Source organism: Emydura macquarii, unplaced genomic scaffold (genome assembly GCF_026122565.2).
Source record: "Emydura macquarii macquarii isolate MOO-44397 ecotype Brisbane River unplaced genomic scaffold, CSIRO-AGI_Emac_v2 contig_3080, whole genome shotgun sequence".
Classification (NCBI taxonomy): Eukaryota; Metazoa; Chordata; order Testudines; family Chelidae; genus Emydura; species Emydura macquarii.
Window position 1 is genome coordinate 1,538,597 of NW_027133217.1, and position 72,089 is coordinate 1,610,685.

Here is a 72,089-nt window from a genome sequence, read left to right on the forward strand (position 1 = left end):
TTTGTCCCTCTCTGCCACAGCACTCAGACGGAGTACAACCAGCAGATATGTAACATCATCGCATCCTTAGTTCTATCAAAGGGCTGTATCTGGCAATTGCAAGGTGCTTACAAGCAGTTGATTACATCAGGATTGAAAGAAGTAGCCTTTCTGGGCCCTGCAATACTAAAGCCCCTGTGATTTTCTGGTGTGTTGTGCAGCAGGGAAGAGTAATGGCTATGCTTTTATTAGAAACTATTTTTCTTTTTGTTTGGTCAATTAAAGATAATAGGGACAGGAGATTTTCCTGGTTGAAAACTCTCACCATTGTTTTTTACTGGTTCCAGGTGAGGTGGTGTATTGAAAACGGTGTTAAAATTGTAAGCTATCTCTTTCACTGATTAGGGAGTCTCCTGGCATGCTTGCAAGCTGCGGGGCTCTGTAAGAAAGGCAGCCTAGAATTGTGGGTTGAGTTGTGCCTCTGTGTTTTAGGGGGCAGCCTGCTTTGCCTCTCTCTGTTTTTGGGTGTTATCATTCTGAGTTCTAAGAAATAAAATAGTGATATGTTGTAACCTTCCAGCAAGAGTATTTTAGGTTTGTACCTAACCTCTCTCTGTGTGTGCCACAAACATCGGAGATGACAACAAGCTTCTGGAACTGTGCAATCATACTATTAGTCTACTGGTCCTCCATCAGTAATGAAGAGACACCAATAGACGGTTGAAAAGACTAGTTAAAGGATTCCAATAGAGCACAATGGCATTTCCTGTAGGATCTATATTAGAATTGGTCAGAAACAGGAACGTATTTTTGAGAGCATTTTTATTGATTTTTCCCGCAGTTTGCTTGAAAATTGTTTAGCTGAAAATCTTTCCAGCGGATGCTAATTCTCATAGCACATTGAAACGTTGTTTCATCCAGTGATTATACACAGAGGCTTCAGAGGATGACAGTACCTCCCCCACTTTCTCCATCTCCATAACGAATATATTAGAGTTGATCAAGAAATTATTTTTTGTGCACTATTTAATATTTCAACAAAAAGGAAACAAATTTATTTTCATCAAATTTTTTTTTTTTCAACGTTTTTCTAGTAGTTGTAAAAAACTCCTTGAAAACTGATTTTTTTTTGTTTTTTATTATTTTCAGCATCTGGAAACCAAACCAGGACCTGAAACCACAAATATTCAATTTAAAACAAAATAGTTTTGGTTGTCTGTTCCGGAAACAGTTTTTTGCTTTTGATGAGAACCTGAGGTTTTTCAGTTAAAAGATTTTTTACCCTACAAAAATTGCCATTAGCTTGAAAAGCCATTTCCCATTAAAATATATATATATATTTGATGGAAAATTGTTGTCCTATGCCTATGTAAATGTGTGATGTTATACTTAGCGTGGGGTGTGTGTCTATGCTGATATGCTGATGAGGGACTCTGTAAGATACCCTTTAGCAGGAAAAGCTTCTCATTACCCCATTAATATGAAAATTAACAACCCCGTCATTGAATTCCAGGTTGGGCTATTTATACCATGCACAGAAGGGGAACATTTTTACATATATATAAGTAAATCAGGTCAAATGCTATTGATTTAGCCTTTGGCCATGTCAAAGATAAATGAAACAAATGCGCATAATACATGCAGTTAAACATATACACTATCAGTAAACAAGCTACCATTTAGAAAGCTAACTAGGCTTTTTGAATTATTCATATATACAACACACACACACCAGTTCATGCAGTCCTGTTTCTGCATGTACATGGTTTCTTTTTAAGGACAGTTCTCAGACAGCAGTGTGCTTTTCTGTAAACTTCACCTGGAAGTCGCATTGACCTATGCAACATCAGGCCTTGTCTAGGTACTAGGCACACTGGTACAAACCCCCAATATAAATGCACTTAAATTGATTTAGCTTAATAGGTTAAAACATGATTTAATGCTTTTCACTCAGTGTTTCCTTGAAACAACTCTCATGGCTGCTCATTAAAATCCATCTGCCCATTTAATATACAATGCAAGTAAAATGATTTCCAGCAATTACACTGTCTGTGTGTTGCTAGGCCAAACTATCTAATGGAATCCAATTTGACTATGCTGTGCTTTTGAAGCTGCAAGTGTTGGTCAAAATGGCCAAAATATTCATACAGTTCTATGATTGCCATTTTGTTACCATAGCTCTCTAAACCCCACAATGTATAACTTTTCTGTATTGATGTACATTCGTATTTCAAACCCTCCCCTTTTGCTTATAAATTGGACATCTGACTAACTCTTGAAGCCCAACTCAATGGCATATCATTGATGCTACGGTTAAATGAGTTAGGCACGGTCCTTTCCTCCTAAAACGTCCTCCCCACAACCTCAGTGCAAGGTTAAATAGGCTTTGTGCTTGTGTTAAGTAACTGTTGTGCTGGTGACAGGCTCCAGATTAGCAACCTGGAGGCTGAAATCTTCAGTTGATCCTTCAATATGTATACTCTTGGTAATACAAGCTTCGTCGTGTTGTCCTGCTCATGGTTCTCAACCCTGATCTAGATGGACCACCCAAGACATCAGTCCAGATTCCATTCCCACTCCACTCTTGGCCTCTGTGATCAGACTATCAAGTATCAACAGATAGTGGTAGTATAACCCCTGTGTTACCTGCCAGCTCTGTGTTCTTGGGGAACCAGGGCGCTGTACCCAGCCTGTCTGACTCACAAAGGACAACCCCACCTTCAGCCTCTGGATGAACCAGAACTGATCAGAAGAAAGACTTACAAAAAGCAATAAGGCGGCAGTGGGAGACATACCTAAACCCCTCCGGACAAAGGTGACAGGATTAAGGCAACTCCTCTAGCTCCATTTGCATCGAAGATGTGACCAGGAGGCATCTCCCTTAGCATACAGAATAGAGTCCAGAGATTGCAAGGCACAGACTGCACTTAACACTGGGACCAGAGAAGCAGGGAAGCACGGCATGATGGAGGATCTCTGCTCCCGGTGTTAATGAACCCACACCTGCACACACCCAGCTCAGCAGCTATCAGACCAATTCTAGTCATAGATCCTTAATTGATACCCAAAACACTGAATCTGCCTGATTGCACTGTGAGCTCCCTGGAAGGAACACTGCCCATAGCCAGGAATGATCAGTTCCTGTCGTCCAGCCTAAACGAAATGACTCTGGTGTACTCCCTTGAGTCATCGTTTACCCATAAACAAATCTAGTGTTCTCCCTTGAACCATTGTTTCTCCCCTACAAAAACCCCTACCCAAGTTCAAACCTCTGTTCAGATGCCTGCATCCAGAAGCTGCATCACTTCCACTGGGACTACATCTTTTCCTGACTGATCGTATTGTTGGCTCTGCCTGTCTGCAGCTGGCCGGACCCTGAGCTACGACAACTGCCCGGACACCCCCACGCCTGACTGGTTCAAGCTTCACGGAGTGGTGAGGCCCCAACTCTCTCTCTCTCTCTCTTTCCTTTTTTAATCCAGGTATAGCTTTCTAAACCTGACTTTTGTAATCCATTTTGCAATCCAATTTAAGATAGATTTACTGTTGTAACTGTTTTGCTTGTTTGGCTCTCCTTGTAGGGCTATTACTATTATTGTAACACATATACCAGGCAATAAATAACTTTTATGGTTAAGCTGCTTGTCTCTCTCTCTCTCTCTCTCTCTCTGAACTGCATTACTCTTTTTTGTTTTTGGGCTTCCCCATTTACTTTGCTGCAATGCTCCTCTTACCTAAGCTAAAGATCCCTGGAACGCCCAACAATCCTGTGGGGTTTGGTCATCAATGGGGTTACTACCGGAATAATTGGAGAGTGAAAGTGGGGATAGGGACATGCTGAGCCTGCAGCATGTGAGGGTGGCAGCTTGGAAGTGCTGTTTGACCCAGCCCACTGAGTCCAGGGACGTATAAAGGGTCAGCTTGAGAGTGCTGATTGACCCGGTCTGCTCAGACGCACTCTGTTAATCTGTGAATGTGTGTGTGTATGTGGGTGTTTATCTGAGTCTGGGGCTGGAGGAACCCAGCCCTAGAAAGCTGAGGTTCTGCAGGGTAGCTCCATTGGGAGGGGACTTGGAGAAGGGAGAAGTAAAGCTCCATATGAAAACACAAGTGACACAAGCAGTACATTGATAGAATTACAACCCCCCTCCCCAGGAAAGTAACTCTAATAAATAAGAGCACCCCAAGGTAATGGGCAAATCTGGTAAGACCTGGTCAGTGTGTGTAACAGGTCCCTTTCTGAGCCCAATCCTCAGAGGATGTGAGTCTGTTATAGCCCCAGGTAGACAGCTTCATACTTTTTGTTATGGAAGTCTCCAATTCATCAGCCAAGATGGGCGGCATCACGGTTGTTTCTGTGATGAAACATCAAGGGTAGAAACGTGATTTAGGCCATAGGAAAACTGGGATTTCCAGTGTTCTGAGGCAATTAAATATTATTATTTCTCTATAGATAGTGCCCAGAGACTTCATCGATTTCATAGATTTTAAGGCTACAAGGGATCATTAAATCATCTAGTCTGACTTCCATTATAACATAGGTAGAGAACTCGAGAGACTAAGTTGCACCAATGCCTGACACCCCTGCAATGACAGGGAATTGATTAGGTGAGGTATGTCCTGATGATCCTAGCAGACAATCCATACCCCATGCTTCAGAGGCAAGCAACCCACCTCCCTCCCCAAGGTCCCTGCCAATCTGACTTGAGGGAAAATCCCTTCCCATCCCCAGATCTGCTGATCAGTTTGACCCTGACCACATGAGCAAAACACACCACACATGCATCTAAGAGGGTTCTCCTCCCCAGCTCAGAACATTGCTCCACGCCGTTCAGTCTCCCATGTCCAGCTGTGGCCAAACTCTGATGCTTCAGAGCAAAGCAAAGAAACCCAAACCTCCCCTAGTATACAACCAATTGTGCATTGTGGGAAAAGTTCCTTCCTGACTCCTGTAAATGATGGGCTGAAGCCCTGAAACATGAGATTCCATCACAGTCATTGTCTGAATATGATTCAGGGCCCCATCATTCTAGGCACTGCAAAGTCTCATAGAGAGACATGGTCTCTGCTCCAAACAGCTTACGCTCCAAGGATCAGATTGTGTCCTACACTGCGCATTGCTGCAGGGGGGCAGAAGTGCCCTATACTCCCTTGTACCGTGCACTGTATCACTGCTTCCAGCATGCAGGGGGTAGTAGGTTCCACAGAGCCACTCTGTCCCCCCTTGTACACATGGGGAGGAAGGGATGGAAGGACGTGGGGAGAGCATATGGCAAAGGTCTCTTCCCTGCCCAGATGCACAGCTGCTCAGTGTATTGTACTGCATCAGGTATAGGCCCAGCACTATTTAATCCCTTTCCTGGAGCAGCAGAGGAACCAGGAGGCAGATTGTGACCCGCCAACTCAGAGTCAGCTTCCTAGGCTGCTCCCGGTGCAGTGCAAGAACCCATTAGTCCTTACTCGGGAAGGATCACCATCTGGCTAGCTCTACGGTGCCAGGGTAGGACAGTGAGAAATCGTGCGGGCATGGCGAGGGGTGAGGCAGCAGCGGCAGCACAGGGAGAGATGAGAGATGGTACATAGTGGAAAGTGGTACAGGGGGAGGCGGCTCAGGATTGACCTGGCAGCACTTTCCCAAGGGGCTGACAACCATCCTGCCTGCGTGCGCTCCTGGATGTTGGAACTTTGCTAACCCATGGCAATGAACCATGAGCAGGCGGCAGGGAAGCGGACATTTCTCCACTGGATGTTCACACTAGCTGGTGGGAAGATCGAGGCAAAGGACTATAGCCGCAGGTCTGGCGGTATTTGTACAAACCTCCTGTTGATTTATTGTTGCCGTATTTTCTCAGACGAATGCCGAGTTTCCTTCCCCTCATCCTCGCAATAAAGTTTCCAGTTTTATCCAGGACTGGGGCGTGTGAGCCGGGAAGAATTGCTTGTAGGGCACCCACAGAAGGCTTTTAGATTTTTCTTAGGTTTCTGAGTGGGGGCTTGAGCCGGTGGGTTTTGTAAACTTAGAAAAGAGCCCCTAGGTATTTGAACCTGGCCCTTTTTGTTGGTGACAGCATCTGGCAGAAGGGACCATACAGAAATGGCTATAGGAGAAGCAGGCAAGTCTGGTCGAGCGGAGGAGGCAGGGAATTGTGGTAACAGACAAGAGCAGACAGGTAGGAGAGGCACATCCGTGAAGGGCACTGACAGGCGTTCATTTTCACCTCTGGCACATAATGAGATCTTTACCATCACAATCTTTAGTCATCGATTACCAACTTGCTTTGTCCTGTGTCAGGCCTGACATCATTTTAGCAGCCAATATCTCACAAACTGATAGAGTTAGTGGCTCAGGCTTGCTGAAGCAGCTCTCAAAAGAGCAGCAGGTGAACTCCTGAGAGGACTGAAGTGTCAGACTTCCACCACTGGAGAAAGTCTAGGGAATATGCAGATTTCTTCCACTATAAATATGATCTCTCCTTCTTCATCTCTCCATCTTCTAAGCAACCTGCCAAGTCCAGAAACAACTTGGCAGACCAAGGGCACATGCAAAAGCAACAGTAAGCTGTTGATCACTGGTTCTGTAACAATGATTGGAAAGAAAATGTGCTAGTTACTGATTTGGCACAGTTGACAGTCTACTCAAGGGAGGGTCAGGAAAGGAAGAGCCAGGGTGGTGCAATTCAAAACAAGGTGTGACCCGTCCGTGCCTAGGGCAGACCACTTGAAAATGCCAACTTCAGGGCAGGCTGCAAAAGGAGAGCGCATTCCCACAGCACTGATGGGTGACACTGAAGTCAGACTTCTCAACCAGTCACAAACAATGCATCTGATTCCCCACACTGGTTATCAAGAAGTAAAATGAAATATACACGGCCCCCTTTACTGCATTTAAGTCTCTGGCTCCCAATCAGCCACTCAGTACAGTAAAGAGACCAGTTATCTAAAACTCTAGACTCTTTACCCAAAAGGTTTCTCCTGATCCCAAAGGGTCAGCCACAGTACCAGATCAATATACGTTTGAATCTTACCCAAAATACCATGCTGCCAGCCAATCCTTTAGTAACTAAAGGTTTATTATAAAAGGAAAGAAACAAACGCCAAGAGAAATGTTAAATGATTAAAGCAATCAGATACATACAAATTATTTGAAAGTCTATATATATCAGGTTTTCAGTAGAATTGTGGTGTTTTCAGGCTTGTACAGTCCCTCTGGTGTACATCCAGTACCTGGATGGGTCTCAGTCCTTTGTTTCATAGCTTCAGTTACAGATGAGTTGATCCAGAGGTAGGTGAAGGCTCCTGAAGACTAAAGACAATATGGATGTGGTGCAGCTGCTTTTTATGTCCCTTGGCCTTTACCATGCTGCTTGTGGAAATTTACACAAAATAAGATGGAGTCCAGGGTCACATGCAGGGCTCCCACATGGCGGGGGGGAAGGGTACATTTTACCAGGGCCCGGAGGCTCTGGTGGGCCCGGCCCAGGCTGCAGCCCCCGTTATCATGAGGAAAAAAAATTTCATGGCTCATGAGATTGTATGTATAGAATGAGGGATTGTGGTATGTAGGGTGGGGGGCCCATGTTACAAGTTTGTACTGGACCCAAAAATATTATGCTTGGGCCTTGGTCACATGAGTAAATCCTGGTGACTCATCAGGTGTACCCCAGCTTCTCTCCCTGGGCCCATTGTACCTTTGAGTTTCCTTAATGGGCCATTAAGCAGTTTATTGTTGCTGCCATCCTGTCTGGGGAGTCGCCCAGAAACACAGCACAAGTGGAAATACAGATACATCAAACTTATCCATAGCTTCCAATACAAATATGACACATACACATAAACAATATCATCACACTTAGCAAATGGTAACCTTTCTAATGGTACCTGACCTGGCCTATCTCAGATGAAGGATTGTAATTTTGAAATATTGATGTTAAATAATATCATAAATGGTCCCCCTAATCCAGCCAGCATTACAAGGTACAGTGGTAAAGCTATGTAGAGAAGTGGTAAGATGTTCAGTCTTGTGGTATTTTGCTTCATCTACTGTTTATCTCAGATAAAACTAATAAGCTCTGAGGCAGGCAAAAGTGGGAGAAATGGGGGTTTCTTTGAGAACTGCAAAATATCCATGTTTTGGACAAAGATTTATCAGGCTAGCTCTGATTGTATTTGAAACAGTCCACTTCTCCTTAATTACAAAGAGCTGAAATGTCACATAAAACATTGACAATAGAATATAATTCATTTTAATAAAATGTCTGTGCTGCACACACACACACACACAAAAATCACAAAAGATCTAAAGATGGGGACAATAGTCTAGTGACTAGTGACTAGTGAGCATGGGTGCTTCAGTTTTGGGGTTTCCAACTTGAGACACCTTAAGGGGTGCTGAGCTCCCATCTTATGGAAATCAGAGACCTTTGAGATATGTCAGTTGGGTCCTCAAATATTGGGGCAACCAAGATCACCAGCCACTTTTGAAAACCTTGACCAATTTTTTGTAAGGTATGCATTAAATACACAGACAGATAAATGCTTACAACAGGTAGATGTGTACATATTCAGAGTGGGCATATGAATATATGTATACTGGCTTCTAGGGTGATCGATGAAATGGTGCAGTATGCGTTGGATTGAATCCACATGGCTATGACACCTGGACCAACTGAGGTGCATCCTAAGATACTATGTGACTTTATCCTGATAAGTACTGGCATGTTACAGAGCTCCCAAATACGCTTAATTAATATTGTATCACTGTAGAGAGAGGATGAGAGAAAGAGCATATATGAGGTGCAGTGTGACATAAGGGCTTTATTTGGCATGGGATTGGGATGACTGCACTGCTGCTAAGTGATATTTACAGGAATTTCAAGGACGAAGTGATGTAAAATATCAGAAAGCTGGTAAAACTCCCTTTTCTAACTTACTCTTGAAAATGCTCTTAGTGCAAATACTGAGTTTATTTAGTTCCACATATTTATTTAGTTATCAGAGGTAATCAGCAAATGTTAATGACTGCTTATAGCATATTTGCATATTTATAGAGGCAGTGTGGTGTAGGGGATAGCGTGCTGGACTGGGACTCAGGAGACCTGTTGTTTCTTCCCAGTTCTTCCATTGGCCTGCTGGAGGACCTTGGGCAAATCACTTCACTGCCCCGTGCCTCAGTTTACCCACATATAAAATGAAGATAATATTTACTTCCTTTGTGAAGCACTGTGAGGCCTATGCGTGAAAGGCCCTATATAAGAATTAGGTATGGTTACTTTAGGCAGCAGAAATAGCAATACCTGTACTTAAGGTTCTCTGACACTTTGCATTACAAGGCCTTGTTTTTAGTTATTTGTAACTTTGCCAAACTTTAACCGTTTGGAATGAAATTTTCTGTGCTCTGCATCTGCCTCAGATGGAGTAGTTTGGGAAAATTCCAACTAAAACAGTTTAATAAATTCTGATAACAAAATATGTTATCAGGGAATATATGTTAGGGGAAAATATGTTATTTTGCCTGTGTTAAAATATATACAACCATTTTGTTGAGACACTCTAGGGCCTGCATGCTTTGGAGCAGGGACTTAACATTTGGCTGGAAGGTTGTTTTGGTTTCAGGGATGGGCTTTTGTTGTCTCCATAACAAACTGCACAAATTTCAGATTTAAGCCTGTGGAAAAAAAGCTCAGTTCAGACATGCTGGCTGGAGACTTGGAGGTTGGCAGCTAAATTCTCCAGAGATTCCATCTGGACTGAGCATGCTCCATTCCCTCAAAGCTCCTATATGCAACTGGAGAGTATATTTCCCATCCCCTCAGAGCAGCTAAGCTTGCTCCAACCCATGGCTGCAGGGACTCAACAGGGTTTTCCCTGCAATTGCTCTTCTGGGCTGCCCTTGGCTGTTGTAGCATCAGGCACGAGATCTGAGAGCAGGGAGACTGGCTGTCCTGTGGTCTCAGTGCTCCCCATCTAGGCAGCTGGAGGGGAAGGAGGAGTGACAGACAGGGGTGGGGAAGGGGGAAGATATGCAGGGCAGGGGAGAGGAGCTTGGGAGTAAGAGGAACAGTGGCAGGAGCTGTGGGAGCAGGAGAAGCATAGCACAAAGGGGATCCATAAGGGACAGAAATTCGATGGGAGGAAGGGGACAGCTGTGCGGATAACAGCAGAGGCCACCTTAATTGAAGCATTTCCTATCTTCTGAGTGTTTGACTTTGCAACCTTAATGTTCTTTTATTATTAATTTTTGGGATATAATATATACATATATTCACAGACAAGTTTTCATGTATATACTGTATACACACGCTGGACTGAATTTGGCCTTCAGACGCATGCACAATCTGCCTTCAGAGACCAGGAGCTATGTATGAGAGCAGAATCTGGCCACACATTTTAAAATTGTAATATTATGTGCTTATCTACATGCACACACACACAGACTAAGAGGAACCTGTGTTAGAATGAATGAATATTAACAATCACCATGTTTAGAGGATTTGTCTCATACATATTTTGTTGCTCTAGATGCAACATGGTCAATGTTATCGGATCTATTAATGCCTACTAAAATCATTCTGTATGATAAGAGGCAGAAATAGGGGTCTCTGCAGAAGGGACTGCAAGTTACCATAATCTCAGGGATACTTGCACAATCTATCCTTTGCTATCTCAGAACATGCTGCAAAGTCAAAAAGGTGGGAAGCATGTCAATCACAGCCTCGTCAATCACAGCCTAGAGAGTTGTGAATATTTATTTTCCTCCTCATTTCACTGTTACGTCACTCCTGTGCAAAACGATAAATGCTTGAGATCAGCCACCGATAGAAGAGGGGGAAGAGGAAAGGAAGGCAAAAGATGCTCATGGAGGCTGAGGAAGTATGAGTATGAGACCACTTGCTTCGGAACATGAATCCCAGTACTTTCTACCACTGTGCCTTTTACTTCCTGAGTCTTGCTGCTTTCGTAAGTAACTGTGTTAAACAGATTTTCCATCATTGTTTTCCCTAATCAGTCAGCGTAACGTTGGAACAGATGGTCAGATATGGCTGGTTTCGTTGCATGATGATGAAACCATCGCATTGCATTGCATTTTCTTTATTTGACTTTGCTTCATATTAAACCGTGGAAGATGCTATGAAAGGTGCAAACTGTAGCAGAAGGAACACACGCACAAGCTGTAAGATCTGTGTGCCCTTGCATTTCACTTCTTTGTTACTGCACTTTCATTATTACTTCACTTCCATGAAAGAGGAACGGCATTGTTAACAGTGCATATTATTTTGTACGTAAGTGCTAAAAGAGAGTATGACAAATGCAAAGAGGGAGGGACTAGAGAAGAGTTTCTACTGTAGAGGCTATGAATTTAGATATTGTTGTCTTAGCCTTCGGCATACGCGACATTAGTAGAAGTTGATATTTCACCTGCTTCTTTGGTAGCATCTAAGATAATTTAGAACGTGAACAGTGTAGACAATAACAGGGACAAGAACAAATTCATTGAATCAACTGTATATGCGAGGGCTGACTTAGGCTCCATACATTCATCAATGTAAAAAACTACTGATCATACTGGCTTTTTGCTTCAGCCAATCACTCTTGAGTCAGTTGCATGATTATATATGTGAGGGGTAGTGCTTTGTACGATTGTTTAATTGAATTATGTTGTAGTTTAATTCATTTTGTGGTTGAATCCTTTCATTTCTTTTGAGCATTATTTCTCAGTCTTTTGAGGTCGGTGACCCCTTATTTCAAGTCAAAAGATTTTGCAACTTCCTCACATTTACTATACAAGTAAGAATATCAGTTATAACAACACGCCAATGTAATTTATGTGTGTGTTTTGAGAGGTTGACAGAAAAAAATTGATCTTGAAGCGCAAGGAAGTGGAGGGAATGAGGAGTGAGATATTCTTTGCTTTAGAATGCAATAAAATGTTCAATGACTGTCGTGACCCTGGGGGCGGGTTGCAATCCATGCTTTGAGAAACACAGTGTTAGAGTACTGTTTTTGAGTGGGCTGCATGGTATCTTCTTTTCTTGTGAGGAAAGAGAAACAACACTGCAAAGTGGAGTTATTGGAAACAAATTATTTACCTGTAATTATCTCTGATTGCACCAGATAACAAACTCTGCTTTGCGGTGGCATTATATGTTGGGAGAAGTACCATTCCTCATGACCAGGGTATCATGTGGTCCTTTTTGGTTAACCAAACCTGAGTATGGTTGAAGGACATCACAAAGATCTAGATGTTACAATGCTTTCTTCTGAGCTAGTTTCTGCCTCTGTTACTCAAATAGAGAAGCACTGGACTTCACAAAGAGTCACACTGATTTCCATGGGGCTACTAACAGATTAAGATGCTACTCAGAATCAGGCTCTTAGTGTATATTAGGATACCTTTATTATTATAGCTGAAATTAGGCAAGAAAAGGCTGTTTTAATTTAGTTGGAAAAACAGCCATCCATTCTTAGCCATCAGTATGATTTGGGGTAACTTTTCAGAGTGGTTTTAAATACTTACAATATTTATAAATGTCTCTACATTTTGTAAACGTAAGATGTTTTATATTTATTATTTGTTATTATGGTATAGTGCAAAAAAGAATGCAGAGATTGTGCCACGCTGAAATCCGTGCCTGAAAACAATGATATATCACAAGCAAAACAAAATTCAAATAAACGGAGCGCAAGATACAATAAAACCACATAAAAATAATCAGAATAAGACACATTCTATTCCCAATGTGTAGAGTATTTGGTTGCACTCCCGGACTAGATCCCGCATTCATTATTCACCTGAGCATCGATTTCACATGAGCAGAGGTTGCCAGAATAGCTTGATTTTTCAGAGGTGCTGTGAACCCACAATTCCAGGTGACCTGCGGTTACTCAGCAGCTCAGGAACCGGGCTGTAGGTTTGGAATAGAACTCAGTTTGCTTTTTTATTTCAGACTGTTTAATTTCACATCAACAAGAATAATGGTTTATTTACTTCTTCTTGCAGGAAAATAATCAGAAATATTAATCACGATCCCTATATAAGTACTTTCCATGTCTGATTTTGTTTAGTTCCCACTGTATTGTGCCCTGGAGGAAAATATGATGGATCTCATAGAAAATAATATTGGAAAATCTTTTCTCCTCTCCATTGTAAGTGGGGCTTCCAGCTTCCTGAAATACAACACTATCAAAATGAGAAGCAATCTTAGATCTTATTGCTACTTACCTGGCTGTATTTATTTTCTACCCCCACCCCTGCCATATTTGCTCTTTCTCATTCTGACTAATCAAAAAGTCCTTCTTTTTCCTCTGGGATAGATTCTGATACCCTTCTTCCGGTTCAATAGCACTATACCTTATGAGTGGACCTATTGATTTCAGTAGAACCAACCATGAAGTAATGTCCTGCTCAGTGTGTGAAAAGGGCATCAGAATTTGGTCCTTTGATGCTCAAAGCTCCCTGCTCCGTGGGCTGCTCAAATATGCCGGCAGTATTGGCACTCATCCCTTTAGCACCCCAAATCATAAACATCAGGAGGTTCCCTGCTCAGAAGTTGAATGAGTTGAAGTCTTGATTTTGCACAATCAGTAAACTTGTCCTTTCCAACATGGGAGAGAAGGCTCAGTCTGGGACAGGTTCTGGTTAAATCAATATTCATTTGTAACAAGGAGAAATAACTCTTTTATTTTTAATTGGAAAATGATCTGACCTCTGCAGGATATTTTTTCTCTCTGTGTGTCTTTATTCTTTGACAGTGATTAACAAGAGGGTTTGTTGTATCTGATATGAGTGAAAGACCATCGGAGCCCCAATGTCACTGTGAAGACATCATGTAATATATTTAATAACCATTTTAATACGCTAAAGTCCTTGGCCACAATTTTCATGAGTACCTAGTGATTATGGGTAGCCAATCTGAAATGCTTTCATGGGTCATTTTACAAATGGCAGCTGTGCAGCGGTTTCTGAAAATCGGGCCCCGTTAAGATGGTTCACATTGGGTCCACAAAATTGGAGGCTCCAAGAATCACTAATCACTTTAAAAACATTAGGCTAGGAGGCTGTAATCAGACCGGTTTGGAGGCCCTGTTTGCTGACCGAAAGCTGAGCAGCTGGAACAATTTCAAGATTTCTAGCCCTGAGTGCTCACGAGCTGTGTGCAAGACATACTGGGGACACTAAAGATCAGGCTGGGCGTGAAACACGTCCTCGTCCACCTTCTTGGTTCATATTATATACGCTATGCTAACACAGCTGTGTGAGAAAAGACTGTGTGTTCGACCCTGCCAGGCACTGAGAGCTCCTGTGAGGTGTCAGGTGCTTCCTCCTCCCTAAAATAGTAAGTTCATGAAATGGTCACCTGCTAAGCTTCCAATCCTGACGCCCTCAGGCATGCGACCAAATCTTACCTCTGTGAGTAGTTCCACAGAGTTTAGTGGGAGTTCTTGTTCTGTGTCACGTGGGTAATCGCTGCAGGATCAGATCCCAAGATCACAAAGTCAGATGAAAGGTGAGATCAGGGATTCTCGCTAGCTATGGGCCCAAGACTTAAAGTTCAGATCGGGGTCCCAATGCTCTCAAAGTTTAGGAGTGTTCGAACTGTGGGTTTGGATTTGGAACACTGTAGTAATAGGAGGTGGCTACGAGTATGGATCTATCTCCCAGTCCTGTGCCAAGCTGTTCTAACATCTCCCCTAATCGTCCAGCCATCTACTGCCTCGGCAGAAGTCAAGAAAAGCTGAATATTCAGTCCCCTTCCATTACCCGACTGCAGCTTATGTTAGCACAGCCAGCATGGTAAAAACAAGAGCAAATGAAGCTGCCATAGTCACGCTCGCTTTCTGCCAAAGGAAGGAAGTGCTGTGATAAGCCATGAATATGGATAAAGGAAAGTCTGACGAACCATTGGGAGGGGGAACAGGTAGCTTTTCAAAGTAGGAGTGTGCACGCATAGAAATCAGGAATCTGGAACATTAACTTGAAAGGTGCAGCAGTGTCGAATGCCAACCTCGCTTTCTGGCTGGCTACAGAGTTTGTATGTTTCTCTCGCTGAGCCTTCTCAGTCTTGGCTTGTACAGACGGAGGGAACAGCTGAATGTTACACCCACACTTTGGACTGGTACAGATAACTACACAAGGCAGTGGAGAATCTGGTTCTCTAATCACTAGATTCTCATAATTCACCGTAAATAGAAGTAAAAATGTATCTTGCACTCCTCTCCCACCCCAACACACACTTATCCAGAGTTACTCAGATATTATGGGTGAAGTATAAGAAAATAGATGCAGTATACGTAGGCAAATACGAGAACTGGGGTTCTCAACCAGTGGTTCATGTGCCCCTGGGCATAGGCAGAGGTCTTCCAGAGGGTACATCAACTTATCTTGATATTTGCCTAGTTTTATAACAGGCTACATGAAAAGCACTAGCAAAGTCAGTACAAACTAAAATGTCATACAGAGAATGACTTGTTTATACCGCTTTATATACACTATACAGTGAAATGTAAGCACAATATTTATATTCCAATTGATTTATTTGATAATGATATGGTAAAAATGAGAAAGCAAGCCATTTTTCAGTAATAGTGTGCTATGAAACTTTTGTATTTTTATGTCTGATTTTTGTGAGCAAATAGCCTTAAGCGAGATGAAACTTGGGGTGTGCAAGGCAAATCAGATTCCTGAAAGGGATATAGTAATCTGAAAAAGTTGAGAACCTCTGTATTAGAATACAGGCTGTAATTGGTCCATGGGGTTTTCTATCCATTATAACAAATGTTAGGGCTGAGAACCTCTATCTCTTGTTAAAGTTGGAGGACATTGCAAGTACTCAAGACCTCTTTCAAGGAGAAGCCAGAATTTTTAAATCACCTGCAGGAAATGAAGCATACAGGTTTAACACAGGTGCATGTGGTAGAAGTTCTCACAGCTTTGGAGACTAAACAAAGAAAAAAACCAACCCTAAAAATTGTATTTTCCTGTGTCTGTGAAAAAACCAAATATGTTTTTGCCCTCACCTGGGATTATTTTATTGGACTCTAAAGGTTGTTTTCACATGAAGACACCACTTATTTTGCCAGGAGAAGTTCTTTTCACTGTGCAAGCGGGTACATTTCCACCCTGATGAGATCTTTCTGCACACAGTTCACTAAACCAATAGAGCTCTATAAACTATCCATTCATTAAAAGATACGCCCAGTTCTCATGCTGGATAACATGCCTATTTTCTGCTACGGTTTCAATACACAAGGACCAAATCATGGCCTTTCAGTATAGATGACTTTCATTACTGATGAAGGAACACAGTGGAGGAAGAACAAATATAAGCTTGCATGAGAAATTAAAAAGAAACTGAGTGTAGTGTGGGACTGACTCTTTCCCAGACAGCTTGAATTGACCCAAGGCACTGCTCTCTAGACAAAGAGGAAGAGTCCATATATTTAAAGGTGTGGGACACAGAAAACAGTATCAGAATATCTCCACTACATTTGTATAATCACATACACACCAGTTTCACTGGGCAGTTTCCAAGCCCTGAAGTCAAAATAGCCATGGCTGGGTTTAGAATTCCATGGCATGGAATCCTGGGTCTAATCTCTTTTTTTCCTTTACCCCTGGCATCCAATCCTGCTCCCATCAAAAGCAGTGGCAAAACATTCAATGTCTTCATTAGGAGTAAGAACAGAGCCTGAGATGGTAAGCTAGTAAGCAATCAGTTCAAATGGTTGGTATACCAGCTTGCTATAAGGATGTTAATATGAATGGAAAACACTGGCTTATTAGAACCATTACATGCTGCACTCTGAATGACCTGAAAGTAAGATATTTATTTCCAAAACTCACTGAATATTTATCTTGCCTGTGTGAAAATAAGCCGAGTCGAATTTAGTCAGCCACCTGCTCAGGACATAGATTTCATCCTGTTTTGCTTCTTTTTTTTTTTTTTTTTTAAAGAATTCATTGATAGATAACACTCCTGCCATGACTAGGAAGGACAGGGCTGAAGGCAGGGTGGCGCAGTCAGGGCCGTGTGTTGATATGCAAGAGTTGTCCAGCTCGTGCTGAGAAAGATGGTCCCAGGTTATCAAGGCACATGCTGCTGTCCCTTCTAAAAGGAGGCATGTGCACTGCTGGATATCACTCACTGCACACAGCAGAGCTGGTGGGAAATGGTTTTCCCTTCCTCTGAAAAATTTTGAGATTTCAAAGTTGTTTCAATTCTGCCACGGGATGAAAACGAGACCTTTTGATATTTTTTTTTGAGAAAAATCAGAGTGGGAGAAAAAGGATGTTATACCCTAAAATAGCCAATAACTCAGTGGTTAGGGCACTTTCCTGGTATACAAGAGGCAGGTTCAAGTCCCTTCTTTACTTTATTTGGTTATTTTGTCTGGCTCATGGCTATTCTACAGCGTGGCTCTCTCTGACTACAAACGTGGACCAGGATGTGAGAAACCTCTCCTGGCTAACGCTTAGTTGAAACTGACCCTTCCCTACAAAAACGTTTGGTTTTGACAAATTGGCATTTTCTCACCCCCCAAAAATAAATAAATAAAACGGTTGAATAATCCCACTTGGCTCTAGCACAATGTATTTGCCAGTTGGCTGGGTGCCTTGGAAAATCCAGTAGGTTACGCTTGTTTGTAGCCATCCTGCTCTGGTGCTACCCACCAGAGCTCTTTGTTGGTCTAGGCTGGAATCCTGCTTTGCTGTAGCATGGGGGAGAAGTGAGAAAGTGGTCCTGTCTGCTAAAATTCTCTGTGCACATCTCTCCCACACAGCAGAGCACACGAGCAGAAAAGGCTAGCACTTGTCCTTCAGAACGGATGGTTGTGGGAGCCTCAAAGCACTGACGATTAAATCCTGCCGATAACATCATTCGTGCAGGAGAAGGGCAAAGGGCATAAGGAAGGCAACAGAACAGCTCCTTTTGGAGTCAGTGGCAGAAGAGGCTTGTTGGACACAAATCTTGCAGAGGGCTCCGGAGACAAAAAACCTTCTGAGCCAATCTTTATCTGGGGGCGGGTTCTCAGCTATGAAGTTTATGGGGTATGCCAGTTTATGCCAGCTGAGGATTGGCTCTTTGATGTAAATCAGCATAGAACCACTGACTTCAACAGAGCCCTACTCATTTAGGCCAGTGGGGGATCTGGCCCTATATAGTCAGGACTACATGATGGAGTGGCACTGCCCACGGGGCAGGACTCTGCGAAATTTTCATTCCTAACCCCTAAGCCAGGGCTGAGCACCCTCACGGCACGTTTCTTGTTGTAGGTGGTTGGGCACATCCATCCAGAATGTGACTTCATAGCTGAGCTGAAGAAAAATGAGAATGAATGCTTGAGGGATGCTGAAGATCATGGAAATGAAACTGCAGGTAGTGTACGTGGCGTGAAAACTTAACAGGGTTGTGAGCACTGATTCAGAGAAACAAGAGAATCCTCCCCGCTCGGTTCTAGGCCTCAACTCAGCTCCTTGGATTCCCTCCACTGGTTCCCCGTCACTCTGTGTATCAAGTTTAAATAATTTGGTCTTTCACTCAATGGCCCACATCCCTTTCCCCTGATCTATCTCACTGTTCAGCTCTTCTATCAAATTCTGCCACCCGCTGAGCCCTTCATTTCCTTCTCCCACTCCTGAGTCTGTGCCCTTTTCCGCACTTCCCTGGAGGCACGGAATGGTTTCCCAGCCCAAGTGTGTCACGCCGCCACCCTCTCCTCACTCCGTTCCCTCCCCAAAGCTGGCCCTTTCTGTGAGACCTGCAAGAAGTCAGCTAGAAAAACATAAATGAATGGGACCAGTGAGTTGGATAGATACCATAGTGTGAGCCTGCTGCAGTGATGCTCCTCCTTCTTCATCGCCCACCCCCTGCCGACAACACTCTCGCTCGTTGCATCGCATGCAAAATTAGACTTTTCATGCGCAGATATAAATATCCTTTACAATGTGTGTTCTCTTCCCTGGCAGGTTGCAGGACAGCGTGGGACAGGCTACTGTGCTGGCCGGATGCAGAGGCTGGTGAGACTCTCACATTGCCCTGCCCAAAGGTCCTCTTTCACTTCCTCAAGGAGCCAGGTGAGGGACCGATAAAGCAGCTTACAAGTGTGTGGGCCCTGCTGGGCCAAGTAGAGTGCTACTCTGTTGATTTCCAAAGGAGCTGAGGGTGCTCTGCAGCTCATCTGAGGTCTTGCTCAGCTCCCATGATGGGGCCTGGTCCTGTAGTCCATACTTAGGGCCCGAGCTGAAGAACTCTGAAAGCAATGGAAAGATCCCCATTGGCTTTCATGGGCTTTGGGATGAGCCCATTGGATAAATACTCCGCTTGAGTTCAACCACAGTGTTCTCTGAGTCAGGACTTCAGCACAGGACCATAAGAGATGCAGGCTATGGTAAAGCGTGGGAGGAGATGAAAGGATGAGGAACGAGTGATGTGGTTGTTCTTTCGGGCCAAGGGTTGAGATGAAAAGCAGAACCTGGGCCAAATGCAACACTGACGAAAACAGGCACAACTCAATGGAAGCCAAAGGCATTGTGGCCACTTGCCCCAGAGGTGAGTATGGCCCAGTAACTCACTACAAACAAACATGTGGGAGAGGAGCGGGAAACGATCTTCCAGGAAAGATCTAGGTTTGGCATTTTCAAAAGGGAAAATTAATCTGCGGAGCTCAACCTCCTGCTTCCCTGGCAGCGCCTGACACGGTCGTTAGAAACGAAGGATAAGGCAAATCCCTTTCAACTGCACAGCTTCATTTCCTGTGCTGGGATTCTTAGGTTTATCCTTGATCCGTCTCATAAAGCTTTCTGCGGAAAGCCCCTTATTGACCAGCAGAACAAACCAGAAAAACCAGCAATTAATATCCAAAAGATGCTAACCCCAAGGAGGGTGTGGGGGTGAGGGGTGTGTGGGGGAAGGAGAGCGGGTTGAATAGAACTAGGAGGTCAGAAAGAGTCAGTGAACCAAACTGTGAACCCCTGTATGTAAAGGAAACCACTTCCAGCCAGGGGGGTGCAGCAGTGCCCCCTGCAACCCTAGATCCAGCATCTCTGCCTGGGACACAACTACAAGATTGGTCATTGGTGACTGAGAGGAAAAACACTACCACAACCACAATCCTTGTCTGTATCGCCATGGTGATATTTTATGGAATTACCTCAAAAACAACAAGAACTTTTGTTTGCTAGTCCCTGAAGACACACACTAGACCCTAAAAGAAAAGCAGTGACTCAACATGAAACCTAAGAGAATGACAAAGCCATTGTCTATACCAGTGGTTCCCAACCTGTGGCCCGGGAGCTAAAAGTGGCCCCTGGGGTCTTTCAAAGTGGCCTGCCACTCCCCTCCCGCTGACTGCAGAAGGGAGCCGCTGCCTAAGGACCCAGGCAGAGCGTGTTGCTGCGGGGCTACAAGACTCCTTGCTGCAGTCAAGGGGACAGGAGAACAGCGCTCCCCTCCTGCTGGCTGTAGCAGGGGCACAGCAAAGTGCTCTGCCAGGTCCCTAGGCGCTAGGGTCCCTGCTGGAGCCAGAGGGAGGGGAGCACTGATCTCCCACCCCCCTGGCTGCAGAAGGGAGCCACTGCCTGGGGACCCAGGTGGCATGCAGGGGGCTACAGGATGCATGCAGTTTCCCTGCTGCAGCCAGGGTGATGGGAGATCAGCGAGGAGGTTGCCTCCTCACTGAATTCCTTCTGTCTGGTTCCATTGTGTGGGGGGGGGGAGGGTGGAGTCTGGTGGTCCTTCAGGGTTGTAAAAATGATATCTGTGGCCCTTGAGTCAAAAAGGTTGAGAACCCCTGGGTTCTACTGTGCAGGCTACGCTGATGCAATGATTTCTGTTTTCCAGATCAAAGAGCCCTGTGGTGTAATCAAAACGCATCAATCTCTTCACTGTTGTAGCAATATTCTACAGAGCTCTCTGCAAAACAATTACTTTTTCCATTTGATTTATCATCATGTTGAAGTGGCCTCAAAGAATTAATTTTCCTGCCCTTATATAAAAATCTACAGTCTATAGGGCCTTGAAAAGTGTAACTTTTAACACACGCTCCTGTCCCCATTCCACCACTCAGAAACATTTTGCTTTTGTCTAAACCAGAGGAAGAGGGCGAGTGACATACAACTTATGTTGCCATGTTTAATAGCTACACTATCCCAACCTTTAAAAAATAGTGTTAGCTTCTTTTGAAAGTGTTGCCTAAAGGGATTGCCTAGCATACAAAAAAACCCAACCAAAATAAACTTCTCTAAAGCCAGTTTACAAAGATGAGGCATAGGCCTCTTAATAGGCTTCACACTTGTAAATTGCAAAGAATGTTTTTGATTCTAGGGGATAGTAAAAAAATACAATTTTAAAAGACAAAAGGCATAGCTTTATGACTGCATAAAAGACAGAGGTACAGACTGTAGCCTCTGATATCCTTATCTGAAGAAACATCTCCTATCCCACACCTCCTCCTCCTTTCCTGGATTTTTTTAAAATCTAAAACTGCCATATGCTTCTGCTGAACATGCTATTTTTAATCACATCAAAGCTTTAAGAAAGGAATTATCATAAACCTTAAAAAGTTCAACATGAAAACCAGGGTATGGAGGGAAGAAATCTGGCCTGCATTTTAGGCGAGCATTGATAAATGATTGAAATATTTTTTTAGTGAAACAATTTTGTAGCCACTCTTTGTTAGTTGGCATGATTTACCATGAGCAAGCATTTGTCATACAAAAGATTGCCCCGACTTCATGAGGCATTATACCTCCCATAGGTGTGCCAATTTTTCTAATCCCTTTTTCACAGGCTAGCAGACATAGTAAATAAATAAGATTCACAAAATCGTTGGAGGATGTCGTGTGTGGAGATATCTGCAGCAGCACCTGCAAAGCAACAATTACAGTTTGGGGTTTGGTTATCATAACATCGATGGGTTCCTAAAGAATGATTGTTTTCTGTTCTTAGTTAACACTTTACATTTTACTTTGCACAAGCTATAACCCTAGATAGTTTACAGCATTGAATAATACAAGACAGATGAATAACCTGAGAAAGTGCTGAAAACAGAGGTGTTATGATGACTAAAGCCCTAATGCAAAGAACTAGGGAAGGAGTTAAAAGGAACTGGAAGAGGGTATGATTTAAAGAGGAGATTTGAAGAAAAGGGGGGTAAACTTTTAAAAGTTTCTGATAGTTTATTGTTAAAGCTTTATTTGAAGTGATTAAAGCAGTATATTTAGCAGAAGCATATGGAGAAGATGGCAGTTTTAGATTAAAAAAAAAAGTCAAGAAAGAAGGAGGAAAGAGTATGGGGTGGGGGCTGTTTCTTCAGATAACAGTGTCATAAGCTATGGCCTTTACCTCTGTCCTTCATGCAATCACAAAGCTATGGCTTTTAACTTTTAGTTACTTATTTTTTTACTGTAGACGGGAATCAAAAACTTCCTTTGCAATTTACAAGTGTGGAGCCTCTTAAGAGACTTACGTCCCATCTTTGTAAAGTGGATTTAGAGACGTTTTTGTTTGGTTGGACTATTTTGATATGCTAGGCAACTCATTTAGGCAAATCTTTCAAAACAAACTGTCATGTACTTCTGGCTACAGAGCTTGCTTATATACACTAGCTGTGTTCATTGTAAGATCCTTTAATGCTGTGCCAGGGATGGCTAAGGTTAGTTTAAAGAAGATATTTTTCATACAATGCCACATAGTGGCTGAACAGTATAATACAGTTAACATTCCATTTCATCTCCCCATTTAAGTTCTACATTCTTACCATTTACAGTATTGACACAATCACTGTCTTTGAAATTCAGTACGCATCAGCCTGTTGAATGTCTCTGAAACATACTGTTTTTCTAATTACATGACCCAAATGCATAACAACTTGGTATTCTGGGCTGTCCATTAGTTGCAATGGCTGGCAGTGGTTGGTTTCGAATCTCTATGTCTTCTTCTTGGCTAAAGGAATTTGCCAGAATCCACTCGAGTCATCCAGCTTGAAGAATAGTGTAGCTCCTTTAACTTTGGGGAGGAAGCCATCCAGTGTTGGGAGCATATATATTTTCTCTCCCAACTGCTTCTGTTACAATCCACACGGTTTCATATTTTTCCATTTTTCTTTATAACTGGGACCCTTGGGGCACACCATGCCACTGGCTTAGAGATTTTCTCGATTATGCCAATCCACTCCATTCTCTTTAACTCATTTTCCACTTTATGAAGTAATGGGCAAAGAATCCTGTGTGGTATGTGTACACTATATGGTTCAGCATTGTCTCTTAAGGTTATTTTTACTGGATCTCCTTTCAAAAGTCCAGTATCACCAAATTCCATCATGTTCTTCCACCTTTCTCGATGATGGCTTCCACACTGCAGCCGAGAAGGCTGTTGTTTAGTGGTCTTATGATCACATACACTCTGAGTGCACAGCTTTTGTCTTTGTAGATTGTTTTTGTGGTGAGCCGGCACATGTGGTACAGAATCCTTCCATGGCTAGTCAGAGCTGTGTCAGGTGACCTTAGCTCTGAGAGGGGCTGAAGGTGATTGTAAGGTCCTTCTGAGATGATTGTGATGCTAGCTCCTGTGTCAATTTTAAAGCTAATAGTCTTTCCATGAATATACAGATTCATTCTCCAGGCAGGCTTTTTGTCATCAAAAGTGGTAGATCTCAGAAACAACGGCTCTTGATTGTCTATGAATCAACTTCCTGAATGATTTGGTATGGCAAACAGCTGCAAAATGTCCATATTTCATACATTTATTACACTGGGCATCTCTGACAGGACACACGTCATCTCTTGGTATATGCCTTTTTTACATAGAATCATAGAATCATAGAATATTAGAGTTGGAAGGGACCTCAGTAGGTCATCTAGTCCAATCCCCTGCTCAGAGCAGGACTAACCTCAGCTAAATCAACCCAGCCAGAGCTTTGTCAAGCTGCAGATTAAAAACCTCTAAAGATGGAGATTCCACCACCTCCCTAGGTAACCCATTCCAGTGCCTCACCACCCTCCTAGTGAAAAACGTTTTCCTAATATCCAACCTAGACCTCCCCCACTGCAACTTGAAACCCTTGCTCATAGTTCTGTCATCTGCCACCACTGAGAACAGCCTAGTTCCATCCTCCCTGGAACCCCCTTTCAGGTAGTTAAGGACTGCTATCAAATCCCCCCTCATTCTTCTCTTCTGCAGACTAAACAAACAAAACCAAACAAAAGTGTTGTGCTCCAGCCCCCTAATCATTTTTGTTGCCCTCTGCTGGACTTTCTCCAACTTGTCCACATGCTTTTTCTAATGGAGGCCCAAAACTGGACACAGTACTCCAAATGCAGCCTCACCAATGCCGAATAGAGGGGAATAATCACTTCCCTCGATCTGCTAGCAATGCTCCTACTAATGCAGCCCAATATGTCATTAGCCTTTTTGGCAACCAGGGTACACTGCTGACTTATATCCAGCTTCTTATTCACTGTTACCCCCAGGTCCTTTTCTGCAGAACTGCTGCCTAGCTCATCAGTCCCCAGTCTGTAGCTGTGCATGAGATTCTTCCGTCCTAAGTGCAGGACTCTGCACTTGTCCTTGTTGAACCTCATCAGATTTCTTTTGGCCCAATCCTCCAATTTGTCTAGGTCACTCTGTATCCTATCCCTACCTTCCAGGGTATCTACCACTCCCCCCAGCTTAGTGTCATCTGCAAACTTGCTGAGGGTGCAATCTACCCCATCCCCCAGATCATTAATGAAGATGTTGAACAAAACCGTCCCCATCTCTGGTTGAGATGGGCTGAAGCTGTCATTGCTGGTGCTGTTAAAGTCCGATTCCATTTCCTAGAAGACAAAATAAGACAAACCCACACAAGGGAGAGGGAGAGGAAAGAACAGCAAAGATAGAAAATGCAGCTTCTGTCTCTGGTGTTTAATTGCAACCTCACAGGCAGAGCATGCGGTCTGACTAGCCACTCCAAGAGCTGGCAAACTTGTACCAGCATGGAGCTGGGTAGGGGATTGCTTTTACTCACCTCTTTCTCATCACAGACTTGTAACAGTGTTGCAAAAGATACAGTATTGGTGGGCTAAGCCAGACTCTTATTAAACAGAAGGAAAATGGAGAGGGATCAGAGAGATGGGGCAGGAAAAACATACATGGGGGAGAGAAGAAAGAGACAGTCTTACATCCCAGGTGGTGACCGGGTACAGCCTGAGCTGATGGAGATGGTAGTGTCATCTGGGTCCCTCTCTCTGGACCATTCTGGTCACGACATCTATTAGGCTTAGGACGAAGAAGGTCCCGGGTTCAAGAAAAACCTCACAAGCTGCACCTCTTTCTAGAACGGCTCCCATGTATTCTCCTGTAGCTGGAATATAAGTCCTTCCTACCTCACTGCAGAGAGTGTTGGCTCTGCCCATTCTGGAGCACCTTATTGGCAAAGTACCTACTACTGCTGCTTTCTCTTTTGCCATGTACCTAATGTATTAATATTATTATTTATCTGTACCACTGTAGTGCCCAGTAGCCCTAGTCATGGACCAGGACCCCTTTGCACTAGGTGCTGTACAAACAGAGAACAAAAGGATGATCCCTGCCCTAGTGGGCTTACAATCTAATGTCTGGCTTTGATTAGCAATAAACAAGCATTTCTTGCAGGTGTGGTAAGAAGAAACTGTACAGAGAAGGGCTGGTCTGAGCCATTCCCCTCCTACCACATTGCCTGTCCAGTGAATGATGAGATTCCAGTGGAGGAAGTAAGTCTATCTGAACAAATATCATTTAGAAATGTGTCAATGCTAAAAGGATACCTTTCTATATCAGTTCACTGGGGATGGAAACTTGGTTGAAGCAACAACACTCTCACTGTGTACACGTCACTGGCTTTTTACTCTGTCCACTTGCCCTGTGAAATTATTAAGGACATTTATTATTCAGGTTAAGAGAGCAGTAATTAGGACAGTAATTGAGTGAGAAAAATATAGGGTCTGATCGTCAGGTGTTGTAAATTTCTGTAGCTCTGTTGAACTATACAGACATACACCAGCTGAAGAGCTGGTACAAAATGTTTGCAAAGCCTGGATTAATACTTCAGATATACTCAATAATCAGTCTGATCTGTTGATAGCATCCCTGCAACAAGAAGGCAGACATGCCTTCTTTTCTCCAAAATTTCAGACTCAAGGCAATTTAACCAGTAAAACAGATGAGGCTGGATTTCTGCTCCTCACTTAGTTTAAAGAAAACAAATCATTTAAAGAAAAAATAAGCAGCCATAAAAAAGTAAAAGCAAATGTGGGCTGAAGAAAAATGCCATGCCCAGATTCTGATTTCTATTACACAGGTATAAATCCATTGACTTCAACAGGCGTACACTGGATTTACACCTGTGTAATTTAGATTAGTATTTGACCTATTTTTTCAGTTAGATTCACAAAGCCATTGTCATTTTAATCTTGTCTGCACAGAAAAATTTTCCCACTTACTTTGTGTTTATATATAAATGTGCTTATGCTGGTATAAGCTATTTTTGTACAGGACGTGGAATAAGCTATACTGGAATAAGGCACCTTAATAACAGTATTATTGCATCCACCCTGGCCCTAGGCCAGATCTGGCAGAAGTCCTTAGTGTAGCTAGTTACACCAGCAAAGCTGCACTCTGGCTGGTATAGCTTGTTTCATTCATAGGAGGTCAATTTTAGACACTGTCGCAAACCACATTTTTGCTGGTGTAAGCTGCATCCACTCATGGGGGCTGTCTATACTGATTCTGCTGCGTCGGGCTCCATAGATTGACGCAGCGGGGTTGACTGACCAGCTAGTGGAGACCTGCTCAGTCCATCCCCGGAAGTGCTCTCTGTTCGACACAGTAAATCCACCCCCCGGAAAAGAGTAACGCTGCATCGGCCGGAGGGCATTTCCCATCGGCGCAGTGCAGTGACAGATGCCATATAAGGGAGTGTAAGTAATTCGACAGGAGATACGCATTCTACAGTTCGTAGCTTGCATATCTCCTGTCGACCCAGTGCGGCATTGTAGACCAGGCCTAGGATTGCTTTGCTAGTATAGTATATCAGTATTCCCATATTGGTAAAATACTCTTAGACTAGACATAGGCTAGGGTTGGACAGGTATCTCCATATTGGTTAAAAAAATCAGAACCCCAACTGATATAATTGTACTGGTACAAAACCAGTCGACCTGGCTGTATGGCTCATTCTTCTCTCACTTACTCAGGTGTAAATCAAGAGTAACTCCCCTGAAGTCAATCAGAAGTTTCTCCACTAGGGTAAAACTGGAAGAAAACAGCAAGGAATCAGACATTTACTGTTTGTGCCCAGCAGATGGTGCTACCTGAGTGAATGAAAGCAAGATTCTGTTTTACTTCCTGAAGTTAATTTCACCTGTCAGAGAGAGAGATTAGGCAATAATCCATTCGGTATGATGGTGGATGGATTTTTGTTGTCATTTTCACATTATTTTTGCACTGTTTGTCAGCTTACTGTTTAACTTGGAACTTGCTTTCCAGCTGGCTGATCTGTAAATGCACAAATGCAACCCTTGGTATGTTTTTTTCCCTTCTTTTTATTTCTTCCTTGCACTTCTTGTGCAAAATCAGTCAAAGAATGAGCCTGCTGTTTTCTTTTGCAGTTGCCCTGTTCTTTCTTCTAGGCTGACTCTTTGGCCTGCTTGCTTATCCATTTGGAAACTGGATTATTGCCTTATATGACTTTCTTTCTTTCGTATCTGTTGTGTAAGGAGTGGATGCCAACTGAGATGAGCCTACCTCAGATTTGACATTTGCTCATGGGATGGGTTCTCATTGACTCACCTGGTGGATTTGCTGTTGTGGGTCCCATGTTTGAGTTTTAGCTGGACAAACACACCCAATAAGAACTGCTACCAGGACTTTGATAACTGGTTATGTGTAATCTAGTGTTTTGCCACTAGGTGGTAGACACAGTATGAACCCTATTATGAGAAAAGGTTCTGCTGCTCCCTTTTGCTTCAGCACTTCTGAAAATCAAACTAATATTAATGCTTAAATTTTATTGAGAGATGGGCTAGAATCAGAACATGAGATTCTAACTGGCTTTCCTTCTCTGCACAGAGTTGTGCTTTTGCAAAGGCTGGCCCGGGTGGCAATAACTATACAACAAAATCAAAATGGGACCCAAGAGACAGATACTTCCAAACTTTTAGGGAAAGTTTGGATTCAGATACATTTCCAGATCCAAACTCTGGATCTTGGGTCCATGTCTGGTTTTAATTGCTGCTTCCATTAGAGATGGATGAAATTAGTCTGTCTGACTTCATATCCACTCACACCCTGTGTCTGGAAAAAGCTGGATTTAAAACTCAAACACTACTAGGTTCTTGTTGTGCTTGAGCAAAGTTGAGTTTGGGGGTATATAGAGAAAAAAAAGGGGACATAGGCACAAACAGTGAACTACAGATAAGGCAAGGTTGAAAAGAAGAAGCAAAGAGAGGGAGAGAAAAAAATAATGAAAAAATGGATGTTTGCAGTATTGTTGTAGCCATACTGGTCCCAGGATATTAGAGAGACAAGGTGGGTGAGTTAATATCTTGTACGGGGCCAACTTCTGTTGTTGAAAGAGAGAAGCTTTTGAGCTATACAGAGCTTTTCTTCCGGTCTGGAAAAGGTACTCAGAGTGTAACTGCAAGGTAAAAGGTGGAACAGATTGTTTAGCATAAGTAGTTAACACATATTCTAAGGGACCTCTTCAGGTGAAATGGTCCATAAACATCTCTCCAGTCATAGGACAAAATGATACATTGTGCCGTATATATCATACATAAGGCAGCCCTTAGTGCTAGCTACTGAGGAATTACCTCTAATACAAGGCACTAGTCTGCCTGCAACTAGGACAACATGATGTGAAATCCAGATCCCAATGAAGTGAATGGGACTTCTTCCAGTCACTGCAGAGGGGCCAGCATTTCACCCAGGGATTTTTAAAAGTTGAATCATTCTTGCAAAACAAAAATGGGTTTAAAATGCAGCAGACAAAGCTTCATGAACTCAAATGACTGCCATTGGAATCCCCTAAAAATACAGCAAAAACACTGAGAGTCCTGTAGCACCTTAAAGACGAACACATTTCTGCAAGCATAAACTTTGTGGGTTGCAGCCCACAAAGTTTATTTGTGCAGCCCACAAAGCGTATGTCTGCTGGAATTTGTTAGTCTTTAAGGTGCTACAGGACTTGTTGTTTTTGCTGCATACAGACTAACACGGCTACCCCTCTGGAACCTAAAAATACAGTTTGAGAAGATCACAAAACTTTGCACAACATGAAATTAATCCTTCCCTCATTGTTGTCCATCTCCTTTGACCTTCTCCCATTGCCTACCTTGAACTTCTGCCATAATTATCTGAACGTTTTATCAAAGCAAGACATTTTGGTTTCATAAATGAATGAGTGGTGATTTACAGGAAGGATTAATGTAGCCCAGTCATGGTATAACAACATAGTCACAAACAGAGCCAGGTTGAAGTTTTCTTAAGAAACCCAAACTGGGTCAAACTTGCCTGGTTTCAGAGATCATGATAAGTCGGAAAGACAGTGCTGTTTCATGGAAAGACTTGCTAAATTTCTAAAACCTTTTGAGTGAACTTGGACCCAATTTCAAGCCATCCTAGGCTTGTTGGTGGTTTTCCATCAAAACCATGCAGAGTTTACAGGATTTTGATATGAAACACGGTGAAACGGAGGATTCCAGCTGAGTTTTGCTTTGAGATCACATGAACCCTCCAAAAAGTGAAAGTCCAGGGGTGTGAATTGAGACCACAGAAAAGGTTCTGATGCTTCACAAAGCAAAATCACCAGATTCTGTGTAGCTTCTTTTACTTTTATTTTCATTAAAACCTATGTGACTTGTTCATTCTCTTCTTTATAGCAGTCCTATTTTTCTACTGTAAAGATCATCTATACTGTGGGGTACAGCATCTCTATCTCCTCCCTCACCCTTGCTGTGATTGTTCTTATTGCATTCAGGTATGTTTATGAACATTTATCCTTGGTCCGCAAAAGTGAACAGAATAAACCGACATCAAGTTAATGCATCATGCTGGAAACTATGGGTAGAGATATTTACAGATTGACAACAGGCAGAAATATCTGTTACGTGAAAGCACGGTTTGCATTTGAATTCAACTGCAACACTCTTCACGCTAGACGTGAACATTATGTTTCAGCGTGAGTGATCTGATCTGGATTAGGCTTTAATCCAGCCTGATTTTCATAGTTACTGAGCATCCCCAACACCCGCTGAAGACACTGAGCTGCAGCTGCAGAATACCCCTGAAACTCAGCCCCTAAAAATAATCACTGCCCAATTTGCTAGGAAAGCTATCTTGATTCTCTTGGGTCTCTCTGCTCCACTCCCAGTTTCTGGGGAGCTGTTAGCACAGTCAGTGAAGAGTATGTCTCACATTCAGGGTCTACTCAGTCATTGAGTTCAATGGGAGCAGAGTTAGGCCACAACTCAGTACTTTTGACAACCCCACCCACAGGAAACTCATCCATGTGAAAGACGAGTTGCCCATCTACCACCATGTCATTTTGCTGGCCTTCCTTCTTTTCCTCCAGGAGACTCCGCTGTGCCAGAAATTATATCCATATCCAGCTCTTTCTCACCTTCATCTTGAAAGCTATTGCCATTTTCATTAAGGATGCTGTCCTCTTCCAGAAGGAAGACATTGACCATTGCAGCTTCTCTACAGTAAGCATTTGAAAAGGAGATTACAGTAGTATTTGATATCTTTGTATATCATTAATGTATTGTTTCATTTCTTGCCACTGCTTGGGCTTGTATTTTATCAGGTGGTACCTGTAATAGATATGTCTAATATGTAATAATGAAATTTTGCCTTCCCTGCTCCTTAGACTGAATGCAAGATATCAGTTGTTTTCTGTCACTATTTTATGATGACTAATTTCATGTGGCTGCTGGTAGAGGCTCTTTACCTGAACTGTCTGCTGTTATCATCCTTTCCTCATGGAAGACGATACTTTTGGTGGCTTGTTCTCTTTGGGTGGGGTAAGTGAGCACTGAGGTGTGAATAGAAAAGGTCAGGTTATGTTTAAAGGCTTGCGCCATCGCCCATGGGGGTCAATGGAAACATTCCGACTGCAAAGTAAATGCCCATATATTATCAAATGGGTGAACCTCAGAGGGTTCTGTGGGTTGGATACGTGTTCGAAACTTTAGAATTTGCGAAACTGGGATGGATCCGATGAGGACACCAGGCATGCACCATCTATTGGCCTGGGTATAGCACTGGGAGCCAGGAACCCCTGATATTTAATCCTGGCTCTGTGGCGAGCCACATTAATCTGTGTGCCTTGATCTCTCCAGCTGTGAAATGAGCATAATAAAATGTATCTCTGTCTAATCCAGCGATACTCAGACAGAGGTTCGCGAGCTGCAGGTGGCTCTTTAATGCATCTCCTGCGGCTCTCTGCAGCCCACGATATTAACAAACGGTGTGATTTAATTATTAACCAGTCGATGTTATTAAGCAATCAGGATGCTTTTACTATGCTATTAACCACTTGTAGCTGACAAAATAATATTTGGTCAGTCATTTTGCTATGAGAATAATATCTATGATTTATATTTATATAAACTAAATATTTCCCCTGTCATACTGTTTAAATATGAATATATAGTACTATAGTAAATGAAACAGCGAATTCACACTGCTGTGGCTTTTTTGGGTAATGTTGATCGCTAATTTGGCTCCTAAATCATTGAATATACCACATCCATCAGTATTACCTTACAGGGGCACTATGATAATTTATGGACTGATGTTTGTAAAGTGCTTAGAGGTATCACTGAAATGGATAAATATCACTCCCCAGCACTTTGCCAAAACCACAACTCCTTACCTCAGATTGAGGCTGGAACTTACAGCCTGCCTTTAGGGACTAGTTGAGTCAACTATTCACATGATTAAGGATTTCTCATATGAGTAAGAGGTTGCAGGGTCAGGTCCATTCTGAAGTTACTGTTTTGTTTTCATATTCCCTTATGCATCCCTTTACAACTCCAAAGTGCCACGCAAACATTAACTGGTTAATGCCGTAACCTACTTCATTTCATGGTGTGCATCGGGAGACTTCCCGTTATGTGTGTGCAGCTCACCATAACTTCGTTAGGTAAAATGCAATTCCTGTTAGACGTAATGGTCACTGCACAGGGTATTTTCTATGGTCAGTAAGTGTGTCCCATACTATCACTGTAGGGTTGCAATAGACAGGATGGAAATTTAATTTGGAATAATTAATTAAATCGGAAAAAAATCCCCACCAAATTGTGTCTTAAATTGTTTCTGCAGGTTTCCCAACATTTTTTACCCTAATGTGGATATTAGCAAAGCTCCATTTTGAAGACACAGCGTAAGTTGCAGTTTCATACTAGATTCCATATTGTGGTGTTGCATTTTTACTGTTACAATCAGTTCCAATCCTAAATTCTCTGTGTGCTGGTGTGGAGCCCTATTTAAGTCAATGCCTTACATCTTTACAACCATTTTGCACACGTGTGAATGGTTTCACAACTGCATGTCAGTGGAAAACCAGGCCCTTAATCCTACCATCTTTTTTTAATTAATGATGAGAACAACATTTTTTTTTAAATGGAAAATGTATATGGGTGAAATTCTGGCCCCATAGAAGTCAACAGGAATTTTGCTGTTGAGTTCAATAGAGTCTGAATTTCACCTTGTGTTTTTTTTTTTTCCAATCTGGTAAAAGGATTAAGGGATTTATTTCAAACTGTCTAAAACAAATTCACCTCTTGCACTGAGACTAAGAAAAGATTCAGGCTGAAGGGAGATTTTTTAAAGAAGTGACTGAAAATATGTTTGTAATGGGAATGGATTTACAACCTTTACTATAACATTTGCTTTTGCAAATGTTATAATCAGAGATAACTTGAGGTATTATGCTTCATGGAAATCAAGGGATTCTGATGAGATGATAACTATAGAGCAAAGCTACAGAGGTTTTTGATATAATCAGAAGCCTGAGATCCTTATATAGACTTATGGAGTGGAGCTATTACTTTATATGAAGACAATGTCCCATGGGTCAAAAAAAGAGAACTTCAGACAACGATGTTTTTGATTTGGCTTTCAACATCAGCCATTATAACCTACTGTCAATTATATTTTTGACCACGGAACAATAGGTTTCTTCTGGCTATCACTTGGTATGTAAGGGTCCATGGCAAGTCTATCATTTTGGTAGGGGTGGGATTATATTTCTAGAACTCAGACTCTACAAAGCAGAGTTGTGCGGATTTGGATAGCTACAGTCCATCTTAAAACGAGTCTGTAATATGTCTACTCATAATTCCATTGACCCCAATGTGTGCTTTCTCAATGTAACAGTATTCCAATGACATGTATATGTATGTTAATTTAAATGCTACTTTTCTAGATGCTGGGATATTAACCAGGGCTCGCTTTACTGGTGGCTAATCAAAGGACCTATTATCATTTCGGTTGGGGTATGTGTGATATTTCTAATTTTGGAAATGTGAATTGGGAAAAAAAATTGATTATAGGGGTGGAGGTGGGAAATGACTTAAAGTTTGGATACCATTACCTGACTACTGCTTCCAAATGGAAGCAGAAATTATAGCATTGATACACTAATGTGATTAGCCCATTGGGCTAAAGATGGGTCATGCTGAGAAAAAACACTACTCGCTAAGTTTTCAAAGACTTGTAATTCCCACTGAAGCTAATCGGAGTAGGGGGGCTAAAGCTCTGTGAAGCACTTTGAAAATGTGAAGTTTGGAGTCCAGACCTAGCAAAGCATTTAAGCACACACTTAACGAGAAGCACAGGGTGAGTCCTGTTGAGTTTTGTTTCCAGTCTGAGCCGATAACAGCAATAATGGCCGTGGAGCGGTGCATTGACTGGGGATTCATAATTGGTTGGGGCTAATGGCTCAGGATGCACTATGACTCCCAACTGGTCATTAATCCCTAGGGAATGTATAAACTAACGAGCAAACAGGTGCAGTGCAGTAGGCTGGAATTAAAGCCTCTGCAAATGTGATACTTAATGGGATGGCAGCGCCAGCTGTGCGTAAATAAGAAGCAGTGAGCATTGTTGAAGGGGGCTCGTGCAGATTGAGCAGCAGGGATGCAGAAATCCAAAACATACAAATCACTGTCAGCTTTATTCCGCCGTGATGCAGTTTTAAAATGCTCTCCGCCTCCTCGGTTTTCGCCTAATTGTGTTTGACTGACATTCCTGAGTAGGTGTGAATGCTATACAGGTGAGCAAGGAATTTATGTCTGTGCAGTCATCTAATTAACTCATCATAGACAAATTGGAGGATTGGGCCAAAAGAAATCTGATGAGGTTCAACAAGGACAAGTGCAGAGTCCTCCACTTAGGACGGAAGAATCCCATGCACAGCTACAGACTGGGAACTGATGAGCTAGGCAGCAGTTCTGCAGAAAAGGACCTGGGGCTAACAGTGGATAAGAAGCTGGATATGAGTCAGCAGTGTGCCCTGGTTGCTAAGAAGGCTAGTAGCATATTGGGCTGCATTAGTAGGAGCATTGCCAGCAGATTGGGAAGTGATTATTCCCCTCTATTTGGCACAGTTGAGGCCACATTTGGAGTATTATGTCCAGTTCTGGGCTCCCCACTACAGGAAGGATGTGGACAAATTCGGGAGAGTCCAGCAGAGGGCAACAAAAATGATTAGGGGGCTGGAGCACAAGACTTATGAGGAGAGGCTGAGGGAACTAGGTTTGTTTAGTCTGCAGAAGAGAAGAATGAGGGAGGATTTGATAGCAGCCTTTAACTACCTGAAAGTGGGTTTCAGGGAGGATGGAGCTAGGCTGTTCTCAGTGGTAGCAGATGACAGAACTAGGAGCAATGGTCTCAAGTTGCAGTGGGGGAGGTCTAGGTTGGACATTAGGAAAACATTTTTCACTAGAAGGGTGGTGAAGCACTGGAATGGGTTACCTAGGGAGGTGGTGGAATCTCCATCTTTAGAGGTTTTTAAGGTGCAGCTTGACAAAGCCCTGGCTGGGATGATTTAGCTGAGGTTAGTCCTGCTTTGAGCAGGGGGTTGGACTAGATGACCTCCTGAGGTCCCTTCCAACTCTAATATTCTATGATTCTATGGATACCATGAAAGTACAATATCTGGGGAGAGATGGACATTATTAGACCAAAACAGCCATTCGCCATCACCTGAAAGATAGGTGGATGCACATATATATGGCATGCAGAGACAAATTTGCTGCTGGTATAAAGTGGAACAGCAATGCTGGCTTCAATGGAGCTGTGACAAATTACACCAGCAGAAAATTTGATCTGCAAGCTTAAGGTATCAGTCATAGTTCAGTGCAGCAAATATAATAGTCTCAAACCAGAAAAACTAAGAGTGCTGCAAACTATGAAGAAATGACCAATCACTCCAGGGACTAACAAACATAGGTTGCTTAATAGAGAAGGTCCTCCAAAGAAGACAGAGAAGAATGATATGCAATTCCCTTAGGGATACTTTGCAGCTGTCTTTTTAAGGCAGGACGTTTTCTAATAAGGTTGGTTTCTGGTATGACTCTCGCTGTATCTGCAGTAATGGCTTATAATTATTTGTCACAGCATACTTTTCACAGGAATGTTTGGTAGTAAAAGGTAACATAATCTTCTTTCCTCCAAAAAAAATGGAAACAGGTCAACTTTATCCTTTTTATCAACATCATCAGGATCCTGCTGAAAAAGCTGGACCCGAGACAAATCAACTTCAATAATTCATCGCAGTACAGGTAATCCAGCGTCACACGGATTGTGAGCAATGCTTCTGGCCACGACACTTTCCAAATGGAGAAGCTGAGTCAGAAATTAAAGGGCATGCCTAAAATCCCAGATAGAGACATTTTCAGAGCCAAGGTTAGAACTCAGGGTTTCCCGGCCCCAGTTCTGTTGTCAAGGTCACTAGACCACACATATCTGAACAGCATTTTTATTCATCCTTATTCATAGAATCATAGAAGATGAGGGTTGGAAGGGACCTCAGGAGGTCATTTAGTCCAACCCCTTGCTCAAAGCAGGACCAACCTCAACTAAACCATCCCAGCCAGGGCTTTGTCAAGCCGCACCTTAAAAACTTTATTCAAGAAGTAAGAATACGAAACCACAGCAAGAAAGGTTGGTTATGTGGTTCCTTAACTCCAGCCAGAAGCCGTGGAAATCTCTCCACAGCTTCCCAGCTTTGGTCTCATAACAGCCTGATTTTGCAATCCTTGGGGATTTGAAATATATAAACGGATAGACATCTGAGTCCCTTTTTTAACCTGTTGAGCAACACTCATTTCTAGTTCACTGGGCCCAATGCTCTTCAGAAGAATGACGTTTTTTTTGCCTCTTCTTATTTCTTTCACCAGACGTCTCTCAAAATCGACACTGCTTCTCATTCCGTTATTTGGGACACATTACATTATCTTCAACTTCCTCCCTGAATACACCAACCTGGGAGTCCGGCTGTATTTAGAGCTCTGCATTGGATCTTTCCAGGTAAACCTATTGAAATATTGCAGCACATGCTTTCGTCGCTTGTCTAGCCCGACTAGATATGATCATTTCTGTGCACGTTCCAGTGGGACTGTGATTCAAACTCAGAATCATGGAGGCCACTTCTTTGAAGGTGGTGGAGTGGCACAGAACGTTACCCTCTTTGTTGCAATGGCCAACTTGTGGTGGGATGACTTAAACCGCTACTGATAAATCCTACAGAAGATCACCCAGTGGCTATCAATGTCTCACTTCTAAACAGTAAGAGATTAATTCACACCCCAGCCCCTATACAGCTCCTCTGTCAATGTATAAGCCTGTAGGTGAACCACACCAGACCAGGGCAGAACTCCCCAATGCAGGAATCAGCTCTATACCGCCCACCTAGCAGACCCCAGAATAGGAAGTGTGCTGGTGGCATTGGTTGCTACAGACATTCCAGGCTGTGGGGAGATTGCCATAAGTTAGCAACCCTCAGGGCTGCTCTGGTTTATACTGGGGCTGTTGTGACTCCTTGCATTAGCTCAGAATCTGGGCACACAAAGGTGGCTGAAAGCCCCCTCTTGGCCCCACCCCTTCCTCTGAAATATGTCGCAGGCTCTGTCCCAGGTGTCTAGTGCCAATACTCACCGAGCTCTTCCCTTTTTGCCTTGTGACTTGAAATGCAGCTTTCCACTTGTCACTCATGGTCATGGCCTCTTCAACTCCTGTAAATCAGTGGCTGTGCAGATTTACACCAGCTGAGGATCAGACCCATAGTGTTCACATTACTGTCCTGGTCAGATTCCAACCCAAATGATTACATTCTTCCCATCTAAACTCACCTTGCGGCTTCAGTCCCGAGTCTGAATTTCCGTTGTTGGGGCTGTCGATCATTAAATTATCTTGCAGTGTAAGAAAAGATACTAAAAGGGCCAGTTCCTCAGCTGGTGTAAACTGGCATAGAACAATTGACTTCAGTGGAGCTATTGCAGATTTATATCAGTGGAGGATCTAGTCCAAAATGTTTTCTAAAACACTCTAGGGCTTGATTCTGATCTCATCTGTTGTACACCAGGTGTAACTTTAGTGATTTCACTGAAGTTTACACCTGGTGTAAAGCCACTGTATGTGAGATCAGAATCCGGTCCACTGTGTATAATATTAATGCCATGCAGTGTGATATAGAAATAAAGCTCGTGGTTTGGTATTTAGAGAAATAATAAAAATAAAGCTGTCCTGTGACAGGAAAGCAATACGACCTGCACAATGCTGAGGAACACATGCTGAGGCTCAGGTATACATCATAAGATTTACAGAATGAGCTGTAATTTTGAACACCATGTTGCAGATATAAGGTCAAATTCAGTCTTGGTGGCGCTCCCTTGGACCAGATCATCAGCTGGGGTAAACTGGTGTAGTTTCATTGACTTTGATAGAGTGATACTAGTTTACACTAGCTGAGGAACTGTCTGATTAACTATCTGACATTACTTAATTCAGCTCTAAATATTTTACGCTTATTCCAATGTATAGGATACATGAGTCTCAGCACAGACTGATGTAGCAGAAGCAGTTTTTTTTTTAAATTGTGCTATCACTTAACTGTTTTGCTTCTTCAGGGGTTTATTGTAGCTGTTCTGTACTGTTTCCTTAATCAGGAGGTAAGAGAACTACATTCTTTTCTTCCTTATTGATTTAAATGAAAGCTATATAGAGTTAATACCTAATTTCACACGGGCAGGTGATCAAATATCCTAGTCTGGCAGGGTTTGACTAGTGACTTGGGAGTTAATGAGGCTGAGTATTTCCTAGAATCATCTTCATGAGAATGAAGCCACCTAGTGGACAGACATATTTTGGCACTTTTGTCCTGAATTTGATGGATCTCTGTTTTTTATTATTATTATATTATTATGTTATCATTATTATTATTATTATTATTTGTACTGTGATAGTCTCAGTGATGGACCAGCACCCGGCTATGCCAGTGCTCTACAAATACAGAATAAAAAGAAAGTCTCTGCCCCAAAGAGCCAACAGATTTTTATTAAATTGGAAATAATGTCAACTTTAAAGTGATTGTTTTACAAAAAGAAGATCATGCAAGACCAATTTGATTTCTTTCTTTGAGAAGACAACCAATTTTCTAGACAAAGGAAATGTAATAGGTCTAATCTACCTGGTTTTTAGTAAAGCATTAGATATAGTTCCACATGGGATATTATTAGTTAAATTGGAGAAGATGGGAATTAATACAAGAATCAAAAGGTGGGTAAAGAACAAGTTAAAAGGGAGACTATAATGGGTCATACTGAAAAGTGAACTGTCAGGCTGGAGGGAGGTTGTTGTGTAGTTCCTCAAAAATCAGTCTTGGGACCAATCTTATTTAACATTTTCATTCATGATGTTGGCACAGAAAAGTGGGAGTGTGCTAATAAAATGTGTGGATGACACAAAGTTGGAAGGTATTGCCAATATGGAGGAGGACCAGACTATCGTATGAGAAGATTTGGACGACCTTGAAAACTGGAGTAATAGAAATGGGATGAAATGTAATAGTGCAAAGTGCAAGGTCATGCACTTCGGGCCTAACAAGAATTTTTGCTGTAAGCTGGGAATGTATCAATTGGAAGCGGTAGAGGAAAAAGACCTGGATGTATTGGTTGATCACAGATGTCTATGAGCTGTCAATGTCATGTGGCTCTGAAAAAGGCTAATACGGTCCTAGGACGCATCAGGTGAGGTATTTCTAGTAGATCTAGGGAAGTGTTACTACCATTGCACAAGGCACTAATAAGACCCCATCTGGAATACTGAGCGGAGTTCTGGTCTCCCATGTTTAATAAAGATTAATTCAAACTGGAACATGTGCAGAGAAAGGCTACTAGGATGATCTGAGGAATGGAGAATTTATCTTATGAAAGGACACTAAAGGAGCTTGGCTTGTTTAGCTTAACCAGACAAAGACTGAGGGGACATATGATTGCTTTCTCTAAATACCAGGGAGGGAGAGGAGTTATTTAAGTTAAGGGCCAATCTGGGCACAAGAACAATGTATATAAATTGGCCATCAACAAGTTTAGGTTGAAAATTAGACAAAAGTTTCTAACCGTCAGAGGAGTGAAGTGCTGGAACCGTCTCTCTATTGGAGCATTAGGGGCAAAAACCTGGCTTGTTTCAAAGACTGAGTTTGATATGTTTATAGCGGGGTTGGTATGATGAGGTTAGCTACAGTGACATAAGGCCATCCGCATCTGCTATCAACTAATATTTCCAATGGGCAGAGATCTGAGTTACTATAGAAAACTCTTTCCCAGGTGTCTGGCTGGTGAGTCTCACCCACATGCCCAGGGTCTAAATGACTACCATATTTGGGGTCGGGAAGGATTTTCCCCCCAGGTCAGATTGGCAGAAACCCTGAGGTAGGAGGAGAGGGTGTTCACCTTTCTTTGCAGAGTGGAGCACGGGTCGCTTGCTGGTCTGAACTAGAGTGAATGATGGGTTCTCTATAACTTGAAGTCTTTAAATCATGACTTCAGGAACTGAGCCAGAGGCTATTGGCCTATTGCAGGAGTGGGTGGGTGAGGTTCTGTGGCCTGCGATGTGCACTAGGTCATACTAGAAGATGATGATGATCCCGTCTGGCCTTAAAGTCTATGATCCTGTGATTGTCAAAAGCACATAATATCCAGTACAGCTAGTTTTCAATATGCTCTCTAACCTTGACAACATTTCTTTAGTGTGATATATCCATTTCCCTTCTTAATACTAAGGACCAAATTTTGCTGTCGCTCAGACATGCATTGTAATACAGGTGTGTAACAAACATGCTGAAAGAATCTGATATTTGTGTCCTGGCTTCAGTCACATGGCGTGATTTAATGTTACAAAAATTATGCTCTGTCACATAACAAGGACCAGCATCAACTACATCCATTAAGATCATAAGAACAGCCACACTGGCTCAGACCACTAGTCCATCTATCCAGTGTCCTGTCTTCCAACAGGGGCCAATGCCAGGTTCTTCAGAGGGAATGAACAAATCAAGGTAATTGTCCAGTAATCCATCCTCTTCTGTCCAGCCCCTACTTCTGGCAGTTAGATGCTTAGGACACCCAGAGCATGGGCTCGCATCCCTGACCATCCTGGCTAATAGCCATTGATGGACCTGTCCTCCATGAACTTATCTAACACTTTTTTGAACCCAGTTATAGTTTTGGCCTTCACAACATCCCCTGGCAAGGAGTTCCACAGGTTGATTGTTTGTCATGTGAAGTAGGATTTCCTTTTGTTTGTTTTAAAACTGCTGCCCATTAATTTCATTGGATGACCCCAAGTTAATGTGTTGTATGAAGAGGTAAAGAACACTTCCTTATTCACTGTCTCCACACCATTCATGATTGTATGGATCTCTGCCACACCTGTTTTTCCAGATCATCACTGACTACTGCTATTAATTGTGTAGTGGCTCACTGCCAACCAAGATGGTAACCCAATAGGCACTGTATAAATATAAAGTAAAAGACAGTCACTCCCCGAAGAGCGTATAATTGAAAGAGACATGACAGACACAGGGCAGGAAACTGGAGTAAGACGTACAAGCAGAGACAGCAGAGTGGATTGTCAGCAAATGGCACATTAATGCCAAAATTATTTTCCAAAAATTCTTTCTGTGGGGCTTTAGCTATTGGGGGATAAGCTAAATATGGAAAGATAAAGGAAAGAAGAGGGGTCCATAGATGGGAGGCGGAGGAGAGCATGGAGGATGAGAGGAGTGAAACTGAGGTGAAGAGATTGTCAGGGAATGAGTGGGTGGGTTGTTGCGTAAGGTTTGGAGCAAACAGCCAACCAGCATAGGAAAGAGAACACAGATAGCAGGTAGAGGTTATCATCCAGTTCTGCTGGTCCATGCAGCAGCACCTACTAAGGCTGCTGCCGTGCCTGCTCCTGCCTGACTGACAAAAAGCTCCAAAAGCATGAATGGATCCACTCCAGAATGCTGGCTCTGAATCCCTTACAACACTGGGAAAGTTTGGATCAGAGTCTAAACGTAACAGCTCTGTTATCTCTAAGAGATGGAGAAGCCACCACATCTCTAAGTAAATTGTGCCGATGATTAATTACCCGCATTGTTAAAAGAATTGCGCCTTATTTCTAGTCTGAATTTGTCTAGTTTCTGCTACCAGCTATTGCAGCTCCTTCTTTTTTCTGTTAATTAAACTCTACTGTCAAAGATCTCTTCCCCATGTAGATACATGTAGACTGTAATCAAGCCACTTCTTAATCATGCCTTGAATAAATGAAGTCGATTGAGCTTCCTAAGGTTCTCACTCTAAGCCCTGTTTTCCAGATCTCAGCTCATGCGTGTAGCTCTTTTCTGAACTCTTGCCAATATTTCAATGCCCTTTAGGAAATGTGGGCACCAGAACAGGACAAAGTATTCCCATGATGCAATCTTCCTAACTCCTATGAGGCAGATAAGGGTGTCCCCTCTGTGGGAGCTGATGATGAGAAAGAGAGAACAAGCAAGAGCAATTCACACACACACACACACATATGTGGGCACCTCATCCCCGGCACAAGCTTTGAAAATTGTACAGTAGGAACTTCTGAAATGGCATACCCCGGCGGAAAGAGTTACGTGTTAATTAAACCACTAACCTGGGCAACGGAGTCTCTGAGGAACACACTGCCTTGGGAGACAGGCACTGTTCTTTTGTGAATCGTCTTACAAATATTTCAATTAAAACTGTATGGCGGTAAAAGCAATAGTTCAGCAGACATGACAGAGGAGTCGGACATCAAAAAAGAATGACGTCAATAAATATGCACCAACTAATATCAGTTCTCACATAAGTCTTATCGATACTAGACTTTTAATACTAGGCTTCTGCCACCTATTGAGCTCCAACACAGGTAGCAGTGGTGAGAGCATTTGTGTTCAGCCATCTTAGCCTGCTGGCATTTTTAACCAGGGTTTCATCTAGAGCTGTTCTCAGCCTTGTGGGAGAGGCAACGTGAGCCAATAGATAGCACCATAGGCTGGGATAAAAGAGAACTGGGTTCTGTTCCCAGCTTGGCCTGCTAGGTGACCTTGGGCAAGTCACATCACTGCTCTGTGCCTCAGTTTCCCTATCTGTCAAATGGGGCTAATGATACTGCTATCCTTTATAAAGTTTTTTGAGATCTGCTGATAACAAGCACTCTGTAAGAGCTGGGTATTACTATTATTGCATGACTCAGTGGTTGAAATGCCAGCAGGCCATCTATATTAGCACCCCACTATCGCTACCACCAGTGCTGGAGCTAGGGTGGGAAAGTTTAAGGAAAATGTCAGTGTAGACACAGCTATATGTATCATGTGCAATTCACCCTTATAGTGTGGTTCTCTGTCCTCCTCTAGTGGGTGCACGACATAGTGGTTTAAAGTCCGATACTGCCTTTGAGTTAACTTAGCTGGGTCTTTTAGCTGAGGCAGTAAATTCTCACGCGCTGAGTTCCATTTTTATTATTTATTTTTTGTAGGTAGCGCCTTGGAGCCCCTGTCATGGACCCAGGCATGACATGTGCAGTAGGCTTGAACTGGGTGTTCATTTTAAATGGAAGAGGTGGGCCATTTATGCATTGGCTAGATACTGTGAAAAATAATGCACATAATCAAAGCAATTGCTATAGTCAAATGGGCATACTATCAATTTATTAGAGGCAACATGGGCTAGTGATCTGAGCATGAAATTGGAAGACATGACTCCTGAGTTTTAATCCCATCTCTGTCCATCTAGGTGTTTATTATTATGTATTATTTTATAGTAGTTCCTGGAAGTCCGAAAGCTGATGTGCTAGGTGCTGTACAAACTCAATAGTTGTGGTCCCTGTCTCAAAGGCTTTGATATGTGTGGCTGACTTTTTTCACATTGATCTACTGTGTGACCTTGGATAAGTCACTTTGGCCAGCTTCTCAAAGGTATTTAGGCACCTAAGTCTCATTAAAATCAATGGGAGTTAGGCACCTAAATATCTTTAAGGATCTGGGCCTTCACCTCTTTGTAACAAAGGGCTAATAATATTTAACTTACCAACTCACTCCCTCATGGGAATGCTTTTCCTTTTTTATGATGCTTAGATGAATAATGCTGCAAACGAGGTAAAGTGGTATTACTAATTAGGTTATCACTTATTGTGTAATGACTGGTTGTGTTGGTCTGTTTTTATAGTTCCAACTGCAAGACCAATGTTTCGGTAATACTTCACATGCATTATGCGAAGTAAGTTATTTTATAAATGCTGTAATGAAAATGCAGAGCAGCTTCAAACTCATTCAAAATTACACTTGGATTTTTTTCTTAAAATCAGAAGCAGGTGGTTAAAAAAGTCACAAATTTTTCAAAAAAAAATAAACAAATCTCCAGTTGTTTTTTTAAATTAGAAATGTTGCTGTTTCAACATTTGTAAAAAAAAATGTTTTCTAGGTCTGTAGTTGGTTGGAAAGCATGCAGTTAAAAAAAATTGCACTGAGATTTTTTTCCATTTTTTTCCTTTGGAAATTTCATTAAAATTGTTGCAATTGAAAAATTTTGATTAGTTCTCGTGACAAACATTCCCCGTTGGGTCCATAATATATGTACTCAAGTCCAGGACTATGAACGTACCTCTCCAAGTCCCCTTTCACCTGGCTCATTTGGCCTAGAGATGAAATCAAGAGAACGGACCGCTAACAACATCGTCTTTTCCTTTTGAGGTGCAAGCGGAAATTGGCCGGAGATGGCATGGGAAGACCTATGGACTTATGCCAGTCTGGAGGAAGAGAACTAGGTGGACCATGCCATCTAGTTCTGGGGTAAAAATGACTACCTCTGTGTGTTAGGGGCAGCTGCTGGACTGGGAGCAATGGTGTTTAAGCGCCTGAACCGGATTTAGAAAGCTGAATTTAAATCAACTGATTGTAACTTAAAATGTCTGAGCAAATTAGAAAAAAACTAGTCTAGTTATGTCTAGTTCCATAGAAATTCCACCTCCAGGCCTCTATACTCACCAGCAACCCGTGCACCATACAACAAGAACACTGCACATCTACTAATGTAATATATGCCATCATGTGCCAGCAATGCCCTCTGCCATGTACATTGGCCAAACCGGACTGTCACTACGCAAAAGAATAAATGGACACAAATCAGACATAAGAAATGGTAACATCCATAAGCCATTAGGAGAGCACTTCAATCTCCCAGGACACTCTGTAGCTGACTTGAAAGTTGCCATACTTCAACAAAAAAACTTCAAAAACAGACTTCAGCAAGAAACTGCAGAGCTGGAACTCCTATGCAAACTTGACACAATCAGACTGGGTCTGAATAGGGACTTAGAATGGTTATCTCATTACAAGAAATAATTGTCACTGTTCACGCATTCTCACCTTCTAATCAATGGCTGTGAATAGGCCTCATCTACTCTAACTGAATGGACTTTGTTAGCACTTGCCCTCCCCATTGCTGTTTCTTACCCTTGGATGTATATATATATATACCCCCTATCTGTGATTTCCATTTTATGCATGTGACGAAGTGGGTTGCAGCCCACGAAAGCTTATGCCTGCAGGAATTTGTTAGTCTTTAAGGTGCTACAGGACTCTCGTTGTTTCAGCATTAGATCAAACGCCGACTGGCTGATCATATAATCCTTTTCACGGGTATCATATGCAGCACAGCAACAGCACTATAAATGCAACAACCTCCTCTTCTTTCCTCCACTTTCTGGATTATTTCTGGACTATTTTTCATTAAAGCACATCAACTGAGAGTTCACTAAAGCAGCCTCAGGTGACACTATAGAAGTGTCAGATCTGGAATGTGCTACCACTCTTTTCAAATGTTAGTAATTTGGTTTCCAATCAGGAGACTACCAAACAAGAAGCAGAACGTCTTTTGAACCTATAGCACACTATTATCAATCCCCTCACAAGCAAGGAGATTCAGAGTTAAGGCTAAACGCGACTGCAGCCTGAACTCTCAAAACTGTGCAAATGGGGTTTCTCATATTATGGTCCCTAGACCATCAGTGATGTAAATGTCTGTCTTGGTAGCCTACAGGTGAAACTTTCTGAGAACTAAGTAGTAGGAAACTGAGCTGCTGGAGAAAGGATTCCATGAGAGGGGTCTTTTAGGAGAAATTGGGCTAAGTAACTAAACCAAGAAGGGAAACCAATGATGCTGCTCATTGGAGAAAGAGAATAGGATAGGCAATTTATTGATACATTTTAACTTTAGAAGGCAAGTCAATGAGAGAAATAGAAAAAACCAGTGATTAAGCAAGTGGGAGATGCTTGAGAAAGACAAAAGATGAAAAAGAATGAGCATGGGGCGAGCATAGAGGTGGTCAGGAAATTATTGTTTTTCCTTTCGAATTTTTTTGACAAAAATAAAAGAAATATTCACTTGCCAAAAATTTTCTTCGTGAGTTTTTAGGCTTTCGTCAAAAAAACCAAACAACCTTCCCCTTTTTCAGTTTAAAACTGGAAAAACAAAACCTTTTTGGGGGGTTTTTTTTTTTTTTTGACAGAAATGTCAATTCCTTTTGCAAAGATTTTTGATTCTGTGGAAAAGCCATTCTCTATCAAAAACAAAAAGATTTCAATGGGAAACTTTCAACTACCTCTAGAAGAGAGTATAGTAATGCAGGATACAAGAGCCGGCTCTTACCAATTAGCACATGCAAATAATAGCCTGAAGGCAGATTTCTCCACAGTAGTGTCTTTTTTTAGAGGAATGTATTGCCTTAAATACTGTGGGCCAGGTCCTCAAAGGTATTTAGGCTCCCGATGGAAGTTAAGAGCTTAAATACCTTTCAGATCTGGGCCACATATCTGTTTTCCTGCTCTAGCACTAGAAATAGCAGGGACATAAGAATTGTGAGAATCAGTCTCAACTATAGAAAGACCAGGTGACTTAAGTTCTTTCTCAAACAACATTGGCTGGTTTTGGTCTCCATTGTCATAACACTCATTTAGGAATTTGGGAATCAAAGTGCAGTCCCTATCTTTGTCCTTTTCATTGGGTTTTCCCAGATGGGTGCTAGAGTCTGAGGGAGAAAGATTATTATCAGTGAACATCTCTGATAGGAACATCGAGTTCCAGAAAGCGGGTAGGATGAACTTCAGTGAAAGATGAGAAGTGTGAGGCCAGCCTCCTTTGGGCATTCTGCTGTGCTTTAGTCTCAAGAGTTTAAACAACAAAAATTGTAATAGGGCTGAGAGGGGTTGCCTTCCCCTTTCTTGTGTGGTAGCCGGATACAGGTAATTAAATGGGATGGGTTGACCTTCCATGCACAGATCTTCCCCTTCCCGCATGGAAAAAGGGTCACTGCTCCCCATTCCCCACTCACCTTCCTCTAACATACAGGCTTGCTTTTTGCACTAGGGACAGGGATGCAGACAGAGGGCTGCACAAATCCCCAGCCCTGCTGTGAGTCCCAGGAAAATATAATACATCTTGGCACTCCATAATATCTTTTATACAGAGCCCCTTCCTCTGCCCACATAGATCCTCGGGGCATTTTGCTGGGCAGCACCTAGAATTCATGTTGATCACATTAATGTACAGGAGCCAAGGTGAAATGAGGGTTTTCCAGAACTCAGGGCCTTATATAAATAGCTGTAAGAGTTGAGTGGTGTAGAATTAGATTACAGGCACTGTCCGATTAAACCCCCAAGATAGTTAACTGAGTTTTCACACCAGAAACAGAGAATTAGCCAGCCTCAATAAGATTATTAGTTTTTCATATGATTTAGGATTATTGATTTTTCATATGATTGGGAAGAGAGAGTTTTAGCACTTCTGAGGTTTTAAAATTAATCTTCAAATTGGAAACATATCCCCCGCAGAGCACATAGTGTCGCCACATTGAGAAAAAGAGAGATGAGACGAATGGCAAATAGAAATATTTCTACTCATTTGATCATTCTATGTGTGGTATTGTAAGTTTCTAAATGTGTGATGTCACTTTGCCTATTCCCACGTCGTAACCAGTGATATTATATATGGTGTATCAAGACACTTATAACTATTGAATTTATTGTCCTCCATACTTTCCACTGTTTGTAATCCTGTCTTGGAAACCTTGACAATATTTACCTCACATGAATGTTCTCCTCTCTCTCAACTGGTTCATGATTTTTTCCCTTTCCGTGTGCTATTGGATCGGATCTAAAAAGGACATGTCAGATTTATAACACGGCACATTCATACATGGCTTTACTGAGTCCAAGTACTTGTGTTTGTGTACCAGCCTGTCTTGTGGGCTGAGAAGTCAATGGCACTCTTTCCAATTGACTTCAGTGGCCTTTGGATCAAGCCATATGCCACTAAGGTTTGGCTGCCCTAAAACAACCTGATAAGGGTCAACACGAGGAAGGTTAAAGCAAGCAGGTCGTGAAGGAAGCATTGTTTTCAGAAGAGGAGTATATGATTCTTCTTACCTCCACCCCAATAGGGGGTCTCCAGTTTGAACAAGGCTCTTCCTTTTTCTAGACTGCCCTCACTTCACTCTATTTTTTTCTGTGATGCTGCCCATTACTGTGGTACCTGGATCCACTTCTGAATTCCCTTTTTTTGAGTTAACATGGAAAAGTTTCAGGCCATAAGCCAGGGTCTACTGGTGTTTAGGAAAGAAATTTTCCCTTATGGCAGTTTATCTTATCACTGCCTAATTCAGGATTTCTTGATTTTTCCTCTGAAGCATCTAGCGCTGACCACCGTTGGAGCCATAGTACTGGACTGGATTGACCCACGGGGTTGATCTGGTATGGCAGCTTCTGTGTTTGCATTTTTACTCCAAATGGGTCTATCTGCAGACAAAAACACACAAATGTACATTTTGAAATTCAGAACATTGCTCGCTTTATACAGACAAATGTGAGAAATTAAATGTTCACATATTTGCAGACAAAACCAGCCATTTCATGAGAACATAATGAAAAGCAATATATGTGGTCTGTACAATAGCCACAAAAAACACCTGCAAATGAAAGTGCCATTTTTTCTTTCGTTTCAAGAATTTCTCTGCATGTCACATTTCAGTGCACAGCTGCTAGCAGGCGCAAATAGAATGAACTTGTTCGGGAAAAGCAGGTATTTTCTTGCTGCTGCTTCTTCCTTTAAATGTCAATAACTGAACTGTTCCTTTGGATGTCGTGGTATGAATTCTCTCCATCTCTTTGAGGTAGTTTGTTGGTAGACTAGCAGAGAATATCCTGAATCTGTACTTGTTTAACAAAAGGAGTTGTGCTTCTAATCCAGTATGCTTTAATGATAGTCTCAACATCTGTGATAATACAGGCAAACATGACTACTTTTAGGGTTATATCACATGGTTAGCCAATGTAATCTTGATTAAAAGGTGTTACCTGAAATTAGAATGTAAACAATAGTACATTTTCATTTTTTGGAAAGGGAGTCAGATTTACAATGAATTCTGATAATCCTGAACTGGTTTAACATTAACAGCTTTGCAACATATACATACTGACCGCACCTAGTTATGTTCCTCCAAGTCTTTGGCTTTCATATGTAAAGTTCAGTCAAAATTTTGAATGAAAAGTGAGAGGAGCTGGAACTCCTTTAAGCAATTATGTTAACCGCAACTGTTTTTTCTTTGAGAGTATGGTGGCTCAAAATGGCGCTAGACCAATATAAAATTGGACTATGACAGTGGCAAATCAGGCCCAGTGAGTTTAAACTTTTACACACTTATTTGTGTTTCTAATGAAAAAAAGAAATACATTTTAAAAGACATATTCTGTCCTTCGACAGTCAGAGCTCCTGGACCTGTTATCCAATCAGATCTCACAAGCTTTTTTTTCCCTTTGATGAAAAATCCCAAGAAAAAAAGGCTGCTGTAAGAAATGGTGTTGTATTAGAGTAGGTTACACTCATATCTCTCAGTCAGTACACAACAAATAACCTAGCAACCTTTTGTTGCATTCCATCCATTGGTTGTGTGAGATCTACTGAAATTGTAAGCTCCTGGGTCAAGGACTTTATCTTCTTATCTTCACAGTTTCGTGTCATGGTCCTAGCTATATAAATAAATAAAAGTAATAATAATTAATAATAAATAGCAGTTTTGGGAGCCCTTTTAACTGAAGATCCCATCTTCAGTTTATTGGTGAGAATAAATGTCCTATTGTAGCTCATTGAATCTATGTTCTATGCATTAAATTATACACCCAGGTAGTAATGTCTCTTGTTCTCTTGTCTACCATTCTGACCTCAAACTTTGTGTCCTCTTTGTTCATTTAGGAAACTCCATTAGTTATGCTGTCTATGTATTTTGCGGTTTATATTGCTGCCCATCACCACAGTATGTGAGCACCTTCCATGTAAAAACAATAGCAAAAGCAAAGTCCCTAGTGCTAAGTTTATTTATTTTATTATGAACATGGCAGAACCAGCACAGAGAGGCAAAAGGTAACAAATCCAAAAAAGTGAGGTTGGAGCTTTTGTAGAACTTAAGGCCAGAATTTCATTAGATCATAGTCTGACCTCCTGTATATCACAGGCCATTAACTTTCACTGTTACCCCTACATAAAGACCAAAAACATGGGTTAGAGGATATCATTTCTGTCCTCAGGAGTCTAAAATGCTGTGAACCACAGGTAGAGAATACCAATGACCCAGGCCCCTGCAGTGACAGGGAAAGGATTAGTGAAATATGCCCATATGACCCTTGCATTGAGCTATACTACATGGTGCGGAGGAACATGACATCCCCTCCATCCCCTCTGATTCCTGCTGATCTCACCTGGGGGAAAATTCCTTCCCTACCCCAAATCTTGCAGTCAGTAACAGTGCAGACAGACAACTCTGGACCCTGAGCATGTGAGCAAGATGCACGAGCTAGGCATCTAAGAAAGGGGATTCTTTATACCACCTCAAAGAATTGGTCCACCCCATCCAATGTCTGATATCCAGCTGTGGCTAACCTCTGATGCTTCAGAGGAAGGTAAAAAATAACCTAAAAATACATCTGACCAGTTGAGCATTGGAGGCAAAAAAATCCTTCCTGACCCCTGTAGGTAACCAGTTAAAGCTCTGAAGCATGTGATTTGATCATAATCATGTGAGTAAAGATGCAGCCACCTATGGTTTTAGCCAACATATAGATAGGGTCAGCATTATCTTACCCAGAGAAATCCTCATAGATTTGTAGTGGATGGGTGCCACAAAGTGTACCTTTTCACTGGTTCTGCCTCTACCCTTAACAGTCATCTCTCTTCCATGATTACAGTGCAGCAAATACATGGCATTTGCTCTGACATACTTCCATGGGGTCAGAAGTATATTGGTCTAACCACTCTCCCTGTTGTAGACCACCAGGCAAAAGAACAAGCTTCTCACTCTTTACATCCCCTTCAAATAAAAAAGTAGACGTGGGCTCAAACAACAAGTGCTTAAGGAATTCCTGGTTTATTCTTTTACGAGTCCGTTGGTAAAATCTGGATGTGACATTGGGTTCAGACATTAGAATCCCCCAATGTTTAAGGGTGTCTGGATCATTGAGTGGTGTTCGCAGCTATTTCTAGGATAAAAACCAGAAGCTTCTGTGTTTCTAAAGTAAGTAGATTACAACAAATGACCACCCCAGCCCAACACAGTAGTAGGTGGAATCCTTAACTATGAAGACACTATTCCCTAGTTATCAGAGAGATTTCTGAAAACTGAAAGTGAGTGAGATCGAGCATTCAGAATCTGCTTTGCCTGAGTCAATTACATCTTCTTATGGCATACCCATCCCAAGCTGTGCTCACAGTATGTCAAATTAAGAGGCTAATATGATGTCCTCAAGATGAATGACTATGTAATTATTCCAATGAGCATAATGCTTTTAATCAAAACTATAAACCCTGTCCCAATGATCTGTCCCCAAAGTCTCAGTTCTGTTTGTCTGATGAACATGATCTCATAAAAGCTTTTGAAAAATTACAGTTATTTTGTAATATGAAAAAAAAAAAAGAAATAGAAAGAAAGATTTTTATTTTATGCAGCAATAGGATTCTCCAGGCATTTTGTAGTATATTAATAGTAAATGCTCTATATCTTAATGATCAAGAACCATATGTATGTATATGTGTCTCCTAAATTTTCAAAAATTATTAGAATATATTTATTTTAGTAAATATATCTATGCATATAATATAATATAGCATGGATCTCTGTTACTTTACTTATCACACTGACTTTATAAGTGACACTGATTTATCTACTCTTCCTCTATGTTTGAAATGTCATTTGTTTGACAGAACCATTGGGCTTTGTTCTCACTTTCATTTAAAGTGTATGTAAACAGACTTTATTTATGAATATAACTTACACCCATTTGTTGGCCCTTTTGTACTGTCAGAGCAGTGTAAAGGGGCCTTAGCATAAATGAGAATCAGGCCCATTATTATACATGCATATTTAATATACTTATCATTGCAGTACAATATCCGGGTGTCAGTTATATACACTGAACAGAAGCCTCCTCAAGAAAGGAATAATATAATGCTGAATATGTTGGTGGTTGCAAGTTGTTTCTATACTTTTGTTCTTTTTTTTTTTTTTCTGCAAAATTCCACCCATTTTGGTTGCCAAACCTGAGACCACTTGGGCATGATTTTCAGAACAGTTGACCACCCACAACACCAACTGAAATCAGGGCACCACGTACCATTAGCCTCTTCTGAAAATTCAGTTATAAATTCCTCTTAGTTCTCCTCTGTTATAGAGCCACAATTTATTGGGCTGAAGTTCTGTGGCTTGCGTTATGCAGACGGCTACATGATCATAATAGTCCCTTCTGGCCATAAAATCTATGACTCTTTATAGAAAGCAATGTTCTTTTTCCAATTTCCATTGTAGCTAGGCCACTACATGTTTACAGTGTTTTAGGAAAATTACTCTTTTGTTCTAGCAACTCATGCTCACTTAGTTTAATCAAGTAGCTCACAGTCATTGCAAGCCAAAGCTATATTTCTGGCTCCATCTCTCCCTAAATGAACTTTTATAACATACATTATTCTCAATAACCACTGCACTGCCTGGTGTCTGCTATAATGTAAACAGCACAATTTAACTGCACACCTATTGCATTGACAGATTGGAGTAATTTCTCCTGTTAGCTCTTCTACTGCCTTTTCAACTCCTGGGAGAATGACCCTCCTTCAGTGGGTGGAAAATAATAATGGACAAAAACCAAAACTGAACAGAAAATCCAATCTTTTTTCACAATAGAAGGTCACTTAATCTTCTGCCAGCATGAAAATGGAAATAAGCGAATTCTAAAGAGAAAAGCAACAATAAAGAAAAATGAATGGGTTGGACACAAAATTACAAAAGGAAAAGAATTCTTATTTTAAAGATTCCCCCAACACTAGTGAGAGGTCCTGCTGTATGTAGAACAGGGGGAATTTTTTTGTGTAAACCTTTATTTTTGGTGAAAAAAGCATATGTGGCAACATCAAAATGTTTTTTTAATTCTTGTCAATTTCACCAAATTGTTTCAGTTGAAAAAACGCAAAAAAAAAATCCTCAGAATCATAAAACATTTTGTTTCAACATTTGTGAAACAAACATTTCTCTTTCTTGGTTAGAAATGACTTTTCATTTAAATATTTCCTTTAATTTCATTTAAAAAAACCCCACAATACGACATTTAAAAATGATTGAAATCAAAAAGAAACATTTCAGTTTTCAAACACTGACTTGCAATAGATTTGTTTTGATTTACCGAAAAACATGTTTTTTCAATTTGACCCAAAATGATTCCCATCCCCCCCCCCAGTTTTGCCAGCAAACCAAAAAGTCCACTTTTCTTCCAGTTTCAGTTGTCTCTGGATTTGGGGGATGGAGTTAATGTTGGAGGCCTGTAGCTGGGCCAGTGAGACTGGGTAATGAAAGCATCATTGAATTTCATTACACATGGAACCCGGGTGCTTTTTGGAGACAGGTACTTTATTAAAGTAATAGAATGGATCTGAGAAGAATTTTCTCAGCTTCTAGCTCCCTGTGTAGCATCTCACCTTGCAACATCTGGGGCTGCTGGTGCCTGGAAGAGGGAGTCTTTGCCACTGTGGCCCTCGGACTATGGAATGTCCTCCCTTTGGATCTGAGAATAACTACAGAACCAGCCTTCTTTAAAAGATGGATGGATGCTGCTTTAATTGATAGTTTGATGCTCAACTTTTTTAGTTCTTTAACCTTTACATCTTATGTTATAAAGATCCAGGATACTTTTTGTATAGATTCACACTGAATATAGTCAATGCATTATTTTGACTTTTACTATTATTTTATGTATTTATTTATGCAAAAAAACAAACAAAACAAAACAAAACAAAAAAACAATAAGTAACTCCCCCACTAGATGGCAGCCAGAGACCTTAACAGACTGTCATTAAATCTGCAACCCTGTTCCTATTTTTGACTGTTTCTCTTGACACATAACAATTAAGATGTTCCCTTCAAAGGAGGAATTGCTTGATTAGTTTTCCAGAGACAGTTTCAAAATACAAAGGAATTCCAGCATCTGTGAAATCCATTGTCCGTCCTCCAGCTGGGATGCTAATCCCTTTCCTTTTACACTTCCTTCAAGTCTCGGCAGTGATTGTGATGGCACCTAGAGATCTCCTCAGTGGAATTATGGCTTCAGAGCACAACAGTGTCTGTTTTCTCTGGGCACCATTGTGACTCTGTCTACCTGCCAGCTCAGGGCACTTCAGGAGAAGGAATATGGCACCCCTTTTCTACACTGCAAGAGCTTTCTTTATTGCCGATAGCAGCATGTGGGATGGCGGTGGTGATGGGGGAACATCCTTCACCACTGGGCTACTTTCCCTTATGTGAAGGTCAACAGGAAGTGGGTGGGTGGGGCAAGTGGTAGAGCCTTTCTTCCAAATGCACCTGTCAGCACAGCTACACTGGGGTATAAGGGGAAATAATTTTTGTACAGGCTAGGGCTGGTGCCTTATATCACCCTTGGAGAAAATGGGGGACCAGAGAGAGTCACAGTCTGTTTCTTAGTCTATTTTTTTGGCAGTGGGACTGGGAGCAGCCCCTTATTTGGGACTTGTGTCAAAGCCACTGTTGGTCCCTCTGTGTTTTTTTGTTTTCCACCTTCGCTTTCAGAGATGGGCAACAGGACAAAAAATTGGGGGAGAGATCCAGCTTTCTGAAAGCTCTGACGTTGTACAGTGTTCATCATTAGTGCCAACTGTAGTAGCCATGACAACATTCTGATGTGGATCCAGAGCCGGATTCTGACTCCTCTAAAGATAAAGAAGGTTTTTTTAAATCTGGACTTTCGTGTGTTTCCATCGCTAATTATATCCAGTTTTTTTTTAAATGTAGAGTTTGCATGTGTGAACGAATATGAGATTTATATCATGATGAGTGTCAATAATATTTTTTATACTATTATCCACCATTATATAGTCTATAACTGCCACATATTTCACATATTTTACAGGATAAAGGTCTCCTACCCAAATGTGGCTCACAATGCTTGCTCACCTTCCTGCCTATATGAGAAAGGCTGAGACAATAAAGGAATCAAAGCCAATACCATGAGGTGCATAGGTTGACTAGAACTGGTTGGAAAATTTAGAAACAAACAATCAAAATTACAATGAAAAACAGACATTTTTAAGCTAAATTTCCCATCGGTGTTGCAGCTCCTTTAATTAATGTTTCTAAACACATCCTTGGATGAAAGATAGCATGGCCCTGATCCAACAAGCCAAGGAAACCAACAGATCTTGACCCACATGCTTAAAGGTACACATGTTTAAGTACCTTGCTGACTTAAGACCTATGTTACTACAAAACATAATTATTATTATGTACCTTTGTTGATATAGAATTGGATCACAAATCTTTCAGCTGTAAATTTGGGGCTACCAGGTATCTAATTTAAATCAATGGGTGTTAAGCAGCTAAATATACCTGAGAACAAGCAATTGATCAAGAGCCTTTTACCAACAGATGGCAAACACAAATCCTAGAAGGCAGCAGCTGGACAGCTATTGCTATCCAGTAGTTTGGCAATTAATTTGTGGTTTAGCTCACATCATACAGTAGAGCCCTGAAGTGGGACTAGGATCCTGCAGGTCCCACAAGACCCACTAGCCATAATTGCTGGAGTGAGTAAATTGTACTTTGTTGCGGGGGGGGGGGGGGGGGGGATTTTATGGAAAAAAAAAAAAACTGTGGTAAGTTGTGGGAAAACACTAAATCTCGCATTAGTTTGCCATAAATAAAATTTCAGCAATGTACAGCACGTTTTTCTTTTCTTTTTTTTTTAAATAAATGTTTTAATACTTACATTTAAGCGAAGGATAGGAAGAAATTTGATGTCTATTATAACTGGAGTTGAAGTATGTTTTACAGGGTTTAAGCAAGCTTTGTTTTATTCTTTTAGTGGTAAAAACTGTGTTTGAATTCCATTTATATATATATGAACCAACCTTTTTCTTTTCCTCCTTTTTTTAGTAGCATGGGGGAATCTGTCTCTCTTGAGGGATTTGTGGGATCTAAGGCTTTTGTCCGTGGGAGCGAGATAAAAATGCAAGAAACATTGAAGGAATGGGTGGGAGTGTGTATTGTGAGACGGTACGGGAGTGGGATTAAAAAAAATAGTCCTTTGTAGGGCTCTACTGTACAAGTGTCTATATCACAGAAACCAGTTACTTGCACTATGGCTCTTAGTTGCTAGTCTCTGCAGAGTGAAGTATTGGATAGACATAGGGTGAAATACTGGCTCCACTGAAGCCTGTGGCAAAACTCCCATTGATTTCATTGGGGGTTGTGGGGTGGGCAGGATTTCACTCATGGGGAATAAGTTATCTTCTCAGGCCAAATTCCCTGCTGGAGTAAAATGCAGCTCATTTATTTCAATGTACTGATGTCAATTTACATGATCAAGTAAATAAGCCCCTTATATCTACAGATGGTCCCTTGAGTAGATGTTTGAAGTGCCTGGGTAGGGTAGGGTAGGAAGGGAAGCTTGCACTAGCCCTGCCTGGGGTTTACCTTTTCTGTGACTAAACAAAGTACTTCTGTCTTCAGCCGCTGTCAGTTAGGACCGGTTGAAAATTTTCCATCAAAATTGTTTGGAATGAATGTAATTTTTCTTGGAAAGCGCTTTGCTTTCTTTGGGAAAATTTTGATTTTTTTAATTGAAAATCAAAAAATGTTCTGTTTAGTTGACAAAAAAATGATCAAAAGTTTCCACAGGGGGGAAAAAAAAATTCTGACGATCTCTAATGTTGAGCCATTATATTTCATCAGAACTACACTGGAAATGAACACCAGTGAAAAAATACGGGTATCCCAGGGATGCTAACAGCTCACATACAATATTGGTACATCACATACAGTAGTGGTACAGATCCAGTTGATTACCACTTGCTGTTCTGTATATGGACACGGGCTGGGAGGATGTGAGCCTCAGCCACTATGCAATTCCCTCAGTCTCTATTTCCTCAACCCAACAAAGCGCTAAATTAAAATAGTCTGCTCACATGCTTAAAGTTAAGCAAGTGCTTAAATGCTTTACTGGCTTGGGACCATTCAGAGGAATGTTGCCAGTACATGTTCTGCTGTGCATGTGGGGGGTGCATGAAAGTGGTTAGGTGCAAATGCCACCATCTAAATCTCTCTCCCTGTCCCTGCGCTTTCAGTGGCTTCGATTGCCTGAGTGCTCTTTCGGAAGCTCAGTTACCAAAGGAAAGTCGTATATAACTGCTGGCTGGATTTTAATTTAGCTCTCTAAGCTTTAAAAGCTTTGTGAAAAAAATGGAGAGAGCAGCTTTTAATAAAGTAGAGATGATTGGAACACCGGTAATTTTCTTTCCTCCCAGCCTCTTCAAAGACACTGCAGAGAATATAATTTAATTTGATTAATTCACAGCTCATATTTAAAGGCCCCCCCTCTTTCCTTTTGGGAGTTGCACATATAAACCATCTGAAAAGAATTCAGACACCTTTAGTGGGAAGCGGCTACTTTATGTACTCTACTTGTGAGCCACAAGAACACCATTGCCCTGACTTGTAATATGTGACAAATAGATCCCTCTGATGAGTTATATAATGGATGAAACAAAAGGAAGACAACTGCCACTCTTTTTTCTGCTCCACTTCTTCACAGGTGATCACTCGCAATCATTTCAGTTAGCATTATTTTTCCAGTTAGTATATTTCTATTAGACCTTCCTGCACTCTTTTTTACCTCACACCTCAAAATTTGTTTGAATTATCAAATGCTAAATATGCAGAACAAAGAAAGGGACGTGTTACCAGAAGAGCTGGTCAGGACATTTTGGACAAAACATTTCTTAAATTGAAAAGTGCTTTTTTATCAAAACCAAAACATTTCACCAAAATATATCAAATTTGATGAATTTTTTTTACCAGAAAATTTCTGAGGTCCAGGGTAGAACATCCAATCATTTCAAGAGAGACATGAACTGAAAATCTGATCTTTATTAAACAATTCCATTTTGTGAAACTATTTGAAAGGTTTTGTTTTTGTTCCTGTTATGTTCACAGCATACACACAGAGAAGTTAGATTAAAATACTCTTGCTGGAAGATTGCAGCATAATATTAATTCATTTTTTTTACAATTCAGAACCTTAACAAAAGAACCACAAAACAGAGAGAGAGAAAGCAGGCTGCTCCCTACAACAGCGAGGCACTGCTCATCTACCTTGTTGTAGGCGGGAGTTCCCAAACTGACACTGATTCCATGCTTCCCTACAGAGCCTACTATTCTACAAGCAGGACCAGGAAACAACTCTCCTCTCCCCTCACACTTAAAATGAAAGCTTGCAATTCCAACACAGTCCACGATATACCACAGTTCTAATGTGGACTGAAAACAAATTTTGAAACCCGGAAGTTGTCGCAGTATTAACAGCAGCATCGAGGAAAGGCACGGTTACTACAGCAAGGCTTAGAAGAGCTACAATGCACTGTTACAAGTGAGTTAGGAGATATGGAACAGATAACATCAGATTAAATAGTCACAGGACCGGTTTGAAAGTGTGGGCTTTAGTCAATAAATCACTGTATTTTGTAATACACGTGGGGTGGGGGGGAAAGGAAAACTATAATGGCCTTCAGCTAAAACTCAACTGTGCCTTACCTAGAAAGATATCAATCTCTCATTTATATACTGATTGCCCATTTTTGCTCCCTTTACACATATTGAGTAGAATCTTATTCTTGAGTAGATCCACTGAAATTAATGAGCCAGGTCTACTTTGAGCCAGATCCTCAACTGGTGTAACTCAGCTAGGGAGGAAGGAATGCCTAATGGTTAGGGTGCTAAGGGAGAACGGGGTTCAATTCTCAGCCCTGCCATGGACTTCCCGTGTGACTTTGGGTGAGTCACTTAGCCTCTCCGTGCTCAGCTCTCCATCTGTACAATAGGGATAATAGCTCTGTCCTGCCTCATAAGGGTGTTGTTAGAATAACTACATTAAAGATTGTGAGGCTCTCAGATACTATGGTGAGGGGGGCCATATAAGTACAGAAGATAACCAGATAGAAATCAACATTGCTCCATTAATTTCAGTGAAATAATGCTGATTTACACCTGCTGAGGATCTGATCCTCAGAGAGTAAAGGCGCTGTGTTGTTGTAGCTGTATTGGTCCCAGGATATAAGAGAGACAAGGTGGGTGAGGTAATACTTTTTATTGGACCAACTTCTGTTGGTGAGAGAGACCGGCTTTTGAGCTCCCCAGGGCTCTTCAGGTCAGGGAAACGAACTCAAAGTATCACTGCTAAATAGAAGATTTAAACAGATTGTTTAGCATAGGTAGTTTACACGTATTTCAAGGGACCATTCAAGGTGAAGTGCCCCGTTAACACCCCTCCAGACATCCAGAGGAAAGGAGGGGGGGCAGGAAAGCAGCTGGGGGCACTGTTAGTGAGTTACTGTTTGTTGTAATAAGCCATAAATCCAGTGTCTCAGTAAGAAAGGCAGAATCTGCCCCTGAATGAATCACATCTGCATAGGTACCCTGTTGTGGGATAGGTACACCTCATCGGGGGAGGGGAGGGTCGTGGGGGAAATGAATGAGAATTGAGGAGGCCTTGTGGCCTACTCTCCCCAGAGTCAATATGGCTGCCTTCCTCAGTGTGGCCGCATGACCTAATGGCCAAAGTCGATATGACTACCTTTTTCGGTGGGGCAGTAAGGCATAGTGGCTGAATGGGGTGGGCCACCACGCAGGAGTGGGGGGCAACCAGGGTAAGGAGACCTGGGCCTTCCCTACTTCACTGGGTCCCATCCAAGGGCCCTCTCTGTGGCAGGGGTACCCGCCACCAACTCAGCGGGGATCCTGCTGAAACACACTGAGTTAGACCCTGGTTCTACACCTTGGTCACCGTTAAGATCCCCTCGGTAACTTCCTACCCGTTGCTCCATGGCTGGTAGTCTCGGGGGTTCTACGGTCTCTCCTCCATTTGTGGCATTGGGTGACTGGGGGTCAGCTGGCACTGCATCTCGGCTGGCCTTCACGTCCTGGAGTGCTGGCAGACTCTCTACAGGAGCCTGCACTGCACCTCTGCTCACTTTGGTAGTCAGCCCAGAATGAGATGAGCCGGAGCTGCTCTCTTTTATATCTTGGTTCAAGTTGGAGCATGCCCAGCAGGAATGAGGGGGCGTGACCTCCTCGACCCACAGAGTATGATGAATCCCTGCTGAACCAGTGTGGGGCACGTACACCCCATCACGTACCCAAACACAACATCATCAGGATGGTTATGCCTCTAATGCCTATGTGTAGATACAACGTCTAGTCAAAACATTTCTATGAACACTAATTTTCAGTGGAAATTTGGGTTTTCAACAAAATGACAGTTTTCACAGAAAGTGGTTGCTCTCCTTTAAAATATTCCACTTTTTTACTGGAAAACCAAAACCGTTCATCTGAAAACTTTATACAATGTTGTTCTAGTTGTGTGAGTCTGAGGCTATTAGAGAGACAAAGTAGAAGAGGTAATATCTTTTATTAAGTCACCAATAAAGGATACTACCTCACCCACCTTGTCCATCTGAAAACTGACATTTGCCTAAAAATGGTTGGTTTTCGTCGGAATTTGACTGAAAAAAATTCAGGTTTTGTTTTTTCCAAAAAAAGGTTAATTCTTCCAAGGGAGCAGGGGGGAAATTTCTGACCATCTGTAATAAAAACTTTACACCCACTAGTGTGAACCCATCAATGTCTAAAAATATTGCAACAAAAACCAATGTACGTACTTGTATCTATAAATACTGTACCTAACATCTGTGTACTTCTATTCTTACCTGTATGTAGGAGTGTGCTTTCCTCTACAACCTCTTCAAGCCAACTGTTATTCTGTATGTATATTTACCCATGTAATTACTATTACATACCTGCAGAAAACAGCTAAAAACATCCTCATAAGCAAATTGTCACCAGAAGCTGAGTTGTTTATGTCATTCTAAATAGGAGACAGCATCAGCAGCAGGGAACTGTAAAGAGAAGAGAAGGCACTGAGACTGAATTCAGATAAAAGAGCACAGAAGAAACCTGCTTCCTCCAGAAAGGCTTTTGAGATTATCAGTGATGAAAACTTTGAGGAGAAAATAGGCCTGTGTGAATAATTTTGACAGTAAAACCAGACAAACACTTTGGAGCTGATTTCACATAAATGATAATATATTACTATGTAGCTCTTACACAGCACTTTTCATCAGTAGATCTCAATGCATTTTGCAAATGAGGCAAGTATGATTATTCCAGTTTTACAGTTGGGGAAACTGAAGAACTGGGAGGGAAGTGATTTGCTCAAAGTCACACAGCAGGCAATTGGCAGAGCTAGGATCAGCACCCAAATCTCCTGAACCCTAGTCCAGTCTCTGTGCTGGGAAAAGGACAGCAGAAAATAACCTCATCCCGGTTGCTGGAATATGTTTTCACCATAAGTGAAGAAGCTAGTGAAACAGCATTGTGTTATGTGCAAACAAAATGAAATGGCCCATTGCCAGAGACTCATACACTTAGACTGCACAAGACACTATAGACAATGAACTGTAGCAAATGAAGCTGGTCAAAGTTTTTTTTTGTAAGTGAATGAAAAAATGGGAAAAGAATTTTAGTTTTCACGTTTTTTCTTTCCCTGTTTTTCACCATAGATTCCAACGCCAGGAGAGACCATTGTGACCATCTAGTCTGACCTGTAAAATACAGGCCAGCGAACCTCCACAAAATAATTTCTAGCTCATATTTTTAGAAGAACATCCAATATTGATGTAAAAATTGCCAGTGATGAAGAAACCACCACGACTCTTGGTAAATTTGTTCCAATGGTTAATTTTCCCCACTGTTAAAAATTAATACCTTACTTCCAGTCTAAATGTGTCTAGGTTTAACTGCCAGCCATTGGACCATGTTATATCTTTCTCTGCAAGATTGAAAAGCCCACTTTGAAATATTTGTTCCCCATGTGGATTCTTACAGTCTGTAATCAGGTCACCTCTTAACCTTCCATTTATTAAACTAACTAGATTGAGTCTATCACAAAAAGGCATGTTTTTAAATCCTATAATTATTCTAGTGGCTCTTCTCTGAAGCCTCCCCAATTTATCAACAGCAGGGAACAATCTTCTTTTGGCAGAGATGAAGGCCAGATAACCCAGGGCTTTTCTATTTCTTATGTCAAATATTTTGTGAAATCCTGCATGGAATGGAAAGAAGATTTTTTTGATGGACGAGTCAAACACTGTTATTTGTATTGCATTCAGTGCCTAGAGGTCCCAGCTGAGATCATGGCCCCTGTGTGCTACATGCTGTATTAACACATGGTGAGAAACAGTTCCTGCTCCAAAGAGCTTACAATCTAAATGTCAAGACAGACAAAAGGGTGGGAGAAGACAGGGACTTGCCCAAGGTCACAGAGTAAATCAGTGTCAAAGCCAGGAATGGAACCCATCTCTCTTGATTCCTTGTCTAGTTTCATATTGACTAGACCCCACTACCTTTCATTTATTTTTTAAAAAAATTATTATCATTTTCATTCTTGGGTGTAAAATCACTGTGTCTGCCTAGCAAAGCTGATGTAATACAAGCTGGAATTTCTTTCACTGCTTTACATCCAGAAAATTAAAGTACATCTTACGTTCCACAATCTGTAAATCAAGTCAAATTTGAAGGAAACTGGGTCAATAGTTTTAAATGCATGAACATTTAGAACTGAACAGACTAGCGTTTGATATGACCATAGGTAGTTAGACATATAGTAGGATTATATTTTCTTGACTTTTCCGGCTGGATTACTAGAGAGCACAATTAAGATGCTGCCTCTCTCTCTGCAAAGCCAAGTGAAAATGGGTGCCGCTAACCAGGGTTGACATTTCTGATCACATGACTTATCTTCTCCCTCTGATGGGCAATGGTGTCCTTTAAGAGGCGAAGTTGACATTGACTGTATTTATAAATGACATATTTACTTGACTTTGCTCTTAAGACGGAGGTAGAGAGAGTGAGTGAAATTTCCCACTCTGGTTTTTTTTTTTTTTTTTTGTCAAAGAGATGGAAGGCTTGGAACTAGACAAAGGTTTGTGAGTTGTCAGTATGCACTATATCAACATAAAGGGAGGAAAAATGGAGTGGGCCATAGAGTGGAGAACCAGTGGTGGGATGAAACTAACGCATATAGACTGGGAATGATGTCCCGACAATCACTCCCGAGCAAGGAAGGACAGAGAGTTTTTTAAAAAAGGCAGTCCCCAAGAGAACCTCTCTCTCATTTTCCATGCTGCTCACTTTTCACATTCCTCTACTGGCAACCTGAGAGCCGTGTGTGGAGGATTTCAGCAGGTAAGATGTATAATTTACTACTTGCCTCCTGAGATTTTGAGGCTCTGCAGATGAGCTCCCCGCTGCCATGCATTCTGACTTTTTTCCAGGTACCAGACCAAAAGAATCAGACTCTTGTTGAAATTCAGTCAGAATTGGCAGGAGCCTGTCTGATATTCACCATTACATTTTTTTTTGGGGGGGGTGCGTTATTGTTCATAGTTTGATTTTTTTTTAATTGCTCAGCAGGCACGTTATTGTTTCCTGAACGGGTTGGGTTTGAAAATGTATCAGGAAACGTGGGTGCTCACAAAAGGTGCCAGGAAGCAGCCCTGGAGATTGGATTCTGCCCTTTTACAGATTAGGCAGTGTATAGGCAACAGCAAAGCTACCTTGACCACACAGTCCTACCCATGGACTTCAGTTATGAGCTGGAAGGACCACCTCTTAGGTTAGCTGGTAGTTCAGTTTCCATGGGCAACCTACTGAGATATCGCTTTGCATTCTAGTCTCCCACTGCCTTTAATAGGCACTAAAGCCATGATACACAAGGGGATTTAGGCACCTAGACAATCACAGGAACAATGCTGCAATAGGCAGCCACCTATTTCTGCTAGCAATCTACAACTGGAAACCCTTTTCCTGGAGTCAGGTGGTTTAGGTGCTGAATTGTTTTCTGGGACAATGTGTGAGGTACCGGTTAGCTCCACACAAAATGGTGGGGGGCAGGGAAGGAGGAAGTGTCCACCGTATCACTTTCAGCCCAATGGTTAGCACCCTCACCTCAGATGGGGGATATCCAGGTTCACGTCCTCCCTCTGCCTGAGGAGAGAAAGGGTTTGAACAGGAGTCACCCACAGCTCTGAAGAGCCTGTTTTAACCATTGATCTATGAGGTATTTTGATGTGGGGCTCCCTCCGCCTCTCTTGTTGAAGCTGTTCCACTTTGGATAAACATTTAAAGCGCCATGGGGTGAAAGACAACATGTGGGAATGATTCTGCAGTCCAGGGAGGAGGGCACCCCCATGGGAGACCCAGGATCCAGTCCCCCTGCTCTAAAGACTCTAATTATTTACCTACCATAGCGTTTAAACAAAATCACCCTCAGTGACCACTTTACCCTCTTCCAAAAGGCTGGTTTTTACTTTTATATCTTAATTTTTTATTATTATTTCTAATAGTACCTGCTGGAAACAGAGGTTACTGACCCCCTGTCACATGTTTCCTGTGTAACACTTTTGTAACCCTGACCCATGTCATGTGAGTGGATAGATCCCTGTCTATTGAGTCCAGCGGTATCTTTGAAAGTACTCCATTTCAGTGTCAGCATGATGGCAACGTATTTTCTGTTGAGACTAAAAGACCTGTATTTTTTAAACTTTATTCTGAACGTTTGAAGTAGCCGCAGGCATGACTGTATATTTCAATCCTATATTGTAGTCTTTCTTCAAGATGATAAGCATGAAAACCTGAAGGCTTCAGGCATTTCATATCCTCAGGAGGAAAACAAAAAAGAGAATAAGAAAGAGCTTCTATTATGGCACATTCCCTATACAATTTAAGGGAAAAAAAATGCTGCTTGTGAAGGGGACAAAGATAATCCCAAACATTCATCCCAAACGTTCAGGCTATTAAGGCAAATTGTTTAATTATGCATGGAGTTAGCAGAACACTAAATCTGCCCTCTGCCAATTCATGGTCCAGTAGAGTGTCATGGTATTTTATAATCTCACAGGAAAAGGCCTAAAATTGTAAGAATATGTTTGAAGGGAAGAGATAGTCGAAAGCACCTAGAGGGGCTGGGATCACAGGTCACATTGACAAGCAACGGCATTTGAGCGCCTAACTCCGGTTTATCTTTGTATTTCTATAGGACACGTCCTCCTAACTCATTTAGGCACTTCTGAAAATCCCGCCCTACATCACTATTAGGACTTTGTTTCATGAAAGGAAAAGGAAGGATTCTCCTGAAGTAACGTTATGGAGAATGCGGGGGGGTGAGTCTCGGACCTTCTGGGATCAGAAGCCTGAGGAGGGAAGACTGGGACTGGGGTAGGCAAAGAGAATGGACTTGTGATGAGGAGCCAGGAGTGTGGAAGAGACAGGACTGGAATAGGTAGGAGGAGATGGGGTAGAAAGGATCACGCAATGGTGGATGCGCTGAATAGTTTATGCCCACTACAGCACACTCCCCTCCAGAGTCGGGAATGGTACCCAAGTTCCCTGAGGCTCAACATTCGTCTTCTGTTAGGAAATATCTGTGAAACTCACTGGCAAATAAAAAAAATGCCCCAACCTTCTCTAGTGCTGGCTTGGCTTCCCCACACTGAACATCCTGCCGTGACAGAGGACTCATCAGCAGAGACTGGCAGGGTGGTAGCAGATCTGAGGTGGCTTTGATGTTATATTATAGCTGCGCTTTCCCAGAGCCTGTGCCCATTGTCCTTAATACAGATTCCCTGGCTTCACACACAGACAGAGAAAGAAGGAGGAAAATTCTGCCTGCTAAAAGCAACCAGGGGTAGATTTATTTATTTTTCACAGAATTCTTGGTGTGGGCTTGAGCCAATTTTGTTATTCTTCAAGGGGGATCCTGCACATATTAAACCCAGCCCTTGCTGCTGGCATTTGGCCCTGTATGTTTCATATTACACGTTTAAGAGTCACCCAGTGTTTAACAGATGACCATATCTAAGCACGGCACCATGAAACACAGGTCTAGGATGGAAAGATGACAGTTCTTGTGCAACGGCGGATGAAGGTAAAGTTCTGGTCAAAGACAACCCCTTTCCCATGCAAAAAGTGACATGGGATCTCTCATGTTTCTGCAGAGCAGACAGCACCCCAGTATTCTGGAATCCGCTGAGAGATTCCTGCACATTACATTGAATGGTGATTTGTAGACTTTCAATCCAGTTTTATGGGCAGGACCACCAACAGCAATTCTGGGCCCCAGGGCAGAACACTCAATGGCCCACCTAGAAAGGGCAAGCTGAGGTTTACAACCATGGGCGCAATGACATACTGAAGCGGGGATGGAGGGGGGCCAGGGCCCTGGGTGCCAGCCTGCGGGGGGGCGCCGGACAGGCCCTTCATGACACACAGGGGATGGGGGGCACCGGCCCCTCCAGCGCCCCCCGCCCTCTGTGTGTCGTGAAGGGCTGACCCGCTGTCCCTCCCAGGCCGGGTAGTGAGGCTGCCCAATCCGAGCTGGTGCCGGGCTGCGGGGCTGGAGCGGGTGCATGGGTGAGGCTAGCTCCCCATCCCACCTCTTCCAGCCATGGCCCTGCCCACACCCCAACCCCACTCCACCTAGGCCACTGCTCCACCCTGGGCTGCATCTCCTCCTCACTCGCTGCCTCATCCCTCTCCCTCCCGGGCCCCGCCACGTGCTGCATCCCTACCTACTCCCTCCCATTCAGCCTCCCTCCTCTCTTCCACACCCCCCTTCCCTGCTTGGCCTCCCAGCTGCCATGTCCCATCTTCACCACCACCCCGCTCCCCCCTTCTTCCACACCCCCACTTCCTCTGAGGTGGCGAGCGATAGGGGGGAGGCTGAGTGGGGAAAAGGGAGGAAGGACGCAGTGAGCCGCGTTGGGGGACAGGTCAGCAGCGAGGGGGGAAGAGGAGTGATGCAGCAGTGAGTGGGCCGAGTGGGCCGGAGCCACACATGAAAGAGGCAAGATGGGGAGCTAGCATCCCCCAAGGGGAAGTTTCACCTGCTGCCCTTGAACCTATCCCATCCACCGGGACCCTGGACAATTGACTCCTTCCCCCTACACTATCAGTGGGCCTGTTTATGGGTCTGTTACAGGAGGGGTGGGTGAGGTTCTGTGGCCTGTGATAAGCAGGAGGTCAGACCAGATCATGATGGTCCCTTCTGATCTTAAAGTCTATGAGCACTTTGAGATCCTCAGATGGTAACGGACAAGTGTTAAGGATGATCATTAATAAATGTTTTTACCTGCATCATTGGTGCAGTCTTGATAATCTTGTGAATGCAGCTTCTATTAAAAACTCCATAACAAAGCCACAGATACTAAATGAAATTTAGTCAAAGGTGTATTTCTTAAAGAAGATATATAGTAATCTCTCACTGGTCTACCCTTCCTTTAAAATCTCAGTTGTCCTGAACAGGGTTTCTTGCATCGCATTGTGAGTTACATTGAATAGTACTGAGTTCCTGTAAAATAAAGTTACTTCCTTCCTACAGAAGTGGGATTTTAGGACTCCAGTACTGTGTATATATTTATCATTTTCTTCTTCCTCCTCTTCTTCTTCATATGGCTGATGTAAATTTAGAGCAACAACTATAATTTTACATTCAGATGGTTAAGCCAGATAATTGCACCTGGAGTAGCAGAGAGTATTGCTGTGATACCTCCTTTCTATTTGTGAATTGGACATTAAGTTGTTACATGTTCCAGGGTCTATTCTGGGTGACCACAGTCAAACACTGAGAGTTTTTAATTTTCCATTTGTGCAGCAAGAATACACATCTGCCATGGCTTGCGTGGATGCAGTTTAGGGTTGCCCATGAGCTTCGTAGCAGATCGAAGCCAGGGATCTTCTGTATATATATATATATATAAATATATATGAATGAAACCAGGGCTAAATGATACTCTGAATTATACATTAAGCCACTGCATTGAAATTTGTGAGCTTGTATGGAATGTATGTCAATGCAGAATTTTGGTCCATGATGTTGATTCTACTGGAGCACATGCAATCGCTTGGCTCTCAGCCAACTTGAATCTGGGATGGAGGAACTGTAAAAGAAAGATGGGAGGACAAAATGGGAGTCTCTCTCACTCTTTCCAATATACTTTGTTTATTAAAAATGAGTTCTTTTTTTCTAATTGTAATTCAACTAACTGGAGCTTAATTACAGCCACTAATAAATAGCATCCCTTAAATTCTTGTATAAATCGTTTCACCCCTTTTAATCAAAGGATGGATTCTTGCTCACAAAAGGATCTGATTCTGCTACCCTTACTCCTTGAATAACCCATTGTCTTCAGTGGCGCTACTTTTAAAATAAGGTATTACTCACCAGCGGGGTGGTCGAACATGTTGCATATATAAAAGGAAGAAAGAAAAAAACAGACTGAAAGACTTTTCACATTTTGAAACATCAGCAAACCTTATCCCCTTGTTATTAATTTCCAGGAAGAAGGGGGAAATTTACAAGCATGTTTTTTAATAGACCACACTGGGCCTGTTAGTGAAGGGTCTGTCTGCCAAGCTCCTTCCATGCAATCTATAGCTGTCTTTTTGTTAAAGAAAAAGAACCAATTTATTTGCTCTGTGCTGTTCAGAAATGGAAGAAACTAGAAGATGAACAAGGGAGCTCATGCAGAGCTGAGATCTGAAACTGTAAATGATCCTTGTGCATATTGAGTCATGTATCAATAAGAGGTAACGCAGCTGGCTCTGCTTCTATGCTCTCCACACAGTCTGAGCCCTGATGTCTCTCAATGAAATCAATACATTAGTAGGCATGTTCTCTATCTCCTCACTGCTGTGCATTTATATGTACAATTTGGGTGTTTAACTTAAGCTGGAAAAAAGAAAAAAGTTTCTGTTTTACATTTTCACTAAAGAACATTTTCCAAAAAATGAATTGATTTTAAGACCAGAAGGGACAATTATGCTCAGCTTGTCTGACCTTCTGTAATCATATAGAAGGCACACATTTTTAACAATGAGGGTCGTTAATCATTGGAACAAACTACACAAAGAAGTGATGGATTCTTGCATTTGTCATCTGTACACTGGATGCCTTTCTGGAAGAGATGCTTTCATCAGTTCCAAGTTACTGGGTTCAATATAGCGACACCTGGATGAAATTTATGGCCTCTGTTATGGAGGGGGTCTCAAAATCTGTAACTCTACGAACCTATGAACAGACCCATAGTAGTTCTTGCATCAAACTTAGCAGTGTGTGGTTGAATTAGAGGATATCTGAAGATAGCATGAGCTGTATAGTCAAAGCCAACTTTTTAATATGTAGGAGCCTAAAGTTAGGCACTTTGATCTACATTTAGGCTCCAAGAGGCCTGATTTTCAAAAGGTGCTGAGGAAGAGTAGGTCCAAAGAAAAGGAATGGAAGTTGTGGGTGCTCAGCTCCTCTGAAGCTGCTTCTGTTTAGGGGCCCAGTTGTGAACTGAGGTGTCCGACCTTGCATGGATACTTGAAAATGTTGGCCTAATTGCACACATAAAAATGGAGACTTGCATATGCCACTTTCAGTAGCTCACACTGGCTGCTTGAGCCGTTGCATATTTTTCATGCAAATCTAACATATATATTTGAAAATATTTACTCCACTCTGTATTTTAAGAACAAGGGCCACATCACTTTCCCCCCAAGTGTTCCAAAACGACTTAAATGTTCATATATGTAACCATCAACCCATAGACACCAACGACTCTGAGAGTTACACCATTTTGAGCATGAATTCTCATGATAAAGAAGAAGTCAGTAGTTTATGGATTATTTTGGTGTTCAGATATTAAAAGAGATTACACTGACCTGTAACCACCAGACTAGACTACCTTCTGCTTTTTGAACCTGTAGGGTGCTCTGAGGGTCACGTTTTGAAACTTTCTCCACAACCGCAAGGGCTAGAAACTTACTTTTCCTTTAAGAATGAAGGCTGAAATCATCACATATCCACTTGACTCCAGGAGCTGGGGCTTTAAGGGAAATAATAATTATCATGAGAATTATGACAAAATCACGAGAGTTGGCAACACTTCCAGAAGGCACTTAAACACCACATTACAGTGACTGAATTGCAGCTCTTACAGGAGAATATTTAAAACTAAACACCAAGAAAATTCCACATTTTAAAGTTGAGAAAGAAACTGAATCTCCTGAGGTATATCGGGGCCACTGCAGGCAGAAAAGGAAAACAAACTGTCACAGGATCTCTGGGCAGCTCTTCCTCTTGAAAAAAAGTTGGAGGGTCAAATCTTCCAGTATTTAGTCAGGTAAAACATCTATTGCCATCAGCACATCCACTCACAGATATCTCCCATCTCCCTCTTTTCTGAATGTAACCTTAGCTCAGAGAGCTTGGCTGTATTTCTTCTGAGTCCCCTGCATTGTCTCTTCAACACCCTGTCATCTCCCGCAGAGGGATTCCTGTCTACAAGTTCATCTAACTTCTTAATCTAAACACCAGCCCTTTCTCCTCTTAAATCACACTGCCTCTGTTCGTAAACCAAAACCTAACTCGTCGGATGCAACAGGGGGTTTCTGCCCATGAAAGCTGATGCCCAGATAAATTTGGTAGTCTTTAAGGTGCCACAGGGCTCTCGCTGTTTTACTAGTAATAGTATAAGTTATTGGAAGGCTAATTATCTCAAAAGTGTGGTTAACAGGTCTCGGCAGACCATGCAGTAGATTTTTAGCCAGATGACTTATCCTATCTGCTTATACTAAGAGAGCGTAAGGTGGGAAAGAAAGGGACTGAGAGCTCCAGACACACAACACCTTTGAGGGCAAATGAAGACAGAGATAAATAGAAACCTGAGAGTTAACGCCCTATTGAGATGCACACAGGCAACTCACACCTCCTTTGGGGGGTGAATCTTCCCTTCTCTCCACAGGGTTGCTGTTTGTAATGGAATCACGGTTGTTCTGCTGCACAGGCATTTGGACAGGCGGTGGGGTGATCATGTGTGGGTGCAGCAGGGATTTAGGGTATGGTCCACACATCTGTTACTACATGGGCCTACCAGCCATTCAATCCACTCTCTATCTAGGTACTTAGACGGTCAGCCTCACCTCAGTATTTAAGGCCCAGATCCTCAAAGGTATTTAGGGGCATAAGAACCTTGCAAACATTAAGTTATCCTCCTATGAAATATGGAAGTATAACTGTCCCCATTTTACAGATGTGGCACTTAAGACACAGAGAGTGTAGGGACTCCTTGAAAGAGTCAGGACCTAAACTCACATCTCCGGAGTCCCAATCCATTGCCCTAAGCATCCAGTCATCTTCTCTGCAATTGAAACAGGGAGGCTGCTCCTTTTGTGAACTACCAAGCAGATCCTCCGCAGTGCAAGCCTTGTCTACGTTCTGAAAATTACCCTCTTCCTTGAAGCAGATTTGAAGCACAGATTCTGAAGTTACACTGAATGTAGTTTGTCCTTGTTTGTCCTTGTAGTTTGTCCTTGTTTATGCCAGCAGGTGAACCTTCAATGTTACCTTAGCTACATCCAGGGCTAATGCCCGTTGTCAGTAACAGGTAGTTTTCGTGGTATGGACAAGGCTACAGTTGTCTAGAGGGAAGAATCCTTCCCACCCCCTAGAAAGATATTTTCAAAGGGGAGTTAGGATGTTGGCAGTTAGGCTGAAAATCAGTGGGAGCTTGGCACCTACGTGCCATTTGTGCCATTGGAAATGTCTCTCTAAGGGCAGGTCATGTCTGTATTACTCTCTCTCTGTAGATTCAGAAAGACAGCATGGCATCCGTTCACACTGGGCTCACATTCAGAAGGTTCTCTGTGCAAATCCAAGGGCTAGAAATGCATTTTAAAAAAACCACAAAAGTGTAGGTTGCAGAAACTGAGTAATTGCCCCACTAACCAAGGGAAGCTTCCTCCTCCGCAGTGGCAAATGAATGTGCCAGGCTCTAAGAGTTAATATCCTAAATGCCATGGTGAGGAACATAGCATAGATAGACATGTATACTGGGCTGTTGG

At 42.1% G+C, this 72,089-nt stretch overlaps 1 protein-coding gene across 1 annotated transcript; it reads left to right on the forward strand.

The window, feature by feature from the left end:
• The first annotated feature begins 10,878 nt into the window (after positions 1–10,878).
• Positions 10,879–44,373, forward strand: GHRHR (growth hormone releasing hormone receptor). The gene is made up of 13 exons (XM_067530463.1): positions 10,879–10,935; positions 18,251–18,353; positions 18,944–19,051; positions 25,596–25,705; positions 29,873–29,970; positions 30,565–30,697; positions 30,862–31,015; positions 32,319–32,379; positions 33,424–33,493; positions 35,691–35,782; positions 36,401–36,530; positions 38,129–38,170; positions 44,248–44,373. The coding sequence occupies exons 1-13, from the start codon at positions 10,879–10,881 to the stop codon at positions 44,371–44,373; spliced, it is 1,284 nt and encodes a 427-aa protein (XP_067386564.1).
• The last annotated feature ends 27,716 nt before the right edge of the window (positions 44,374–72,089 follow it).

Coding starts and splice junctions, on each gene's coding strand:
- GHRHR (XM_067530463.1), top strand. CDS start 10,879: ATGAATCCCAGTACTTTCTACCACTGTGCCTTTTACTTCCTGAGTCTT. Junction 19,052..25,595: donor TCACTTCCTCAAGGAGCCAG/GTGAGGGACCGA, acceptor GCAATAAACAAG/CATTTCTTGCAGGTGTGGTA. Junction 38,171..44,247: donor ACTGTTTCCTTAATCAGGAG/GTAAGAGAACTA, acceptor TTTCCTTTTGAG/GTGCAAGCGGAAATTGGCCG.